Genomic DNA, 72,089 nt, shown 5'->3' on the forward strand with positions numbered 1-72,089 from the left:
GGGTCATGGGACAAGGTCGCGTCCACCGGTACCTATCCCAAGGGCACGTGAGTCATTGGGAGGTAATGAAGAAGAACTCACCGGGTACATCCAGGAAGTGGTCACTGCTGCTGTTGGGGCAAGTCGCGCGGAAGATTTCCGGTTCTTTTCTGGGGAGATGGAGAGAACACGAACGGCTCTTCGAGATGAAATGGTCAACATCATTCGAGAAACGCTGGCAGCACCAACGCCAGCTGCAAAGGGTTCCAGGCAAATGAACCCAGGTGAAGTACCTAGCCATTTCTCGACATCTCGTGAACCGGTCCGAAGATCTTCCTCCCCTCCCCAGAGCAGAACTCCTCCTCGGATGCAACCTCCCCCTCAACGGAATGCAGCAGCGGACAATTCCAATATGGATGAATTCCTGCGACGGTTACATGACCTCACGTTGAGCGAACCGAATGACCAGATCCAACCACCACCCCGATCTACAAGCACCCGCTACCACAATTTCCACAAGTGGGGGTTGAAATTCGACCCGAAAAAGATGACGGTGGACGAATTTTTGTTCAGGCTGGAGAGGATGAAGACCGGTAACAAAGCTTCTTGGGACGAGATAGTCCTAAATTTCCACCACTTTGTTACTGGGCAAGCGGAAACATGGTTCTGGGTTTATCTGAAGGGTAATCCGGAAGTTCCATGGCTAACGCTCAGGGATGCCCTCATCGAGCAGTTCCGGAGCTTGGAATCAGACTCCGAGCTGTCAAGGAAGCTGTACGACAGGCATATGGGTCAAAACGAATCCTTCGATGACTTCTATGCGGATATCCAGAAGCTCAACAGCATGCTAAGGATTCCCAAATCTGATCTGGAGATCATTGAGGTGCTGAGGACAAACGTCAGAAGGCAGATGGGAATGCTGCTCATAACCTACGATACTCGCACCCTGACTCATATGGTTCATGTCTGCCGGAAAGTCGAAAAATATCTCCTTGACCGTGAAGCCGGAGCTCTGAGACCAAGACCTGGAGCTGTTCCGCCGACCCGAAGAAGCGCAGTAGCTGAGTTGGTTGTCGAAGACATTGATGAAGAGGAATTTTCTCCCGAGCTCGAGGCATTCCATCCGAAAACGGAGAGGGACTCTCGCAATTACACATGTTGGAATTGTAACGGTAAGGGTCATTCCTTCGTTAAATGCCCTGACCCGCAGAGAGCTCTCTTCTGTTTTAAGTGTGGATGGGAAAACACCACCACGCCTCAATGTCCTCGTTGCTCGGGAAACGAACCGAAGAGCAGTTTGAAGCCCCGGGGGAATTGCTCTCTGGAGAAGACCCCGGAGTCCAAATGAAACTCACTTCCATTCCTTCTTCGCAAAATAACAACACCTTACCTAAATCTTCGTTAATCCCTCCAGTCCCAGCCGTCAGGATCCTGACAAGACCGAAGACCATTCCAGAAACAACACCACCTATTGCTCCCAGAAGACCGCTGAAACCTCTTCACGAAAGACTTCAAAACTACCTGCAAGTCCGGAAAAGAATTTTCGGAAGTCAAAATACCGTCGTTTCCGAGAAAGTGGCTAAGCTGAGGAAGAAGTTTCGAGAAAAGAAGGAGTCATACAAAGCCATTGAAGCTACCACCTTGTGCAGTTCAGACGATCCCCGTCCTTATGCTACGGTCTACATTTTTGGAGAACCCCTACTAGGGTTACTCGATAGTGGAGCTAGCATAAGCTGCCTAGGTGCGGATGGCTTCGACTTCCTTCGAAAATTCGGCAAAAAACTTCTCGAAACTTACTTCCGAAGTGAAGACTGCTGACGGTAAACAACAGGCTATAGTGGGCAGAATCAGTGTGGAGATCACCTACAAAGGGAGGACGAAAACAATTCCCCTGTATCTGGTTCCATCCCTGCAGCAGAAACTGTACCTGGGTATCGACTTCTGGAAAGAATTTGACATCGCTCCTCAGTTGATCTCGGAAATCTCTTCAGTTCCTTGCCCGATTGAGACGGATCGTAATGCTCATGTGCTGACCGAACAACAATCAAAAAGGTTACAAGATGCCATTAGCCTGTTTCCTTCCTCTGCTGTGCAAGGCTTAGGAAAAACCACGCTAGAGGTACATACCATCGACACAGGTGATGCTGAGCCCATTAAACAGCGTCATTACCCGATTTCACCAGCAGTACAGAAACTGCTATATGAGGAATTGGATCGCATGCTTAAACTCGGAGTTATCGAGGAAAGTACCAGTGCATGGAGCTCTCCTGTAGTCTTAGTGCGAAAGCCCGGCAAAAATCGCTTATGCCTAGACTACAGGAAAGTTAATGCCAAGACAAAGAAAGATGCGTATCCTCTTTCTCATATAGAGGGACTGCTATCGCGTCTTCCAGATACGCACTTCATTTCAAGTGTGGATCTGAAAGATGCATTTTGGCAGATTCCGTTGGAGAAGTCTTCTCGGGAAAAGACGGCGTTTACTGTGCCCGGTATGCCCCTGTTGCAGTTTACCGTTATGCCCTTTGGCCTCTGCAATGCGCCACAACGCATGGTCAGATTGATGGACAAAGTGGTACCTCATCAACTGCGAGAAAAAATCTTTCCATACCTGGATGATCTGTTGGTCGTGTCAAGTACGTTCGAAGAGCACATCGAGCTGTTGAACATTTTGGCTGGTCGACTGAAGGAAGCAGGACTCACAATGAACGTCCAGAAGTCGAAGTTCTGCTTCAAAGAATTAAAGTACCTGGGATACATTGTTGGAGATGGTTGCCTGAAGACGGATCCAGATAAGGTGACTGCCATTTCAGATTTTCCCACTCCCACTACGGCAAAACAAGTGCGGCGATTCTTGGGACTAGCAGGATGGTATAGGAGATTTGTGAGGGACTTCTCTTCACTGGCGGCACCCATCACCGATACGCTGAAGAAGGGAAAGAAGTTTATCTTCAACGATGAGGCGGTTGAAGCTTTCCAAAAACTTAAAACGGCACTTACCACCGCCCCGCTTCTAGTCAATCCGGATTTCACCAAGGAGTTCATCATTCTTTGTGATGCTTCCAACACCGGCATCGGTTGTGTGCTGAGCCAGTTAGACGACAGTGGTAACGAACGTCCAATTTACTACCACTCACAGAAGCTCAATGCGGCTCAGCGTAATTATAATGTGACCGAGCGTGAATGTCTGGCTGCTGTCATGGGAGTTCAGAAGTTTCGCGCATACGTAGAAGGACATGCGTTTAAAATTGTGACTGATCATGCGAGTTTGAAATGGTTAATGAATCAGAAAGATCTCAGCGGTCGCTTGGCGAGATGGAGCTTAAAGCTTCAAGGATTTGATTTCACCATCGAGCACCGAAAAGGATCTCAGAATGTCGTACCCGATGCGCTTTCACGAGTGCATGGAGTCGATGCTCTGATTTCCGAGGTTTCAATGTTGACAGATCCTTGCGATGTGTTGCATATTGATCTTGAGGATCCTAGCTTTAAATCTACGGAATATCTCAAGCTCATAGACAGCATCGAAGAACAAAAAGATAAGCTACCTGACCTTCAAGTGTCGGAAAATTTCGTCTACAAGAAGGTCAAACATTGCACAGGTAATCCGGTAGAGGATGACCTCGTTTGGAAGCTTTGGGTTCCTCAATCTCTAACCGAACGATTGATCGCACTCGCTCATCAGCCACCAAGAGCTTCGCATGGCGGTATCGCTAAAACCTTGTTCCGACTACAGCGTCAATTCTTCTGGCCTAACATGGCAGCCCAGGTGAAAGCATTCATTGGGAGGTGCGACATCTGTAAGGCCACGAAAGCCCCAAATGGCACCCTGAGGCCTCCGATGGGTAAAGCATTTTTGGCTGAGAGGCCCTTCCAGATGTTGTACATCGACTTTTTGGGTCCGTACCCTCGCTCGAGAGACGGGAACACGCATATTGTGATTGCGCTGGACCAGTTGACTAAGTTTGTGGTGGTGAAAGCTCTTCGCAAAGCAACAACAGATACGGTGTTGGAGTTTTTACAGGAACAGGTGTTCTGCATTTTTGGAATCCCGGAAACAATACTCTCCGACAATGGTAAGCAGTTCACAAGCCGTGAGTTTGAAAAGCGTATGACAACGTTGGGGATAAACCACATCCGAACAGCCGCATATTCCCCTCAAGCGAACGCCAGTGAAAGGGTCAACCGGTCTATACTGGCAGCAATCAGATCCTACATAGATCCGGATCAAAGGAATTGGGATTGCAACTTGCAGTCCATAGCTAGTGCCCTCCGAACGACGATTCATTCGGCGATCAACATGTCGCCATATGAAGCGTTGTTTGGACAAAGCTGTATAGAGCATGGGTCGGACTATAAGTTGCTTCGCAAAATTAATGGGTTGAACAACTCTAATGTGGAAGTTGTTTCAAAAGCGGCGCATATGAATATCTTGCACGCCTATATAAAGAAGGCATTGGCGAACGCTCACTCCAAATATGAAAACACGTACAATTTGCGGAGCAATAACGTTAAGTTTGCGGAAGGTGATATAGTCTTTAGAAGGAATTATGCCCTGAGTGACGCTTCCAAAAAGTTCTGCGCGAAACTGGGGCCCAAATTCGTAAAAATGAAAATAGTCAAGGTCGTAGGAAACAACCTGTACGAATTGGAGGATCTACAGGGAAAGAAAGTAGGCATATTCCATTGCAAGGATCTAAAAAAATAAAAATTGTTTAAGCCCGGCTGCAGTCTGTGCATGAGACGAATTGTAATAACCAAAAAAAAAAAATAAACAACAAGGTTTCATTTCTTCTTCTTTCAGTTCGTAAGAACTTACTGAAAGAAGAAGCTTTGTAGGAAACCCAAAATAATAATATAATAATATCATAACATAAAATAACAATAATACTAATAATAATAATAATAATAATAATAATAATAATAATAATAATAATAATAATAATAATAATAATAATAATAATAATAATAATAATAATAATAATAATAATAATAATAATAATAATAATAATAATAATAATAATAATAATAATAATAATAATAATAATAATAATAATAATAATAATAATAATAATAATAATAATAATAATAATAATAATAATAATAATAATAATAATAATAATAATAATAATAATAATAATAATAATAATAACAATAATAATAATAATAAAAATAATAATAATAATAATAATAATAATAATGATAATAATAATAATAATAATAATAATAATAATAATAATTGGGTCTAATTCGCCACTCACGACTGTTTATCAACAAAACTACACGATAGAAAAAACAATTAATTATTAAACAACAGCTCATCCATCAGGCCATATTATGCACTGTTGTTTAATCAGACCACTGCCTAGACCTCCGCTAGGGCACAGTAACATCATAACAGGACCGTTGGCCAAGAAACTGTTGACGAAAAAAATATTGCCAAAAAAGTGCTGGAAAAGGGGCGGAGCCTAACCATGGCTATGGGTAATAATAATTTTAATTTGAAAAAAGGAGATCATTAGATAAGAGGTCGTGATACGGGCAAGCCGCGAAAAGACAAAAAAGGAATAGAAACGCGAGACGATCGTTGTAAAGCAATAAGAAGTTCACTCAAAAATGTTAATAGTGAAGTGGTGTTAATGTTAATAGTAAAGTGATTATAAAAACAAAAATTTAATTTTAAAAAGAAAATACATTGAAAGTTTAATTAATAAAATAAAGAATAAAATTATAACATGCCGATAATATTACTTACCAGTGCAGTGTACTACCCGTGACCTCTAAAGATAAAAAAAAAATATATATGTATATAAAAAAAATATATACTTATGTGTGCCCAGTGCCTCCCAAAAGAAAAAAATTGTATATATATATACATAACAATTTTACCCTTTCTCAGTGACCCCTGAAAAAGAAAAAAAATACATATACCTACCTACACATACCATACTTACCCGTGACCTCTGAAAGAATAAAAAATTATATATACACAAAAATCATATACTTACCTGTGCCCCGTGCCTCCAAAAAGAAAAAAAAAAAAGTTTTATATATATACATAAAATTGGTACACTTATTCAGTGACCCCTGAAAAAAAAATATATATATACAAAAAAAATCATATATGCAAAAAAAAACCTACTTACCCGTGTTCAGAGACCCCTAAGAAAAATATTCATTTAAACTTACCTGTGCCCATCAACATCTTCATCAGCAACAACAGCAGCAGTAGCAGCAGCATCAGCAGCGCCGCAGCAGCAGCAGCCATAGTCGTACCCCCCAAAATTGTTCCCAGTGAAAGTGAAAAGTGTCCCAGTGTACCTTCCCTGAACCCACTCCATATAATATGAGCAATTAGCATACTTACCTTACCTAAACCCTCCCCCCCCTGATTTTTATTTGTGTAATCCCAAGTGCGTGATTTCGTTTCGTGTGTTAAAATTTGTGTTTTATTATAATTTTATTTAAAGAAAAAAACTGGAAAAGTTATTAAATTTAAATATAAAAAAAGAAAAAAAAAGAATAACATAAGAATGAATACTAAAAAAAATTATTAAACCAAAACAAATAAATAAATAGATCCTTGGATAAACGATTAATTGCAGGTGGAGGAGCAACCCGGCGTGTAGTGCACTACAGTGGGGCTGCCCACAAATTTTTTGAAACCAAAACCTAAGTAAGTTTGTTTTCTTTTTTATATGCTTTTGTTTTTTAATCGATTTTGGGTTATAATTTTTTTTATTTATTCCACATCGTGGTATACACCAGAAGTTTATTCTTTTTTTTATATCTTTATTTCTCTTTACCTTTTAATTTGTATATAATTTTTTTTTATATTTAATTTTTATTTAATTTTAATTTAAATCTTTATTTAGTTTTCGTTTAATTTTTTTTTGAAATTCAAATTTTTCTTTTAAATTGTAAATTAATAATTTTTTTTTTGTTTTAATAAAAATATTGATCATTATTATAACGATTCAAAAAAAAAGAAAAAATGGTCTTTCCTTGAACAGAATTTTCGACAGTTGAATTTGTGTTTTTTTTTGATTTGGGGAAGGCGTTTGTTCTCTTTCTTTTAATTTCTAGCTAGGATGGCCGGTTAGATACCCTAGGACTGGGGTGGAGATGACGCACATGGAGTGAGGTGCGTTTGGCGGAGCAAAAGGGTGAGTTAGGGGCTACTACATAAATAGGAGGTTGTAGTAGCCAAGGTGGTATCCGAGGGATACAAAGGGTGGGCAAATCCTCCGAGGGTCATCACCATCAACGACCCTCCCCCTCTATAGGGATCACTCTCCCCAACTCCTGGACAATTCGGGTCTCCATTTTTTTTAAATTCTAGTTATACATGGCATGAAGTCGTAACCCCGTCTAGTGCTGCGGTAGCAAGAACCCCCCCGTCGGCGAGCTAGTTCGTGCAAAAGCAAGCATGCCAAGCTACCGTGGCCTGGACACCCTCTCCTTTCTGCTGCCAGGATCAGCCCCGGGAGCCTGTAGCCCGAGGTTGTAATGGTAGTAAGGAAGGGAGAGGTTTACACCCAAGTGGGTTCGTTACAAGGTTTCGAATCAATTGCTGAACATTTGCATCTAATTTATCTTTCACGTAGAACGAGAAATGACAAAAATAGGAAACTTTTCTTCCAAAATAGAAGCACGGAGCATCGTCTTTTTGGAAATAAACCTCGTTGACATTAATTCTCAGTTATAAAAATCATAGCAGCTGTTACAGCTTGGGATCTAACAGTGACAATTTGAGATCTCCAAGGTAAGAATAGGCCTCATTACTGAAGATGATCCATCTCAACAATCGAATCTGTGAAGATACGATGCGTTTTAGCTAATTGGACGCCTTGATTTTATACGTTAACTGAACTTTAAAACCTTTAAGACCTCAGTCTTCAATTAGAAGGAATGAACAACACGGACTGCGGCAGATGGTCTTGGGCGTATACTAGTATACTTTTTCGATTCTTTATATCTTTCTTTTATTCGAAACTCTTTTTTTTGACAGGAGGAAATTTTCAAGTATGCGACACCAATTAGTGTGGGACTCTTAACCACGAAAACCACCTCTTCATCAGGACCAATCTTGAAGGATTGACTTCTGATTTTTGTTTCTTAACTTTGCACAATCACTTTGGGGGAAGTTTAAACTTTTAATACTTTCCCATGTTTTTTTGGACCATAAACTCATTAGGCTTGGTTGTTCTTAATTTCGAACATGGTCTCTTATATTCAAGACGGACTCCATTTCAGAATTAGTATGAGTTTGCAGTCTCTGGTTGTGCGATACAGCGTATTTTTTAACAACTTCTGTAACCATTTCTATTTGTAAGTCCCGATCTAGATCGGTATTTCCTATGTACCAAGGTGCATTAGTTATTCCACGAAGGACTTTGTTTTGGAATTTTTGGATGATTTATGTATTTGTTTTCTTTGTACAGCCACATAATTGGATTCCATAGGTCCAAACAGGCTTTAGTACTTGATAATACAGCATTATTTTGATTTGGATTGATAAATTAGAGTTGTTACCTAGCAACCAGAACATTTTTTTATATTTCAAGTTTAGTTTTTCTCTTTTCTCTTTGCATCCAAAGTCATTCCAAGGTATTTGGCCGTAGTGGCGTAAGGTACAGCTTGTTTTTTACTGCTGCCCGAGAGACACATTTGTCGGGTACGAAAATTGTGGTATCATCTGCAAAAGTAGTCATTAGGGTGTGATTACCAACTGGAATATCCCTTGTCTATAGTAAATACAGGTTAGGACCTAGGACACTTCCTTTTGGTACACCGGTTTCTATTTTCTTCAATTCCGAGTATTCTTGACCGTACCTTACTCTAAGGATCTAATTGAAGATCCCTTTGCAGTTTGGACTCAAGTCACTCATGCCAAACTTTGTATAAAGCTTGAGCAACAAAGTAATTAAGTTTTGCAATCTAATAATAAAATAAATACATTGGGTGGCGCAACAGGCCGTTGACACCTAGGGCCCAGTGATTCTCTCAACCATTCCTATGTACGAGTACTTCTGTTAGGGATGGAAGGGACCTACAGTTTTAATTCCTCGCAAGAAGCAGTACCCGAAAAAAAAAACAAGTTTAGATGGCACAGGGTTTGAACCCAAGACCTCTGGCATGACAATCCTGCGCACTAACTATCCCCAACGGGTAAGTTTTGCAAACTTTGACTGCGAAATGTTCATTATACAGGGTGTCTCGTGGCAGATTTATGATTTTAAATATGATTAGGTATTTCAAAAAGTGAATTGGTATTATTGGAATCAGTGACCATCGATGCATTTTTCAACAGTTTTGTTTACACTTTGTTATTCGACGGATAAGTTATCGTTCGAGTCTGAATTTAGTTCGTTCGTTGGTGCAGAGGTTTCGCGTTGTAACAGCTTTTTTGCACTGTAATTTCCATTTTTTAGAGTGACGAAGCTCATTTTTATTAAAAAGGGCACGTTAATAAACAAAACTGCTGTAACTAGGCTTTATGAACCCATAATCGTGTTGGCTGAAACACCTTAAGCCATTGCCCCAGTGCAAGTATTTGGTGCGCCTTATCCAAACATAAAATAATCTGACCATTTCTTTTTTGAGAATGCTCGGAACTAGGCGACAAATGTCAATATTGACAGTTACCGACGCATGATAACATGGCGAACCTGCAAAGCTCATCCATCGTTTTCATTGCACACGTACGTCCAACAGGATGATGTGACAACACCCACGGCTAGATATTCGATAAATTGCCTTCGGGAAGCTTTCCCTCCAAAACTTATCTTACATAGCGTGGCCACCGAGGTCCCCCAACTTAACCCCACGGGTTTTTTATGGGGATAACTCAAAGACAGAGTTAACAGTAACAATCCTCATCACATTACATTATTTTTTTCGAGGCTCATAGGTTTTCTAAAAATCTGTGTTATTTTGAGATTTTAGTGGAAAATTTGACAACAAAATATTCGCAGTAGTTCCGCTTTTACTTTTAAAATGAATAATTTGTCAGAATAATTTTAAAAAAATTGTAAAAAAAATTAGAGAAATTCATACAATGTTTTCCATTTTGTAAATTGAAGGTAAATGAAAAGTAGAACTGAAGGAATTACTTAGATATGTGTAGGGTTTTTGATTCCACAAAATCGGACTTTAATAAGCTTACCATTACCAAAGCAGATAAAAGATTATTTATAAAAAGAAGGAAGAGCGTTGGAGACAAAACGGAGCCCTGGGGCACATCAGCACTTATTTTGTGGTTTTCAGATACTACTTGTGTTGAATTATCCGAAAAGTTGTTACTAATCGAATGAAGGAGAGATTCATGAAAACCGAAAGCACAGATTTTTCATAAGGGAGCTTGATATGAAACCCTATCAAATGCTTTTGAAATATCAAGTGCAATAATCTTTTTCCAGAACGATGTACAGATTTGCTTTATTGTTTAGTGAGATAAACCATGAGATCATCAGTGGACCTATTGCTACGAACATACTCTAGAATTTGTAGTCATAACTTTTAAAGAACTCAAAAATTTGAAGGTTGTCATTTAAGCTATAAATGTAAATCAAAACATTCAAGCTGTTTTAAGAAGCCCATAGGTAAGATAAGGTTGGTGGGCTGGACATTGATGCCGTCATCGTCAGATTTAGATGCCCTGAAGTATTGAAAGTTCTTAAAAAAAAGAGAAGGATCTACATACAAAGTTTAGTCGAATTTGGGCTAAAATTTCCTGGTAGTGTCATGGGTTACTAGGCTTTTCCATCTTTCGTTGGTCTATTGTAATATTTTGTTATCATTTATGTTGTGTTTATATTCAAGCCTATACAGGATTGGACCAGTACTGTACTGTACTTATTCTCGCCAGCTCATTAGCTCTCTCGTTCCCATCAACATCACTGTGACCCGATTACCAGCAGAGTCTAATATTATGTAGTGAGCCGTTAGTGCTAGGTGACAGTAATTTACGTGCATGTGGAAGTTGTTAGTAATAGATAATGCAATTATAGCCTAACACAAGCACAAAGTGCAAAATATAAGTAACATTTAACTACTACAGAACAAAAAATAAAATGAGAACGTTTACGTTAGCGGAGCACTGGTTCTTAACAATGACTATAATCCCACCTTATTTAAATTTAAATCTATCGATGAACAGTTTAAGTTATATAAAATGCTTATTCGACTTAAAGCTTCATTCTTCCCAAAGTTAGTTCTATGGAAGTCATTATGTACGCAGGTGATGAGTTCCGCCTCTGTAATTCAAATGTCATCATGGGTGGACTTTATTATTTTAAAAATCTTCATTTCGTCAGCAGAAAGAGAACTTCACTGGAGAGTAGACATGACAATACAACGGTAATAAACAGAAAAGGGCCAATGTGGCTTTCCCGGGGAACACCAAATTGAGCAACAAGAGGTTCAGAATGACAATTTCTAAATTTTACTTCATATGATATGTTTTCATGGTATGATTTGATCCAAGCTAAGAAATATGAAAATAATTCCGTGACTAAGTTGGTCAAAAGCTTTAGAAAAGCCAGTGTATACACAGCGAACTTCATAAACTTGTTCTAAAGCGTTTGAACAAATGTTTGAGAATTTGAGAAGATTTGTAACGGTTGATCTTTCTTTCACAAAACCATGTTGCTGTTCGCAAATGAGATTCTTACTAAAAAATGCTACACTTTCAAAAACAGCTTGTTTAGACACTTTAGGAATGCAAGAAAGCTTGGCAATGGGCTTGTAGTTGCTTGTATCCGACTTGTTACGTCGGGACCGACTAAACAGTCATCATTCAACACGGATAAAAGATCAAGGACCGTTCTCTGTAGCACAGCTATGTGACTACAGCTAGTTTGCGAAAAGGAGTGAAGATTGTTAAAATATACTTCATCAACTTCTTCGAGGCTATTAACAAATAACTCACGAAAATTAGTTGCGAAAGCGTTTCAGATATCAATAGTTTTATCTAATGAAAGGTTCTTGTATAAGTGAAGTTAGCTGGAAAGCCATCTAATTTTTTCTTTGAGTTTACAAAATTATAAATTTTTTCAGGATTCTCTTTCAAAAAGGTGCCCATATTAGTAACAAAATTAAAAAGAGACTTACATTGTTTAAAGAGTTCAACATAAAAAGAGAAGCTGAATGGAGACAGAGTTTTGAAATACGTTTTCCATGCCTTATTTCCTTTGTTACGCAGTAAACGCAATTCTTTCGTGTACCAAGGATGGCTTAAGTTTGTATTTCTGTATTTCTTTAAGGGTACATTTTTTTCAAACAATAATTAAGGATCTTATAAAAAATTGAAAATGCTTCGTCAATGTTAGAAAATGCTAATGTATCAGCAATTTCAGAAATGGAATCCGCACTTATGTGTGGAACATTGTTCACCTATTCGATCCTATCAGGGAACATAGTCCTTAAATGTTTATTGAACTTCAGACAAGGTGTCATGTAGTTCCGTAGAATCTGTGCATGTCCTATGTGGCTGGTTTTCTAGCAACTGGTCTGGCTCAGCTGGAAAGCAAAGTTTTTAGCAGTTTATTGTACATATACTTAGGTCCATTGCTAAAAATTTTAACACTGCTTCCATTTCTGCAGTGCAGTGGGAGTCTTATTCATCGCCCCTTTTATTCCTATACCTTTCTCTGTATCCTTGCGAGGATGTTTAGCTTATTCAAACGCATTCCTCCATTCAATGCTTCCATTATAGGTGAGTACTGGTCTGACGATTGAAGTTTTCATCCTCAAATATGATTTTGAGATTCGGTCCCCAGTTTCTGCTGAAGATTATTATTTATTTAGAATGATGTGATAATTCGAGTGCGATTCCAGTTTCCTCTTATTTGTATAAAGAGCACTAGAAGCCCATGATTCATTCCTTTAGCATATAGTCTACATGTTTACAACAACAATGCGTTGGTATTCTTAGTTTGTTCTTTATCCATTATTTTAATCAAGATTTAATTATTCAAATATGTACAATACGTATTCAGTTGATGCAAAAAAAAGAACACAACAATAAAATAAAAGTAAACACGATCTCATTTGCAAAATTGTATTTTGTAAACAGGAATGAACGTTATCATTCCAATTAAACACACTAGGTTTACTGATATCGCTAAAGATAAAATCTTTCTTTAAAAAAAGATAATAACTTATCTCATAGCTTTTATTTTTGTATCTCTTCTCTGGCAGTTTAAATTCGCTTGTCTTCACGATGAACACTTTAACCATCTTTGCTGTTTTATTATTATTTTATCAAGTTGAATATCATTTTAATGATTTTTAAACAGCTAATTAATTAAACAAATTTCAGATTGAGATTATAACACCTCAGCAAAGTGTACCAGCCATAATCGATATTGGTCAGGCCGAAGACAACCCCAATGAAACCTTAAACGATGTTCTAAAATTTGGCACTAATGTCATCAATACTTTAGCTGAGAAGGTCAACACCTTGCCTCCAAACATGAAGACAGCTGGACAAAATATCCTGGTCGATGCTCGAGAAGGATTACAGTCCTGTGAGAGCGCATTCATGCGAAATGGAACTGCTTGGGAGTACAAAGTGTGCTGCAGTGAATACCTGAAAAACGGAATGATAGCATTCGGAAATTTGTCTGCAGAAAGTTATCGATCCTCCGCAGCTGAAAAACAATTCACTCATCAAACAAAATTTTATATAATTTCCTGTTTTCTTGTGTTTGTAAATATTGTTTAAAGTAAAAACTCATAAAAATAAGAGCAAATACTTTGCGAATTGTCTTTTGCTAAAAACTTAACGATGCATTGCGAATTGTGTATATTCAAAATGTGCGATCCTTCAGATAGTTCTGACTTTTTATTTGCCTTGGAATTACTAATATTAACTTGAACGAATGCAAAAACAAAATTTGACAACTGGTATTTTGATGCAATGAAGTGTATGCCATTTCAAATGTCCTTAGGGATTGTTTGAAAGAAAATGCATTAGCTGTACAAAACACTCAACTGTGGCGGATATCGATTCAAGATTCAAGTTTCTTTTCTGTCCAAATCCAAGTATACATCTATGCATGTTCTCAACAACCCGGACGACAGACCCTCATTCCCACTCAACTCCTTGAAGAAAACTAATAATGTTCTACATTCAGCTGGCAGCAAATATAAATAACGAGAAATAAAAATAAATTTCTCCGAGACATTTATTTGATATAAACGTCCGCCCATCTCGTTCCCGCTCCAACACACACACAATTTGTCATTCTTTTTCTTTAATTTTTTTTATTTTTTTGAAGTTTCTCAATAAAATAAGAATTAAATTTTATATTCAAATTTTGATTTTGATACGTAACATAAAATATTTTCTGTTTTTCGATTTCGACAAAAATGCAATGAACCATAATGGAACAACCCTCGCAATTATATTTATTTATCTCATTCTCATGACAACGCCATCGTTATTCAACAGGAACGGAAGAAGTTGCCAGTTTTTGGTTTATGCGACTTCAGGGCCCGATAGAAGAAAAGCCAAAGACATCAATTTATATTCAAGATTCAAGGAACGATTGAATGTAACCTCGAATTTAGCAGAAATTGAATACCAAACTCGAACCTCGGATGCGCTGAATTCAATTTACAATCTGGCAGGAGATGTACTTAGCCAACAGCTTAAGCATCATCATCAGGCAGAGCGAACGCCAGAATCTGAATCTCAAAATGGCAATTATGCTGAAAGATTGGTGTTGGGGGAGAACGACGACGAAGCTGATGTTCCCTCTCCAGCTGTTGCATCTTCAAACACCAACTATTACTCTGCTTCCAACGACGGCACTGCTGCCACTAGAAGGAACACTCGAGCTGGCTCCACCGCCGCCATCGCCGCTGCCAACAACGATAATGGAAATGCAATTCTTGCCGAACTAAATCTCCAATTGATAAATAGCCCGGCGATTGTGTCGAATGCGAACCAATCGAACCATCGACAAGCTCGTAAAATACAAAAGGCAAGCCGCATGCTTCAGCATCACATCAGCCCTCTCCTTCCAAGTCGCCGTCTTCGTTATCGACGTCGTCATCGTCTGAAAAAATTCCATCCTCAAACAAACACTGGAAAAAGGCAAAGTTCAAGGCCATCAGAGATGGCCCTCGCCCCGGGTGCAGGACGGAGAAAACTATCGACATCACAATACCTTAAAAGGGGAGCATATGCCGTATTGGAAGAACAAAAACAACAAGCAGCGAAAAACATGGATGATTTTTGGAGTACGAGTTTGAGTTTGAATTCGAGCAATAGGAGCAATCTCGTTCTCGATGCTGGTTCTGGCCATAAGATGAATGATTTGGCTATGAAAAGAATTGCTCCTGAGAATGGATGTGGTAATGGTAATGGTGATGGTGGTGATGATGGTGGTGGTAAAATAGGTGACGATGACAGCACGAAACCATTCGGACGCTCAAGCGTAAAGTGGCGAAAGAAATTGCAAATTGATGGCAACAAAAATAATTTCAGAAAAACTAGGTCCTGGCCAATTTTTCCTTTTGCAAAAGACCAATCAAATGGATTAATTCAATCGAGTGATGGAGATGGCGATGACGATGGCGATGGAGATGAGAATGAGGATGAGGATGACTATGAGGATGAAGATGGCGATGACAATGGAAATGTGGACGAAGAGGAAAAAGAAAATGAAGATGAAATCAGGCAGCAACAAATAAGTTTGGGAAATACTTATTCCTTACGTGGAAATGCTAAAGTTGATAATGGAAGACATATTCACATACGAAATACTGATTCATTTCCTGAAGTTTTTGCGCGTCCATTAGCTGAATCAAATTCTGCACCAATTATTTTAACTGGAACTGGAGCTGGAAATGAATTAAATGAGGCAATCAAAAATGCTAATAGTTTGTTGGCGTCGTCATCGGCGGCTTCAGCGGCGGCTTCAGCGGCGGCGTCGTCTTCTGTACAGGATGTTGAAAGATATTCGAATACACCTTTTGTAAAGTTGGGTATGTATATACATTTTTTAACTTTGATTTGAAGAATTTAAAATGACAGGCTTAAGTGAATTTTGATGCTTTATATATCATGTTAAGAGCAATCAATTTTTGATTTCTCCTCGGGAAAGTTCATTTAAAATAGTTTTGTGCACCTTTCAGAATTCGAAGATTACTTGTGTAAACACGATCTTTTGATACGTAGGTTAAAGTGGCTATCCGTGATAGAGTAGGACCCACTTAGGACTTGAGACTTTCTTCTAAGCTTAATGAAAACAGTTTGAGTTATGTTAATATGATTGAGATCGTTTAGATCGTTATAGAAGAATTCTCCTAGGTAATTCTTGCGTTTTTAAGCTAGAGCAAGGCATGTACAGAGGGAGTAAAGAACTGTTTCCAAGACTGCCCCAACCCCTCAGAAATTTCTGGAATATGTAGAAATCTGGAAGCGTCTGTCATATCGCATTTTGGGGATGGTGTGGTCTGGAATTTTTAACGGATTGACTAGTTTTGTTGCTAACCCACTGCTAAGTATTTCGAAAAGTTTTAGGTATAGTAGGGTATCAGTGCCACAGATGGGGATGTGCGTAATGATTCGCTTATGCATAGGCAAGCAGAACGTTACACTTTATTACCTTCCCATAGGAAGTTATTGCAATGGGTCCGATTTGTCAAATTGAAAATTTTTACATTTCTTGACGTTTCAAGCTCCCTAGAGTCGAAGTAAAAGATTCCTTGAGAGATTTTTGTGCGTAAGTGTGTACGTACGTTCGTATACGTCCGTATGTCCGTACGTTTGCGACGTTTTTTTCGTCGTCCATAGCTCAAGTACCAGAAGAGATATTGACTTCAAATAAATTTTGTTATACAGATATAAAGGCAGAAAGATGCAGAAAGGGCTCTCAAGAAAATTGGAAGGGTGTTTTTTTACCATAGCAGTTTTAAAATAAATATCTTACGAACCAAAAACGCTAGAGACTTGAATTAAATTTTATATAATATATTGTAACCTGATACCTAACAAGTATATTTTTTGAAAAAAATGGTTTAACGGTTTTCTTTATAAATCAAAAAACTGAAAACAAAAATTTATCACCTCGAACATTTTACGAACACAAAATGATTTTATCTCCAAAACAATTGAGTGCAACGAAGAATAACGTCTTTAACATCTGGTAAGATTTTGAGAAAAATCAAATTGACAAAAACCTAAAAAAATTACTCAAAGTTGCTAAAAATTGATTTTCGGCTCACATATCTTTTCAAAACTTTGAGATATTGGCTTTTATTTACTTTTATCTTTTAAAAAATGTTGTTGTCAATATTCAGTGAAATTTTAAGAAAATTCGAATTGAAAGTTTTTTTACAAATAATAATAACTTAAAAGAAAATTTAACAAAAGTTAGTTAAAATTGATTTTCGACTCAAATATCTTTTCAAGACTTTGAGATTATGGCTTCCAGCTAATTTTATCTTATAAGAAATTATGTTTTCAAAAAATATAAAAACCTTAACAAAAAAAATAATAAAATTTGGTAAAATTTGGTAACCATTGATTTTCGGCCCAAATATCTTTTCAAAACTTTGAGATATTGGATTTTAACTACTTTTATTCATTAAAAAATACTGTCGGCAACATTCACTAAAATTTTGAGTAAAAAACGAATTGACAGATTTTCTACATAAAATAAAAAACAAATAATTAAACTTGGTAAAAATTTACTTTCGACTAAAATAGCTTTTCAATAATTAAAAATATTGTCTTTAAACTTTTTCTTATTTCACAGAAATTATTGTTTTCGATATTCAGTAGTTTTTTATAAAAATCCAACAATCCGTTTTTCATAAAAAAAACAAAATCTACAAGAATAGTACCGAGGAAAGCTGGAAAAAGTTTAAGCAAGCCAAGAAGACATTTTTGCAAAATGTTACGGCAAAGAATACTGTAATGTCCCAAAGGCAGTCAAAATGTTTAGTAATTTTTAAAAAATATGAAAAATTTCTCATCTTCCACGGTTTTTCGGCAATTGTCAATGACGCTCTATTTGTTAGCTCTCTCGAGAAAGTTAATCTCTTTGCTAGGCAGTTCGCCACCAAGCAAGTGTTATGACTCCAACTGTACTTGAGAGCGTAAGTGATTCTATGGGACCAATCTTTTTTCGCACTCGTACTGCAATGCCCGATGAGTCGAATTTCAGCATTGTGTGCCCGATACATAAGAAAGGAGGCCCTCTAAACTGCGCCAACTACAGAGGCATCAGTCTCCATAACATTGCTTATAAGATCCTCTCTGCGTATTATGTGAACGTCTGAAGCCATTCGTCAACAACCTGATTGGTCCTTATCAGTGTGGCTTCAGACCAGGAAAGTCCACTATCGACCAAATATTCACACTACGGCAGATCTTGGAAAAAACCCAGGAGCTTCAAATCGATATCCACCATATCTTTCTCGATTTTAAAGCCGCGTATGACAGCATCTATAGGGAAGAGCTCTACCGAGCAATGTCTAGTTTTGGCATCCCTGTCAAACTTATCCGTTTGTGCAGAATGACGATGGAGAATGCACGCTGCTCTATCAAGGTCGGAAAAGATCTTACCGATGCACTGTCATGCGACTTCTTCAACATCGTTCTGGAAAGAATTGTGCAAAAATCAACCGTCAACACTAGAGGTCCATCCAATTACTCGGATACGCAGATGATATGGACATAATTGGAAGATCAAAGCGTGATGTCAGTGGAGCGTTTTTGAGCATTGCGACGGAAACGAAGAAGATGGGTTTAGTGGTCAATGAGGGCAAGACCAAGTATATGCTGTCATCAAAAAAGGACACTGAACGACGACGTCTTGGACAAAACGTCACCATGCACCGCTATAACTTTGAGGTAGTTAAGGACTCTGTCTGCCTAGGCACCGTTATTAATGCAGACAACGACGCCAGCGCTGAAATCAAACGAAGAATAACTCTTGCAAATCGCTGCTTCTTTGGACTTAGAAGGCAATTGAGAAGTAAGTCCTCTCTGGAGCATCTAAAATGACCATCTATAAGACACTCATCATCCCGGTTCTCATTTATGGCGCTGAGGACTGGACCCAGTCAAAGAAAGATGAGAGCGTCTCAGGATGCTTCGAGAGAAAAATTCTTCGGGTGATTTTTGGTCCCGTACGCATAAATGGAGAATGGTGGAGAAGATATAACGACGAACTGTACGGGCTGTACAGCGACACTGACCTAGTTAGCAGAATTAAAGTCCAACGGCTTAGATGGCTAGGTCATGTAGAGCGGGTGGACATCAACGCTCCAGCCCGGAAGGTCTTCGAATCCAATCCCGAGGGACGGCGCAGTAGAGGAAGACCGTGACTGAGGTGGCGCACCCAGGTGGGAGAGGACCTCAACCAACTTGGCGTACGAAAATGGAAACAGCTAGCTAGGGACCGAGCTGGCTGGAGACGCTTTTTGGTTGAGGTCCAGATCCGCCCCGGACTGTAGTACTGTTGCAAGTCAAGAGATCTTAACACTCATAAATCTGCTGGTCCTGATGATGTCCTGCTGTTTTTTGAAGATATGTTTTTTTAACGCTGGCAACACTACTGCGTAAGCTTTTTCATCTGACTTACTCCTCAGGTCTGGTTCCGAGCGGATGGAAAACAGCATTTGTCCAGCCCATCCTTAAAAAAGACTAATCTTACTCATCCTCTAATTACCGGCCTATTGCACTTACGATGCTTCTTTCCAAGTCCATGAAAACGCTGATTAATTATCATCTTAAAAAATTTCTCGAAGATGGAAAGTTCCTAATACTGAGAGTACGGCTTTCGCAGCAATGAATCTCACCGAACAGTGGAGCAAATCTTTACATCGCTTTGGAGAAAGTAAGATTATTCCACTTGATGTTTCAAAAGCATTTGATAGGGTTTGTCATCAGGCTCTCTTATCGAAAATGCGTGTCTTCGATTTTCATGAATCCCTCCTTCATTGGATTAGTAATTACAGTTCGAATCGTTCAATACAATTTTTATTGGCTTAATTAATGCCTGGAAACCACAAAATAAATGCTGATGTGCCCAGGGATCTGTTCTATCTCCAACACTTTTTCTCATTTTTATTAATGATCTCCCGTCTGCAACTTCTAATCCAATACATTGTTTCGCTGACGATAGTACTCTTAGCTTTCCATATTCGTTTTCACATTCACATCCCTCTTCTTCGGATGGGGAACTGCAACGACAAAATATGATAAGCTCATTAAATTCCGACCTAAATAGCATTGTACAATGGGGAATAAGAAACCGCGTGGAATTTAATACATCGAAGACGTAATGCAGTCTTGTATCGTTAAAGCGAAATATACCACCCTTGCCCTTATCCATAAATGGCACTGAACATCTCGATATTCTCGATACGTGTATCATCAACCACCTTTTGTGGAACGATCATATACGCGATGTCGCCAAAAATGCCGCAAGATGTTTGGGTTTTCTAAGGCGATACAAGAAGTTTTTCCCTCTGATCTGTACAAGACTTATAAACGTCCAAAGCTTGAGTAAAACTCCCATGGCTGGTGCTTCTGCAACTTACTTAAGCCTCTTGGATAGTATTGATCGTAGAGCATTTAGATTGATTGGTGATATTACCATCATAAAATCATTTACGTCACTTGAACATCGTCGAAATGTTTCATGTCTCACCCTCTTTTACCGTTATTTTAATGGTTTTTGCTCTAGAGAAAAAGCCTGTTGCATTCCTTCCCTTAAACAGATCAATCTTAATACTCGCTCTTCTAGAGTGCTCACAAGAATATCCTCCAACCAAACTTCGGAGGTACTGTTTAATAAAGAGATTTGTTCTATAGCCGTACTACGCGAATGTGGAATACCTCCCGATACTCTATCTTTCCCAGTTATTACAATATTTAAGAATTGTGAATATTAGTAAACTGAACATAGCACCTGACTTCAAAGTAAATGAATTCACGAATTGTTACCAGAAATTAAATTTTGTTGCGTCAATTTTTTTAAATTATGTACAGGGACATTTCCCAACCTTTGAGGATATTCAGGGAGTATCACATAGCACGTTTTTTCCTTTACAAGAATATTAAACCATAATAAAACAAACCATAAACCTACAAATATACAATAACAATAATTAATACAATAATTCCCAGAATGTTAGCGTTGCATTTCAATCTCCTTTCATCCATTAGTGTAGCATAAACCTATATAAACTTATTCCTACACAAAAATCTCTCTTTTATTATAAAAATACAAAACGAAACAGCATGAAAAATAGGAAGCAGTGTTTGTCTACCCATCTCACCCCCCCAAAAATTCAATAAATAAAAAATATATTTAATGCCTTTCTTTTTTGTCGTTGATGGTTGGATTATTATTAGTTTATCATAAGAAGTCCAACCAGTGCAGGCTTTCTCATACTCGTCTCGATTATACAACACCCAACAAAAAGAATAAACCCCCTCAAGGCCTCAAGGCCCCAAACTAACCAAAAAAATCCAGTAAAACCAGAGGGATTTTTGTATCCCAAAAAAATCCTATCATTGAATTAAATTTACTTCAGGATATCGTCAATTTATGTTGCCGCTCGCCTCAAGGCCTTGTCTTTCTTCTTCGGCAGGAAATAATTTCCTTTCGAGGAGCTGTGTGTATAGATATGTGTATTTTTGGTGTATATAGATGCGGATGGGAAAAAGAAAATATTTTTCTACTGGCATTCAGGCTTTGGCACAAAGCCATAAAGCAATCGAAGCATTCAGACGTAAATTATTGGAATTTCATTTCATTCATCCTGTCAGGATATACACCCAGGAGAAGAAAGGAGGACCAAGCTTTACTAAGAAAAAAATAAAATACAAAATACACTTGAACTTGAAATAAGAGTGTGGGGGGGGTTGGATGGTGTGAAGTTAGAGGTTAGAGGTGAGATGGGGGGGAAGAAGATTAATTCTGCTCATTCTTCCTTCTTTTTTTTGAGTTATTTATTTACAAGGAATTCAGCAGGATATCCCCTCATCGGGGTGTGTGTATTATATCACTATTTTTCCAACCATCACCTTGTGTCTCCAGTCTTCCACACACAAGGTGATGAGATCCCAATCACAGCTCCTTCCCAATCCTAAATGGATTGCTTGACATATCCTTGTTTTGCTGATGTTTTTATAGTTGTTGTTGTGTTTTCCTACTCAATGTAATGAGTAAACAGCAACAACAAAATATAATCCTCTTTAGGTTGCTTGATGTAAGTTGGTAGAGTGCCAAAAAAGGACAATAAAAATGCCGGGCGTTACCCTGTTTCATTACGAGAGCATGCTTTTTGAATGCTCTTCAATTTATAAAATTACTTTCTATTCGTATCAACGAAATAAAAAACATTAAACAATCAAATGACAAAACTCTTCATTATTTGTTTACAAAAAATATATAAAAGGCATTTCTTCTTACAGACGACTCTAAACAACAACGTTTTCAAAAGCAAATACAAGCACTAGATGGCGCTAGTCTAAATCCTCCAAATACAGGAATGCAAAACTATTCAAATAGAAGCGATACAAGTGCAACGAACTTAACCAACGTTATGGAAAAGGTTCTGGACGAACTTGAAACTCTTAAAGAATGTAAGGAGACAGATGGAACACAACCAGATGGTAGGTTGATTCAATGATATATTTTTTCATGTTGAGTGTTTCACTAGCTTCACATTATATCATATATTTGCCTTCAAAAAAGGTTTTTTTTGTAATATTTCAGTTTAAAAATCATTTTACAGTACCTCGTGGCAATTTTGTAATTTCTTTTATGGCGTATTTCCCAAAATACGTAAAACAAAATAATGCCCAAGAGCTTTTATTCCTTTGTGTTATTGGCAACCAACATTGTCTGCCACGAAACATCATTAACACACAAATTTTGTTTAAAGGATCTCATTTGATATAATCTAATGTGAAAATGTTGTTTCCAAAAACTATCACTATTTGTTTGCTAAGACGATTTTAAACACATTCTTAGGTTCTTTCCCTCAGCCAATACCATTCTGTTTTTCCGAATACTTACTTACTTAAGGTGGAGCTACAGTCCTGTGTGAACTAGGGCCTCACCTATAACAAACTTCTCCATCTAACTCGGTCCCTAGCTAAATGTCTCTAGTTTCGCGCTCCAAGTTGGGTGAGGTCACCTTCCACATGTGCGCGCCACCTGATCCGCGGTCTTCCTCTACTGCGCTGTCCTGTGGATGTGGATTGGAAGACTTTCCAGGCCGGAGCATTGGTTTCCAAGCGCTCTACGTGACCCAGCCATCTTATTCGTTGGACTTTTACTCTTATGGCTAAATCTACGTCGCTGTACAGCCCGTACAGCTCGTCGTTCATCTTCTCCTCCACTCCCCTTCAATGCATACGGGACCGTAGATCACACGAAGAACTTTTCTCTCGAACCGACCCAAAATGCTTTGATGGATGGGGATGATGAGAATCTTATATAGCGACACTTTGGTCCCTCTAGAGAGGACTTTACCACTCCATTACTTTCTTAGCCCAAAGAAACAGCGGTTAGCAAGAAATGCGTTTGATCTCAGCGCTGGTGTTGTTTTCTGCGTTTACAGCGGAGGCTAGGTAGACGAAGTCCTTGACTACCTCAAAGTTAAGTCTGTCGACAGTGACGTTTTGACCAAGACGTCGGTGTTGTTTGTCCTTTCTTGCCTCACAAAAGCCCCATTGACATCACTCTGAGTTCTTCCGATTATGTCAATGTCATCAGCATATGCTAGTAATTGGACAGACTTTTGAAAGATAGTGCCTCTAGTTTTGACGTGTGAGCTCTGCACTATTCTTTCCAGCACGATGTTAAAAAAATCACGTGACAGCGCATCACCTTGTCTAAAACCTTTTTTGACATCGAAAGGTTCGGTTAAGTTGTTTCCACATTTATGGAGCTTTTACGGACGACTTTGGCAGGGATGCCAAAACTAGACATGGCTCTATACAGCTCGTCCCTGTAGATGCTGTCAAATGCGGCCTTGAAATCGATGAAAAGATGGTGGGTGTCGATTTGGTGTTCTTGTTTTTTTTCTAGGATCTGCCGTAATGTGAATATTTGATCGACTGTGGACTTTCTTGGTCTAAAACCACACTGATAAGGACATATTAGATTGTTGACGATGGGCTTTAGACGTTCACATATTACGGCAGAGAAAATTTATAGGTAATGTTAAGTAGACTGATTCCTCTATAGTTGGTGCAGCTTAGAATGTCTCCTTTTTTCAGGATCGGGCAAACAATACTGAGGTTCCATTCATCGGACATGATTTCTTCCGACCATATCTTACAGATAAGTTGGTGCATGCTCCTAACCAACTTATCTGTAGCTGCTTTAAGGAGCTCTGCATTCAAGCCATCCGCTCCAGCGGCTTTATTAGACTTCACCTAAGATATGGCAATCTTTACTTCGTCTAAGTCGGGAAGACGGGGCTGTTGGCTTTCTTCGTCTACGTTGAATGGATCAACATCCTGTCTGAAAGCTGACTTCGGTTCGTCGTCGCCGTTATACAGTCTGCAGAAGTGGTCCTTCCATATCCTCAGCATTGACTGCGGTTCCACTATGATGTTTCCACTTTCGTCTTTGCAGCCTTCGGTTCTAGGTTTATGTACCTGTGAATTTCGTTTCATGTGTTCATAAACCTTTCGAACTTCATTTCTGTTTTTAAACCTCTAAACATCTTCGACCGCACGCTTCTCATGCCCTTTTTTTTCCTTCTGAGAAGTCGGTGTTCCTCTCGCCTCTTCTGCTCATAGAGCTCATGAGCACATCTCGTCCCTTTATGCAGCGCCGCTTTGCGTGCCTATTGTTTGGCTGCATTTGCCTGCCGACATTCCTTCTCAAATCAAATGTTCCTTGTTGGTGGCTGCTAGAAACCCAGCACATCAGAGGCGGCTTTTTTGATTGCATCTTGGCAATGTTGACACTGGTTTTGATACATTGTGTTGGCGGCAGAGGACTTCGAGAGAGGTTACTTGTAACTCGGTCGGAAAAGAATTTGGCGTTCTCTTGCCATTGTAGCCGTTCGACGTTGTAGCTTCTCCTAGCACCTCCCTGTTTTTCCGAATACCAATATCAGTTCACATTTCCAAGGATTTTAAGATTAGGAAAAAATGACCTTAGTTAAAATCATGCATGATTAGATTCAAGATGTAAGTAAGTTCAAAAAAGCTAGAAGGACCTATAGCGGTCATTGAGAGCTTTAACAATTTAATGGGATAAATCTTCTATCGCACAATTGCAGATGCAAGAGTATTGCAAAACCTTACCATTCACAAATCCACTGGCCCGATAAGTGTCCGTAAGCTTTGAACGATTGGATGGAAAACAGCATTGACTAGCTTTTTCCTTTAACTATCGTCCAATTGCACTCACGTCCTTAATTTGTAACGTTATGAAAATACTGATTAATTATCAGCTTAAGAAATATCTCGAAGAACGAAAGCTCTTTAATGACCGGCAGTATGGCATTTGTTCAAATAAATCCACATGTGGTTTGATAGTTTATGTAATCGAACAGTGCTACAAATCTTTACAAAGCATTTGATAGAGTTTTAAATCAATATCGCTTACCAAAAATGCGTGTTTTTGCTATTGATGAATCTGTTCTTCGTTGGATAAGAAACTAATTTCATAACCTTTCAATCGAAGTTATATTGAATGGTTTCAAGTCTGAATTGTATAAAATAAATGCTGGTGTTCCCCAGGGCTCCATTTTGTCTGCGACTTTTTCCCTTATATTCATAAACAAACTCTTATCCGCCACTTATAATGTTATAATCCATTAAACTGTTTCGCTGACGACAATACCATCAGCTTTTCATATTCGATTCTAAATTTAAATCCTTGTTCTCCGGATATGAAATTTCAATGGCAGCCCTAGATAAGTTCATTCAATTCCGATTTTCTGAGGACTTTCTAGTAAATTATTAAAATTGAAGAACATATGCTTCAAAAACTTAGTGTTGTCGCCTGTCGTTAACTTTACCGCTTTTTATAACTGGTATTTGCATCCAGGAAACTATTAAACTTTCAGTTTTCGTATGCGTATTACAAACCACCTCTTATGCAAATATCACATAATTCAAAAATGCCAGTAGGTTCTTGGGATTTCTTTGACGCGACACGGTACAATAAAAGTTTCACCTCTTCTGATCGGGGTGTAATTTATAAAACCAGTATTTGTTCAATAGACCAATACTTAAATACAACTCACATATTTTGGCTTGGTGTTCCTAAATAAGTTTAAGTGTTTTTTATAGAATCCAATTGTCGGTCAAATAAGCCAGTTGTATTCCCCTTGTAGTACCCGGGGCATGATGGTTATTGCCTTGGACTGTCATGCCAGAGGTCTTAGGTTCGATCGCTGCCTATGCCTTCTTAATTTTTTTCACGGGAACTGTCTTTTGATAAGAATTGACAAATTCTCCAAGAGTAATTCTTGTCATGAAAAGTGCTTTCTCAAATTAGCCTTTCGGATTCGCCTTAAAACTGTAGGTCCTCTCCATCTCTGACAATATTACACAGGAATGGTTGAGAGTTGTAAGTCACAAGGCTCTTGTTCTTTACGTACTGTTGCGCCACCTAATTTATTTTAATTTAACAATTTACCTTAACAATTAAATGCACCTTCAATTTTTGTTGGGAACTTTCTAAAACTGATAAAATTCATAGATAGACATTAAGAGGAAACGTTAAGAGGGCTTTCAATTGAATAATTTATAGTAAGCTCAATAGTGATATTTTGTTTCTACAACATTTTTCACCGAGAAACTTCAATTAGCCGTTCAATAAGCTTAAAATCTGTAGGTAAGTCTTCTCCATTCCTGACATTACTTTCACACAGGAATGTTTAAAAGTTGTAACTCACTAGCCTATGTCCATTCGCTCTGCATGACCAAGCCATCTAAGTCGTTTAACCAGGTCAGTGCCGTTGTACATTTTGCTCAGTTCGTCGTTGTTTCTTCTCCCCCATCTCTCCATCTATGCAGACGGGACCAAAAATCACCCGAAGAGTTTTTCTCTCCCATCTTTCTTTAACAGGGTCCAAGACTCAGGGCCGTAAATGAGAACGAAGTGTATAATAAATAGATGGTGATTTTAGATGCCCAAGAGAGGACTCCTGATTTAGACGAAAGTCATCGTCAACAACCTGATAGGTCCTTATCAAATCGATATCCACCATCTTTTTATCGATTTAAAGGCCGCATATGACAGCATCTACAGGGGCAAGCTGTATAGAGCCATGTCTAGTTTTGGAATCCTTGCCAAACTCGTCTGTTTGTGCAGGATGACCATGAAGAACTCATGCTGCTCCATTAAGGTTGGAAACAACTTAAGTAAACCTTTCGATGTCAAAAAAGGTTTTAGACAACTTGTACTTGAAAGAATAGTGCAGAGCTCATACGTCAACCTTGAGGTAGTCAAGGACTTCGTCTACCTAGGCTCCACTGTAAACGCAGAGAACAACACCAGCGCTGAGATAAAACGAGGAAAGGGACTGTAGTGCCACATTGAGTAAGTTAGTAAGACAGGACTTTACTACTCAATTGCCTACTTAGTGCAAAAAACAGCGATTTGCAAGACTATTTCTCCGCTGGTGTATTTGTTTGAGAATTTATAGAGGTGCCTAGGGAGAAAAAGTCTTTAACTACCTCAAAGTTATGTACAGCTGTCAATCCAAACTATGCTTGGATTCCATTCTCCTGTATGCTTTCTTCAGACCATATTTTGCAGATAAGTTGGTACATACTCCCTATCAAGCCATCTCCTGCTGATTTGAATAATTCGGCCGCAATGAGGTCAGCTCCAGCAACTTAGTTGGACTTTAGTTTCGATACAGCTTTCTTCAATTCCTCGAGGTTGGGTAGGCGGAATTGTTGCTGGGAGTTTTTTTTTAACCCTTCTGTAAAATTTACCAACCTCATTCCTGTTGTGGTATCTCTCTATCTTTCGGGATCTGATGTGGTCATAAAGATCTCTCGATCCATGAAACGTTAATTGAGTTTTGCAAATTTGGTCTTCGTAATATGCCAAGGTGATTGGAGAAAAGAGAAGATACGATTTTCTGTTCAATTTTCTGCTCACTTTCAGATCCGATCTAAGCTTGAGAGTAAAGCATACATACGTACACTTCCAATCAATCAAATAAACTCAACATGCTCTGTCTTTTATGCTTTGATTTTCTCTTTATTGCAAAAAGCTATAGCCCCAACTTTTGTTGTTTTTATATAGCAAACAGTTAAACAAATTTAAGAGGTAAGAGTTGGCTTCAGGGATTTAACAGTTATTTTCTATTCTTATTTGCATTTGTTTTTGCCAACAGAATAGACTCAGACGTTGTAACTTTAGTTTGCGATTAGTTAAAAGGTCAATTTAGTTATTTTCGTATAATCGATTAAGTGAACAAAAATGGGTCGTGGTGCAGCTTTAACTTCGGAGGAAAAAAGCAAAATATTAGCCTATCGCGACAGAAACCTTACAACGAGGCAAATAGCAGAACAAATTTCCAGAAGTCAGAGTGTTGTCTGTCATTTTCTCAAAAGTCCATCAAGTTATGGAAAAAATATGAAAAAGTCCGCTAGGAAAGCACTTACGGCATACGAAGAGCGAAGAATTCTCCGAAAAGCCTCAAACTCAATGTGTTCTGCAGCCGAAATTCGATTAAATTTGGCATTAAATGCGAGTATAGCTACTGTACGGCGAGTAATAAGGAAATCAAAACATCTTAAAAGATTAAAATTAAAAACAAAACCACCGGTTACAGAGTCTCGTAAGCATGCTCGCTGTCTTTTTGGTCGGAGTCACATGTCATGGAATAGGGAGTGTATCGAATCGTTTTTTCCGATGAAAAACGCTTAAATTTAAATGGACCAGATGGTTTCAAATACTATTTTCATGACATAAGAAAGGAAGAACACCATAGCCGTAAGGGGGAATAATGGTGTGGGGTGCCATATCCTACTATGGTGCATTCGACCTCCAGTTTGTTTCAAATAATATGAATGCCGTACGCTACAAGGAACTGCTTCAAAAGGATTTCCCTTCTTTTCTAACAGTTTTGGGTCATCTCAATGGACATTTCAACACGATAATGCCCCAATACATACTGCTCGAGTGGTAAAAAAATGGATTAGTGACCAAAACGTGACTATAATGGAGTGGCCTCCATACTCTCCTGACCTCAACATCATTGAGAACGGGTAGGGATGGCATTCGCGTGAGGTGTATCAATCTGGCAGACAATTTGAATATATCGAATCATTAAAAAATGCAATACGGAGCGCCTGGAACGAAATATCATTGGATCTCTTAAAGTCCCTTTACGATTCAATGCCTAACCGAATTTATGAAATGATTTCAAATAAAAGTGGCTTCACCCATTATTAGCTTAGGTAAAAACATTGTAAAAGTGCAATTTAGTACTAATTTTCTTGAAGAATCCGTTATTTTAATAAATTTTAGACCTTGAGTCTATTTTATTGATCAATAAGAAGTGCCCATTTTGGAGGTTCATCCACAAACTTTTTTTTGTATCAACAACTCTTTGACCTAGAATGGTAGTTTTTGTTTAATTAATTTAGAATTGAATACTAAATAATAAAAAAAAATATATTTTCATACACTTTGTTAGTTTTTAATAAAAAAAAAATCAATATCCTTTTTAAAAGCCTTGAGTCTATTTGATTGATCGGCAGTGTATATGTAACTTAAATATAGTAAATTTAATTGAACAAAGTTAAGTAAACATTTTATAATTATTTGTGTAATCAAAATTTTTTCCCATCATGAACATTGAACAAATAGCATTACAAGTTGTTGGAGAAATGTTAATTTTTTAATTCTAATCAAATAGAATGGTTTTGGTAACAATTGTATTCGAAGATTTATATATGTTTAAGATAGAATCCACAAAATTGATTTAATGTCATTTATATCATCATCGATTTAACAGAGATGAGGAAATAATCGAATTAATGGTTGGCAAATAAAAAAATAATGAGGCGGTATGCGGGCCATTCATACATCAATAGATGACAGTGATGAAGGTACTAAACTTTCAGATATAACAAAGCCCACACATGTTATAAGTTTTGCAATTTAAATAGGTTTTAGAACTATAAGGCAAGTAAACATGTACCTTCATCTGTTGTCTTACAAAGAAGCATGATTTATTGTCAGCAATTATGGTTATCTTTGATGATGATAACACACAAAATAAAGAATTTTGAAAAATCAACAAATAAATCTTTCATAGCTTTTTAAAAAAAAAAAACATCAAGTTTTTGAGTATAGGTGTTAGGGAAATAAGAGTTTACAACCATTTTGAGAAAAATCTCATCATTTTATCTTACTAAAACAATCTCAAGAAATATCATTTTAAAAAAATGTTGGCGGTAACCATTTATGAATTTCTAATTTCGTACATTTTCTGAAAGCTTTGTATTTTTGAAATGTAGGGAAAAAGATCAGTATTCGCCCGAGTGTACGTTATTTGTTTTATACTCGTTTAAAGAGAATACAATCTTCTACTAGAAATTAACCTAAAGTAAGTATACGCAAAGGTTATGTTTATTTCTTCAAAACTCGATTTTTTAAGTCTGTCGTTACAAACTTTCATCATCTTTTCATTAATCGTCGAATATCTTCAATCAGACTTTAACATCTGTTTTAAGACAAGTCGGTACATTTATATAGAATTGATAAATATTAAAATCCAATATGTTTAATTATGTTTGTATGTTGTGTGTAGTCTTTTTCAACAAATAAACTCAACATCGTCTTGTAATAGTAAAAGGTTAATGTAGCCATCTGTTTCAAATTATGTTGTCAACAAATATTTAAATTCTCTACATTGACACTTTGTAACATTTCAAAATTGTTTTTCCAACACAAATACGAGAATATATCAATTTTGATCTGTTAACATTTTCCTAATGTTTCATTTCATCATCTGTACAAAATAATAAAAGACGAAGTTGAAAAAAACATTCTTCAAAACAAAAATAATAATATAAAAATAATGTAGCAGTATTTTCAATTTTATATTATTTCAAGGTTCACCTTGTGATGTTGCCGGCTCATGGAACTCTGAAACAATAGGTCTACAATTTAATATAGCAATGGGAGATCCATCATCGCGAACATTTGAAGAAGGAAAAACACTTGAAATTGAAGTAACAGAAAGGGTTCCCCCAAGGCAACATCAGGATTTAATTCAATGCGATTGGGTTATTACAGGAAATACTGTGAAACAAGTTGGAGGTCCATTTTATATGACAGCTCAGAAGGCTGATAGATTTATTGTAGCGACATTTGCTGGTAAGTGATTATTTTTTTTCCTTTTTTTTTAATTGATGATAAATGTTATTATAATATCCATATCCATATCTATATTCATATCCATATCTATGTCCATATCCATATCCATATCCATATCCATATCCATATCCATATCCATATCCATATCCATATCCATATCCATATCCATATCCATATCCATATCCATATCCATATCCATATCCATATCCATATCCATATCCATATCCATATCCATATCCATATCCATATCCATATCCATATCCATATCCATATCCATATCCATATCCATATCCATATCCATATCCATATCCATATCCATATCCATATCCATATCCATATCCATATCCATATCCATATCCATATCCATATCCATATCCATATCCATATCCATATCCATATCCATATCCATATCCATATCCATATCCATATCCATATCCATATCCATATCCATATCCATATCCATATCCATATCCATATCCATATCCATATCCATATCCATATCCATATCCATATCCATATCCATATCCATATCCATATCCATATCCATATCCATATCCATATCCATATCCATATCCATATCCATATCCATATCCATATCCATATCCATATCCATATCCATATCCATATCCATATCCATATCCATATCCATATCCATATCCATATCCATATCCATATCCATATCCATATCCATATCCATATCCATATCCATATCCATATCCATATCCATATCCATATCCATATCCATATCCATATCCATATCCATATCCATATCCATATCCATATCCATATCCATATCCATATCCATATCCATATCCATATCCATATCCATATCCATATCCATATCCATATCCATATCCATATCCATATCCATATCCATATCCATATCCATATCCATATCCATATCCATATCCATATCCATATCCATATCCATATCCATATCCATATCCATATCCATATCCATATCCATATCCATATCCATATCCATATCCATATCCATATCCATATCCATATCCATATCCATATCCATATCCATATCCATATCCATATCCATATCCATATCCATATCCATATCCATATCCATATCCATATCCATATCCATATCCATATCCATATCCATATCCATATCCATATCCATATCCATATCCATATCCATATCCATATCCATATCCATATCCATATCCATATCCATATCCATATCCATATCCATATCCATATCCATATTCATATCCATATCCATATCCATATCCATATCCATATCCATATCCATATCCATATCCACATCTACTCCGAGAACATTTTTATCGAAAGATCAATATTGAGACACTTTGACAAAGCAGGGCTGCCATTATCAACTTAAATTGATAAAAATGGCAGATAAGATAACTTAGATGTAGCCTAGCCTTATGTCAAGCTTCGCCCGTCTTAGAAATCAATTGAATTTTAGTTTTGGAATTTTTGAAATAAATTTTAGGTTTTCGACATTGTTATTTGATTTTTAATTTGGGATTCTGATTAAGAGTTTTCGATTTCGATTACTGGATTGTGGATTGGCTATCGTATCTGGCAGTACCCGTGGCATGATGGTTAGTGCGTTGGACTATACAGATCCAGAAGAAGGCATCTTTGACGATGACTTTTTTATAATTGAAGATTCGAAGGAAAAAGTGGAGGTGGTGGGAGCTGCTTTCCAGCAAGTGTACAAGGTGAATGCCAGCAATCACAGGTCGTGGTTGGGGACCTGGGAAACAGAGCCCTACTTAATCACTTTTACCTTCGAAATGATTTGACAAAATGGTAATCTGAGAACCGCGGTCATGTGGTTCGATGTAGATTCCTTGGCAAAAGCCATAATCACCGGGCAAACGGGACCAAAACCCTTGTAAGTGACGAAGGTTGCGCTTCAGCTCCTCTTTAACTCAATAAAAAGTAAAAAGCCAGCAGGTGTCGATGGCATATCCAAAGTTGTACTAAGACATTTACCGATGGAGGCGATTGACATTTACACCACACTCTTCAACAATGCACTGAATAATGCATATTATCCAGTGCATTAGAAGACCGCTGTGGTTCATCCTCTCCCGAAAAAGAGAAAGGACAACTCCAACCCGTCAAATCTTCGGTCGATAATTCTTCTTCCGAGCATCAGCAAAGTTTTCGAAAAGATCATCAATAGGGCTCTGACTAAGTGGGCTGGGGTCAGCAAAATTATTTCCGGATAACCAGTTCGGGTTCAGGGCGGGTCATGACACAATTCATGTTGCGTCTAAACTCGTTTCTGATATCCAATGGAATAAATCAAAACAAAATGCACAGGTGCTGTTCTGGTTGATCTGGAAAAGGCCTTTGACACTGTATGGTTAAAGGGTCAACACCTCAAACTGAGCAGGCTCGGCATAAGCAAGCCATTGTTGTATATACTTTATGATTTGCTTAACAGTAGAAAGTTTGTTGTCAAAAGTGGCAATGTAACTTCTACCACAACATTCTTAATTAAAATGGTCTTCAACAGAGAGCGGTGAATTCGCCGATTCTCTTCAGCATTTACACCAGCGATCTGATAGGTAGTCTGATAAAGGCAATTGCGTACGCCGACGATCTAATTGCGTACAGAACGGCCTGAAAGGTTGCGGTTATAAGAATTCTCTTGCAGCTTGGTTTCGACAAGATTCAGCGATATTGCGACGACTGGAAACTGAAAATAAATGTCCAGAAGTTGGAGACAATTCTGTTCCGGACTCCGTTGACTAGGGCCACTAGGGATACGTGCAAGATGGTCATCGTTGATCTTTACGAGCAGCCATTAGCGAGCAAAAGTGTAGTGAAGTACCTCGGTATCTGGCTAGATCAGTATTTACATTTCGACAGACATGAAATGCTGCTTTGACCAGGGCCGTAGGAGCCTTCGCTCTGACGAAACGGCTGCTTTTTAGCAGGCGGCTTGACCCCAGAGTGAAGGTAATTTGCTTCATGGCCCTCATACGGCCCATGATCGTTTATGGTTGTCCTGTGTGGTTCAACGTTGCCCCTTCCCAGATGGAGAAGTGTTCGAGCGGCAGTGCTTACGACGCTGTACCGGCTTATATCGAACAGCCGAATCTTTTTACGTGCATTACTATTTTAACAAGGTCCTATACAACGGGGCTCGAATCAACAGAATTGACAATTTCGTGATAAAACTCGTTCGAGGTCACATTGCAAGAGCTATGTCTTCGACCAACAATTTAGTTTTTGGGGCGTTCTATCCGAACGACGAGTATTTTGAGAGTGCACTCTTGAGCGGCTTCATTCCGATACAGGATAGATTGGCAGTTCCGATAATCTACCGCGTCAGACGACGAGCCGTGGTTAGGCGACTCCTGTACAATCGGGGTGTCATGGCACAAAGCGGTGCAGAGCTCCTTCGGTTCAGTAGGGCTGTGTCCGAACGGGACCGAACTGATAGGGTGAAGCAGGAGAACCACTTGAAAGTGGGTAGTCAGGATGGGGTATTAAGCCGGATTACATACTTGTTTTATAGTTTTAAGTAGAATGGGCATGGTGGCATACGCACAACGCAATGGTTAAGAGCTGCAAGTCACTAGGCCCTAGTTCTCAACGGACTGTTGCGCCACCCAATTTATTTTCATTATATAGGATCATTCATTCCATGGTTTCATAGTTGCTAACACTGGCATTTGGCATCTGCTTAACTAAGATGACATTTCATGAGTCATATTGTTAGTTGAATTTCTACCGCAGCACGCAATGGATTATGATCATCATAATCAACTGCGCAAACTATTGGTTAAACTGTGAAGGAATTTAAAGAGGTTGGAAGTGTTGCTGATGTCGTAAAGCCTGTGAGTCAAAACCAAATAGTCAAATGATAACTGTTGTTATATCGGCGATTAAAGATCATTATGTTGTTCTAACAAGACGGGACAACAAACCACTCAACACGACCATGGCCAATTATGGCCATCCTGCCAAATCATTTAAATGAAATTATTGTACAGCCTTGATCATTAACTTAACGTTCGAATTATCAATCACGGTCTCTAAAACATTTTGACATTTTCTAAATTAATTTTTTATTTTCTATTACTTCAGGTCTTTGTAAAACTTGTGGTGGTATACCAACAATTTTTGGTTCTTGGACTTTTGTCTATCCAGCCAAAGACTGTCAAGATATTTCAATAGCCGTTGAAAATAAACGTGACATCCTGCGCCGGGACAGTTTAGAAGCTAAACGAAAACATCGCCGAGATCGATTAAAATCAAAGGATAAAGGAAAATGTCGACATGGTTGAATTTGAATGCAATTTTTAATTATTTATTATTTTAATGTATTTTTATGATAATTTATAAAGATTGAACACGAATAATTATATTTAAAGCTCATTTTGTCAGCAATTAAAATGTGCATTTTATTTGCAATTTATATTTTTACTGCGCAGGAGCAGCAGCAGGAGCACTTGTAGCGAGTCTTGCGTCAGCTTCAGCTTGAATTTGTTGTATTTGCAGGAGGCTTGATTTTAAATTATTTATGACACAAACTTTATTTTGCCAAACAATTAAGCCTTCACAGGTGGTACAGGCTTTGGTAGAATCATCAACGACCGCATCCAATCTTATCTTGAGGTCCGCTGGGAGATCCGGCGTATCGACTTTAGCGGCTTCCGTTGCGAGTATACTCGAGTGGATTGGGCAAAATGAAGGTGGACCAACTGGACCAACACCGAGTGTCTGAGCCTTAATGATGAAAAATAAAATTAATTTTCTACAAATTATGGAATGAACAAAAACAATACTTACATTTTGGATTAAGCAAATTGTGGCAATCAACACTGCAACACTAATTAATTGAAATTTCATACTGAGTTTGAGTTTTGTTCTATTAGACCTTTTGATTTGATTCTTCTGAAGTTCGATTGAGTTCAGGTGAGTACTTGTTTCGTCGTTTAATTGATGATAATCTTGCAGAGAGTGTATCTTTTATAGCAGAATTTGTATCTTTGTTGATTTCATGCAAGTTAATAGATATTCTAACAAATATTTATTTTGGAAAACTAGAATACGAAAACACATTTGATTATGCAGCTTTAGATAAGGAATAGGTGATATCAAATTGCACTTCGGGGGCTCTACGAGTTCAAATGCGTCATAAGTAAATTTGAAGATAAAAGAAAACAAAGATGAATGTGAATCTGTAAACAGGATGCAACAAATATTTAGTAAGAGATTTATAATGCAAAGATATCGAATAGTATCTTGGGTATTACTGCATCAGGAGCATAAAGTGGGAAGGGTGGTATTGTTTTGCATTTAACCAGTGTTTGTTTTTTATCATTAATGAATATTCCAAATCATATGTTGCTTAAACTTGATTTTTGATTTTAAGGAATTTTGATGAAATAAAAAAGTCTACAAAACTATTAATATATTTAATAAAATCGTCTATTTATTAAGACTTAAGAACATTCACTGTTTTAAGTCATAAAGAGATTTAGAATCCGAACCAATCACTCTGACACCCACAACAGCTTCGTTCCTATCCTTTCTATGCTTGATTTCGTTTTCAATGTTCTCGGAGAAGAGTTTTAACTTTTAAACTTTATACACAAATAATGTTTCCGGTTTGAATAAAAGTTTATGATCATAATAAAAATACTAAGACTTTTAATAAACTTTCTTATAAGGTTAAAGTCGACGAATGAAACTCATGAACATGTTTTTCGAAATAATGATTAAAGACGGAATTTAAGATTCTGGTTTACATATATTGGTTTTTTAGACATGCAAAAAATGATATTTTAACTACTTTCGACAAAGTATTCTAAAACTAAATTTGCTCACTTTTATCATTGCAATTGGTCCCAGATTCTAAATCATTAGAATCTAAATTATGGATTTTTAGAGAGATGCCAGTGTGTACGTCAATGTTCTAAGAACCAGTACAGATATCGGCATTAAAATTTTGTTATATAGATAATAACAATAAAAGATGCAGAAAAGACTCTCAAAAACATTGAGTGGGTGGTATCGGAGTTAACCCACAGCATCCCCAATAACGTTAGCGGCTTAAATTAAATTTTAAATTATATAATGTGACTTCATACCAAAAAATAAAATTGTGAACAAAATTTATAGCAAAAAATAGCACTCATAATTGGTAAAAATTAATATTCGATCCTCGATATTAGCAAGTTGAATGGAATGAAATATTTCATTAAAGCAGGCATGAATTGCACCCAAGACCTCTATCACGACAATCCTACGTACTTACCATCACACCACGGGAACTTCAATTTTTATTAAGGTTTACAATTATTTATAAAAAAGATTACAACGGTTTGCAAAGAATTCAAAAATCGATTGTATTCTAAGCAAGGTAGGTAGGTAGAAATGGCGATCCCAAGGCAACCTAGCCTGTGATTGAAAGGGATAGATTATGTTAGAGCCATTTTGTCGCATTGAGAAAAAAGATTAGGTCTCTAATCTTTTTCTCAGATAGCTCATCAAGTTCGTGAAGGAATGCTTTACCAAAGTATTTCTAGTGTTTTTGGCAAAGCAGGACATTTGCAGAAGAAGTAGATTATCGTTTCACTTTCTCTTTGGTCACTACAACCACGGCAAAAGGTGTTGTAGGAGATACCCAACTTCTATGCATGAACTCCTAAAGGCCAATGTCCGGTACAAACCGCAACAATCCTGGCTATGTCTTGCCTTGGCCTGCATAGAAGATCGTTTGTACGGGTTTTATTATAGGTGGGCCATATACACCTAGATATAATGCAGTTGGTTAAATTGCTCCACCTTCGGTTTGATTCAGTTTGGTAGATAGAAAAGATTTTACCCTTCATAGCACCAAGAGAAATGTTAACCATTTCCGCAAGTGAGCTAGCCTTGCCTGGCTAGCTCGTCAGCTCGTTCATTTCCCACGATACCACTATGGCCCGGAACCCAGATCAGGGTGACACCGAGGATCATATTCAGGTTCGCAAGCTCATCGCGACATTGCTGGACCAATTTAGATGAGGATATGGCCGAGTTAATGGCTTTGACAGCTGCCTGACTGTCTGTAAAGATAGCCGCATTTCGGTTTTGGTTTGGGCTTTGTTTAAGTATCTTACATGTCTCCTTATTGCCAGCAGTTCAGCATAAAAAACGCTAGCAAAGTCAGAAAGCCTAAAGGATTTAGCTACATTCAGGGACTCAGAAAAGATCCCAGAACCAACTCCGCACTCCATCTTTGAGCCGCCAGTAAAGATGGTTGTGACGAAACCTATCGACACGATGTCTTCCTCCCAATCTTCTCTCGATGGAAAAATAACCTTAAAACCCTTACTAAGGCTAGTGTCTACCGATATAATATCTGATGGAATCAATTTTGTTGTGTTGCTGTGACCATAAGGTTTTGACAACTAGCTGTTTGATTCCTTCAGTCTAATAGCGCTGCAGGAAACTATGTGTTTAATAAAAAGGTCGACTGGTAGAAGATCCAAAATAACGTTTAAGGCGTCCGTTGGGCAAGTACGCATGGCCCCTGTGGTGCCCACGTAAGCTATACTCTGAACTTTCTTTAGCTTATCAATATTATAGGCTTTGCTAAGAGCAGGCCACCACACAATCGGCTGTGTACGACCATAAAATCATCTTCGACTGAAGTCCCCTCTTTTTGCCGAAAGTTTTGCTGCAGGCGTAGAAGGCAACATAGGCCTTTTTAACACGTACTTCAATATTTAGTTTCCAGTTTAGTTTAGGGTCGAGTATAACTCCCAAATATTTTGCACTGGAAGACAATGATAGGATTTTACCGTTGAGTCGAGGTTGCGTGAAGGGCGGTACTTTAGTTTTGGTGGTAAAGAGCAACACAACTCGTGGCCCAACTGCTTACTTTCTTCAAAGCTGACTCCGTGATTTCACTAATCACAGAGGTTACTTTCGTGACATAAATAGCACCAAATCATCCGCATAGGCTACCGCCTTCACTCCACATCTCTTTAATTTAACGAGAATTGTATCCATGAGCAGAAGCCATAGAAGAGGCGAAAGGACACCACCCTGGGGTGTTCCCCTACTCACGTGTTTTGTTGCGATTGTATTGGCTAGAGTGGCTCGAATCTTCCTACCACTGAGCATGGAAATAATCCATTCTCGAATGAAGTCTTCTGCACTGAACTTAACGAGCGATTCTTCTTTTGATTCGGTAAGGACATTGTTAAAAGCACCTTCTATGTCTAGGAGGGCAGTCTCCGTAGATTTGCACTTAAGATAAGCATGCTGAGAGTTTTCGAGAGGTCGTCCAACTAGGATTTCTCTAATATGGTAATCAAGAACGCCCTCCAAGGTTTTAAGCACAAAAGATGTTAAGCTTATTTGTCTGAAATCCTTTGCGGATTCGTGACCTGGCCTACCCACTTTCGGGATATAAATTACTTTGACCTGTCTCCACGACATGGGCACATGTTTGAGAAGGAGGCATCCTTTGAAAAATTGTTCCAGCCATGGAGCTGCCACATCATGCAACTTTTAAAGCATAACTGGCAGTATGCCATCCATGCCTGGGGATTTATATGGAAAAAAGTATTGATGGCCCACAAAATATTTTCTCTGGTTATAACGGAATTGACTTGCTCCACATGAGCTTCGTTTAGCTCTGTGGTTTCAAGCGATTCGGGGTTATCACTCTCGCAACCCGGAAAGTGCGTCTTCATCAGTAGCTCAAGAGATTCGGCTGGAGAGGCTGTCCAGGTTCCATCAAGCTTTTTTAGAAATGAAGGATTATAATGTTCCTTCGATAAAACTTTGCTGAGCCTTTCCTTCTAAGCAAAGTTAAAAACCATAATGAAAAGTAAGATTTGAATTTTCTTATCTTTTTTGGCAAGAATTACTATTGGAGGCAGAGATTGAACCCAAGACCTGCCATAACAGTCCAGTACTCTACAGGTACTACCTCCATCCCCGAAAACAATAGGTCCTAGTTCTCAACGGACTGTTTTGTTTTTTGAACACTACTCTTGGCTTAAAAAAAAAAAGTAATCCTATTTTGTACAAAATATAAACTGAAGCTTTTGCTTCCTTCAAGGGGTGAAATATCAAAAATGTCCATAGGTTTTTTGGACATCACTCCACTTGTGCGGGCCACCTGATTTGCGGTCTCCGCGCTGTCCTGTGGGTGTGGATTCGAAGACTTTTCCAGTCAGAACATTGGTTTCCTTGCGCTATACGTGACCCAGCCATATTATTCATTGGACTTTTACGCTTCTGGCTAAGTCTACGTCGCTGTACAGCCCGTACAGCTCATCGTTCCATCCTCTCCTCCACTCCCCTTCGATGCATACGGGACCGTAGATCACACGAAGAACTTTTCTCTCGAAATTAAATAAGGTGCTTTCATCCGCTTTTGTCATAGTCCGTTCTTTTGCACCGTATAGCAGGAAGGGGATGATAAGAGTCTTTTACAGCAACACTTTGGTCCTTGACTACCTCAAAGTTACGTCTGTAGATGTTGACGTTTTAGCCAAGATGCAGGTCTTGTAAGTCCTTTCTTGACGAGAGCATGTTATTTTGTTTGCCCTCATTAACCTTTAAACCCATTTTTGCCGCCTCTTCCTCAATGCTTACAAAAGTCCCATTGACATCAAGCTGAGTTTTTCCGATTATGTCAATGTCGGCAGCATATGCAAGTAATTGGACGGACTTTTGAAAGATAGTGCCTCTAGTGTTGACGTGTGAGCTCTGCATTATTCTTTCAAGGACGATGTTAAAAAAATCGCATGACAGCGCATCACCTTGTCTAAAACCTTTCTTGACATCGAAATGTTCTGTAAAGTTGTTTCCAACCTTTATGGAGCAGCGTGAGTTCTCCATGGTCATCCTGCACAAACGGGCGAGTTTGGCAGGGATGCCAAAACTAGACATGGCTCTATACAGATCGACCCTGTAGATGCTGTCATATGTGGCCTTGAAATCGATGAAAAGATGGTGGGTGTCGATTTAGTGTTCTTGGGTTTTTATCAGGATTTGCCGTAGTGTGAATATTCTATCGACTGTGTCTAAAACACTCTGATAAGGACCTATTAGGTTATTGTAGCTGTAAGCGATGCTATGTAGATTGATTCCTCTTTAGTTGGTGCAGTTTAGAAGGTCTCCTTTTTGTCAGAATCGGGCAATCAATACTGAGGTTCCATTCATCGTGCATGCTTTCTTCCCTTCGATTCAAGGTTTATGTACTTGTGAATTTCCTTTCACCTGTTCATAAAACTTTCAAACTTTAATCCTGTTTTTAAACCTCTCAGCATCTTCGAACGCACTCTTTTCATGCCCTCTCTTTTTCGTTCTGTGAAGTCGGTGTCTCTCTCGCTTCTTCTGCTCATAGAGCTCACGAGCAGCTTTCACCAAATTTTGCCTTGACGCGTATGGTCATGAGGCGCTCGTTGATGCACATATAGCTTAAGACTTGCCCTAGCCTCGCTCCAATGAAATATCGGATAATCTGGAAAAATTACCTTCATCTTGTAGTTAGGCAGTTGTGAAGAACGGCTCCTCTACTACCACAAAGAGTAAACCAAAAATCCTAAAGAATGCCTCGGGGAGATGGGCGAAAGCTCAGACCCTCCAAGGCCTTCTACAAGGACATGCGTAGTGCTAAGAGGATTCTCCATACATTTGGTGAACAACTAGACGCTGGATGAAATTTTTAGCACGACGCCAAAAAAAATGGGCCAAGAGCTTTTTGGCTAAAATTAACGTAAAGACCAGCCAAGACTCAACGTCGAAGCGACAAAGGTCTATCGAGGGTAGTGTTTCACTACCCAAACGCCCCAAAGTGCTAAACATCAGCACTTCTCTTGACTCTCGTAAGTCAAATATGTCCTTCGGTGACGTTCTGAAAGAAAAAATGGTAGTCGCGAACAGCCTGCCTGTGTATGGGAGGAGCACTTCGCCGCACCCAAATAAGCGGTGTTGGTTTCCTCGGTAGCAGTCACCATAGTAAATATCGCAGTTTTTCATCCTCTTTTTTTCCGGCCCATTCCATCGTATTTCCTGGATGGCGGTGATGTCTGCTTCATATCAGTCTAGGGCCTACGCTAATTCTTTGGCTGCACGTAATCTGTTAAGGGACCTAACATTCCACTTGCATATCCGAAGTTCCTTTTGTAATCAGTTCGATTTCGATTCATTTTTCTTAGTGCCTGCTCAATGGCTAAATATTCGGTATCGCCTCCTGATTAAAGATCAATTGCAGATATATTTGAAGAACCTGCGATATCGTCCTCAGTCGTTGAGTCAACCTGAAATTCCATTTGAAGATTACTTTTTAAAAAAATGCACATGTTATGCAAAGCGCAATCCGACAGAAATTTCCAAAATTCTATACCTCCCAGATCTTTTTGGATAGGACATTCTTGGAGGATGATTCAATCCATTTTTATACAGATGGGTCAAAGGGAGGGGTTTGTGGAGGCGTGTACTCTGAAAGACTGAAAGTAAGTCTCTCATTCCGCATTCCCAATCATTGTAGCGTGTTCCAGGCGGAACTTTTGGTGATAAAGGAAGTCTTGTCCTGGCTTAAAGAAAACGTGATATCAATATCTGATATCCGTATTTTCTCAGATAGCCAGGCCGCTATAAAATCTCTGGACTCTGTCTCTAAAAACTCTATAACAATCCATAACTTTCGATCATCTGTAATGGAGATGGCACAACTGTTTAATATTCACCTTTACTGGTGGTGCTTGCTCTCTCTAAGCAGATCGCATATAAGCTCGATAATAAGTGTCATAACCAGACACTGTCTAATAGGAAAGCACTCCACGAGACTAGGCGTAATCTCAAATGACTTTTGCAGAAGCTGTATGGACGAGGAAGAAACAGTTCTTCATCTTCTCTGCACATGCCCTGCTCTGGCTCGAAAACGCAAGAACTACCTAGGAGAATTCTCCTTTAAAGGTCTAAATCATATTAGCACAATCAGCCTCTCACGTTTCGTAAGAGACTCAAACTGGTACCATTGTGCTTTGGGTTAGGAGTAAGCCTCTAGATTCATGTGGTAGTACAATGGGCCATAAAACTGGCCTAAGTGTGTCCGTTTCCATCTTGGACAGCCACTATAACCTAACCTAACCTATAACCTATGCAAAGCGCAGCATGTATTATTGGTGTGGATCGCTTTTTGGGGTTCATAGTGAAATTCTCTGGCACCTAGATTGCATCTCCACCTACCTTTCAGAACACAATTAACTTGCTCAATTATTTTGCGACCGGCTTTATGTGATTTGTTGAATTTACTCTCTAGTCTTTCTGGCATATTCTAGTAAGTAAGGGAGTAAGTAGCCATGGTGCCAATGGGTATCCTGCGTCACCTAAAAGGGGAAAAATGATGATAAAAAAAAAAAAAGTTTTTACCTTGTAGCCGGAAGCTTTGTTCACTACTCAGATATCATTAGAGCAAATTGGATTGAAACTTCGACACTTTCCACACTAATGAGTAGTGGCGCTCCTGGAAGTTTATATTTTTCGAAAAAAATCACCCTTATTGAAGTAGGCGTTTCATTTGAATGACAATTTTCACACAAACAAATTGGTATTGCGAAAGGCGTTATAGAAGCGACATAGCGTTTTACTTAGCGTTACGCTGCTTGACATTTGGCGATTAGTGGAATCCAAATTTTTGATCGACAAATGTCACGCTCATCGCTATTGTACCTGTCGTTTTAGTTTCCTTTTATGACGAGTAAAACGCCATTTTCTATCGACGGAAAATTTTCAAACGCCTTTTGAAAAATTTAATAAAAATGCAAGTTTTTCTAATGTTTTACTGATTGTTTTGGCGTTATTAATTTTATTTTTACTCAAGGCTGAAAGTTATGAATTCAGGTGAAATGAAAAGGCTCACAGAATTAATGGAATTAAATCCTTTATTGGCAACACATTTTAGGAGAGGCGTCCCCCAAACAAAACAAAAAAAAACAATTGGGAATCCGTTGCAAATAACCTCAATTTCAAGGGGGCACTGGTTAGAACGCTAAAGGAGTGGCAAAAGGTTTGGTTTGATGGCAAGTTTAAAGAAAAATATCATTGACTGTTTCCATCTGAATGGTATTATTAGAAAGGGTTGCAGGGGTTAGTCTTTATTCAAACTATTCCTGTTGTAGTAACTTCGTTACTTCTATTTTTTTGGTTCTTGAATTTTTATATGGATGCCATCTACACCTAAAATTATTCCCGGAATTCCAGCCTTTCATAAAAAAAGCTTAAGCTTAGTGAGGATTTATTCGACGGGGGCAAATGTGTGCTTCCATAATTTCGAGCATTTCTTGGTGCGATTCCCCAATTTGAAGTCATTGGTAGCTGCCTTCCGCCAAAAATTTTAATGTAGCTGCGAGCTTCAAAACTAGTGGCACCAATAACATGCTTTGTCGGTATCTTTTTCTTCAATTTCATTCAATATGTAAATAAAGGAGTCCTTATTTAACCTTAATATACATGTCGATCTTATCCTTCTTCTTTCTCTCAATTAGTTTAGTCTTTTATTCTCGTCCAATCTATCCTCTTCAAAACTCACCTAAGACGCGTTATTTAACAAAATAAACAGTCCAATGCCATACATTTGTAACTTTTTTATAGTTTCACTAAAAAAGATTTATTTTAATTTTAAAATTGAATTTATTCTTTCGAATATCCTCTCTCATAATCAGCTGTTTCTGTATAATGTGTGTGGATTGCAAACAATAGCGTTTAAGCAACGCAATACCGACTCTTAAACGCCAAGAAAGTGACTCGACTTAAAAAATGACAATTATTGTCGTTTAAGAAAAACGCCTATTACAATAAGGGTGAATATAAATTTGTCTTTATTTGCTCTTCCGCGGTTTAAATTTTGATCCATTCTTAACAAAGGTTTTCCCCGAAAATGTTGAGGAAGTTTGACAATACTTTCTAGAATGATGAATTTGCAAGAACTACATCGTGGTCCTTGCCGACTATTTGGTACCCATACCCACTTTCATCATTAAAATGGAGACATATACTAAACCTGGCAATTTTAGTCACAGAAAATGATTTGTTTGATATGGGGAAATAATCCCCATATCAAACAAATTGTTCTGCGAAGTTTAACACCTCTTTTAAACGGAACATAAACAAATTCTATTAGGTATTTATTTTGTTGTGCACCATATCAAATTATCGAAGAGGATAGTTTAATGCAATTTTGAACAATTTAGTTGAAATGAACGCACTCAATATTTCTTTCTTCACATGGATGGACAATTTTAAAGAAAAAAAAAGAATCATAAAAACACTCTGATAAAAGCTCATAGGAATCTACAAAATAAAACAAATGTAAGATGTTTTCATAAACAGTAGACACAATTATGTAAGAATTTATTAAACTAGATTGATCTGCGGATTTATTTTGAAACTTTTCAATACACAATATTAAACCTTTTTATTATTCACAATCCAGTATGTTCATTCTTCAAAAATGCATGGAAGGATTCTTCTCAAAAGCATGAATTAAACTCATCATTTGTGCGGTAGCAATTCCTAAACACGAATGATCCATTTCTTGAGTTGTTTCACTACTTGTGCTTCTTGCTATTTCACACAATTTAAACTTTTCCACAGCTGTTTCCAATAGTTTTGTTTTCATACCAGGAAAATGAAGTATCACACTAGATGAATTAATACGTTTGGAAACTTTTGCTTTGAAAAGATCCACAGACCTGATTTTTTCGACAATTTGAGGGATGTTGGTTTCTTCAAGCGCATGATGTGATGAATTATCTTCAGTTGGATCTTTTAGCAGCTGTTGGCGCAATATATTTGATGTCGCTGTTTTCTTATTCGACCATTCCTCATGTAATGGCTTCAATATGAAAAGGAAATATTTAAACAAGAAATCAATTGGAATAAATCATTTTCTTACCGCACCAAAAACGCTGCAGATCAAAGAAATCAGAAAAAAGTTAGTGAGACTAAACATAGCTTAATCAAATCTTCTTTTATCAATAACACTGTTATTTATTTGACTGAAACAATATCAAGTATGTGCTTATGATATTGAATAACTAAAATCACTAAATTGAATTTGTTTGTACCGAAGTTTTCATTTTATTACTGCACTTAACCGCGTACATTTTGTGTGTTAAGGAAGCTTGTAGCATCGGATAGGTTTCCAAAAGCATACTTCTATAAGACATTAACTAATATACTCATTTGACTGTAATCAAAAATATTGAAAACTATAGAACATCATTTCACTAAGTATTGATTTCTACTTCAAAGAGATTACTGTTTCATTTTTATTATCAGCTGGAAATTAAAATCAATTCACGTGTAACAATTGAACAAAATAAAATGTTGCACTTTTTAATCAATTCATAAGTTTTTGATAAAGATGAAACGTATTTCTGATGAATGTCAAGTGACAGTCGTTGCCCTTTTATGATTGACACATAATTTTTAGCGCGTGTTGGCATGTGTTATATTTTTATCAATATTTTAATCAGCTCTATAAAAACACTACATTTGGGTGATTAATTAATTGATTATACAGAAATATGTAAGTTAAGACGATTCATCCGTAATTTTATTCGACATGTGAAGAAGTTTCGATTCCAATTCAAGGCTAAACCGCATCTTATAAAGCTCATATTTTAAGCATGCATATACGCTGAAAAGCATAGGGTCCAAGGTAAAAAAAAATAAGTAAATTAAATACCTAGATTGGAATCAACGGAAAGTTTGACACTCTGCAGATCCAGATTACTTCCCAAATTAAGTTATTGTAATCCATCCGATTTGCTTATTTGAAAATTTTGACATTTCTCGACGTTTCAAGGTCCCTAAAATCTAAATCATAGATTTTTAGTGAGATGTCTATGTGTGCAATTGTGCCTGTGCCCGTACGTTCGGGAAACTTTTTTGTTGTCCATATCTCAATAACCAGTAAAGATATCGACTTCAAATACATTTTTTTATTGTTTCGAAAGGACTTTCAAGAATATTAGGTTGCTGTATTTTTTATTGTATCAATTTGAAAAAATGTGAACATTTTTGTTGACCTCAAATACTCAGGAAATTAAATTTTACTAACTTCACATAGGAAGTTATTGTAATGGGTCCGATTTGTCAAACTGAAAACTTTGACATTTTTCGACATTTTAAGGTCTCCGAGTTGAAATAAAAGATTTTTAGAAAGATGTCTGTGCGTGCGTGTGTACGTCCGTAAGTTCACGACGTTTTTTTCATCGTCCATAGCTCAAGAACCAGAAGATATATCGACTTCAAATAAAATTCCTTATACAGATAATAAGGCAGAAAGATGTAGAAATCGCTCTCAAGAAAATTGCGTGGTTGGTTTTTTTACCATAGCAGTTTAAAAAAAGGTGAACATTTTGGTTAACCCTAAATATCTCATGGACCAAAACCGCTAGAGAGTTAATAAAGGTTTTCACCTCAAAAAATATTCAACAGTTTTGAAACTTGGCACACTTACTAAAGGATGCTCTAGCAACAGTTAAGAGAAACATGGAGTTTGTTTCAGTTTTTCACGTTTATCTCGAAAACTGTTTGTCGTATCAAAAAATTTTGTTTTACAAAATTAAAGCTCATTAAATTTTATAAAAAAAAAAGATTTGTTACACAAATTTGTTCGTATCTTTTATAGTTTATCAAATAACTCTAGCGGCAGTGAAGAGAAACATAGGGTTTTTTTTCGGTTTTTCGAGTTTATCTTGAAAACTATTTGTAGTATCAAAAAATTATTTTTTACAAAATTAAAGCTTATTAAATTTCCTAAAGAAATATGATGTTAATTTGTTTGTACTTGTTTGAATTTGTAAAATAACTCTATTGGCATTTAAGGATTGGGGAATTTCACGTGATAATGTTCTTTATTGGTTCAATAGGTTTTCTGATGAGTGGAAGTGGCCTGAAAGAGTTAATGAGTACTATATACGCCACGGTTGCTGTTGAAAAGATGCTGCAAGGAAAAGCTTTCGCTAGCGCAGTTCGTGCTTTAATACTAATATAGACATCTTTAGCTAATATAATAATGGAACAAGTCGACATAAGCCAACATGAATTAGAGTATATCCAAAATCTCACGAAAAAATTTCTTGATGAGTCTCCTTCGTTATGTGCACTAAAACAAAACCCTCATTTGATCCATCTTAGAGAGAAACTACAAACAAATCTTACCAAAGTCAAATCTAATATACTAACAGCAGCCTTATGGATTCAGTTGTTTAATATGATTACATTGCTTAAAGATTTTATTCATGCTGAGCTGCAGTTACAAATGAAATCATGTCAATAACGGGTGGCATCACTGGAGATGATAAAATAACTTGCTACTATGCTTATTCTCTAGGCTTGCAGGTAATGAGCCATATAGTGGTCCAACGAGTTTCAGAAGTAAAACTGTCGCAAAAAAATCGAGCACTCCCTTTGTCTTCTATGTCAGATTCTGCAAAGATTCGAGGTGAAACTGTGGTAATAGATCCTTTGATGATATTTAAAAGAATAAGTATAAGTAAGCAGTCCGATGAAGACTTAAAAACTTATATGGAGTATGAGTTGGCTCCCTTTCCATTATCATTGTTTTATGAAAATGAGATGCGAAAAACAAAGATGTCAGCGCTATACGACATATTTAAAGTATTCACAACAAATATTGATTTCCTTGACTTTGACATTATTGTGTATGGTGGTTTCTTGCTACACAAAGTATTGTGGCCCAAAGATTCCGATATTTCAACGATTTGCCATTCCTACATTAAGTACCTTCAAAAACATTATTCGCCAAAAAGTTGTACTGTAGTGTTTGATGGTTACTCTTCTTGGTATACAGTACAAAAAGAGCAGAACAAAATCGAAGATATGATCATGTAACAGTGATAAATCTCAAAAAAATAAATTTTCTTTCCAACGGAAAGAATAAGTCAAGATTGATATCTTTTCTATCCACGCCACTTCGTAACCAAAGAAAAGAGGTGAGAGATGCACCTGACGATGCTGACCTATTAATTATTCAAACTTCAATAGAAAAATCTGTGGAGACTGCAAACGTTGCAGTAATAGGTGAAGATCTTGATATGTTAATTCTACGAGTACTTATAGCTTTGACACCACCAGAAAAGGAAATAATTTTTATCAAACCAAGCCGACGACGTTGAAAGAAAACTTTATTCAAGTAAAGTTTTGCCAAATGATAATTTATTAAAAAGCATTTTGTTTTTGTATGGGTCCAGTGGATGTAAGATCACCTCGGGATCATACATATAACCATCAGCCATTCATAAAATTAATTTGTTTCAAGTTCGATTTTGCTATAAAGATTATAAACTTAGTTCTTGGAGAAAATTATGTTGCTTTATTTTTGAAAAATAATAAAACTGAAACAAAAAATTTCAAAAGAGACTGCAATCGGACCCACACTGATAACTTCCCATCCCTAAAAGTTTAAAGATTTTCATGTTGTCAGTTGAATTATTCTAACAAATGTATAAATTACCAACAATATTTTTTTAATAATGGTTAGTGCGATGGACTGAAGAGAACAGAAACGTACTCATGACAGCGTAAATAGATCCAGAGGAAGCCATCTTTGACGATGACTTTTACATAATTGAAAATCCGAAGGAAAAAGTGAAGGCGGTGGGAGCTGCTTTCCAGCAAGTGTACACGGTGAATTTTAGCACTCGCTCCAACTCTCGCACTCGCGGACAACAAAATATTTCCGGTTAAACAGTTCGGGTTCAAGGGGGGTCATGACACAATTCATGCTGCGTCTAAACTCGTTTCTGATATGCAATGGAATAAATCAAAACAACAATGGACAGGTGCTGTTGGTTGATTTGGAAAAGGCCTTTGACACCGTATGGTTAGAGGATCTTCACCTAAAACTGAGCAGGCTTGGCATAAGCAAACCATTCTTGTATATACTTTATGATATGCTTAACGGAAGAAAGTTTGTTGTCAAAAGTGGCAATGTAATTTCTACCACAACATTCTTAATTAAAATGGTCTTCAACAGGGAGCGATGAATTCGCCGATTCTCTTCAGCATTTACACCAGCGATATGATAGGTAATCTTAAAAAGTCAATTGCATACGCCGACGATCTAATTGCGTACAGAACGGCCCAAAAGGTTGAGGTTATTAGAATTCTCTTGCAGCGTGATTTCGACATGATTCAGAGATTAGCGAGCAAAAGTGTAGTGAAGTTCCTCGGTATCTGGTTAGATCGGTATTTATATTTCGAGAGACATATAAATGCTGCTCTGACCGGGCCAGAGGAACCTTCGCTCTGATGAAACGGCTGTTTTTTAGCAGTCGGCTTGACCCCAGAGTGAAGGTAATTTGCTATATGGCCCTCATACGGCCGATGATTGTTCATGGTTGTCCTGAGTGGTTCAACGTTGCCCCTTCCCAGATGGAGAAGTTTCTGGTGTTCGAGCGGCAGAGTTTACGACGCTGTACCGGCTTATATCGAACAACCGAATCTTCTTATGTGCATTACTATTCCAACCAGGTTCTATACAACGGGGCTCGAATCAACAGAATTGACAATTTAGTGATAAAACTCGTTCGAGGTCACATTGCAAGAGCTACATTATGTCTTCGACCGACAATTCAATTTTCGGGGCTTTCTAGCCGAACGCCGAGTATTTAGAGAGTGCACACTTGAGCGGCTTCATTCCACCAGAGGCATTCTTGTTTTTAGATAGATGCGGTCTGATACAGGATAGATTGGCAGTTCCGTTAATCTACCACGCCAGACGACGAACCGTGGATAGGCGACTCCTGTACAATCGGGACGTCATGGCACAAGGCGGAGCAGAGCTCCTTCGGTTCAGTAGGGCTGTGTCCGAACGGGACCGACCTGATAGGGTGAAGCAGGAGAACCAGTTTTGGTGGCTTCAATCGGCACTTGATATTGGGTAGTCGGGATGGGGTTTTAAGCCTTGGCCGGCTTACATACTTGTTTATAGTTTTAGGGTTTAGTTTTAAGTAGAATAGGCTTGGTGGCACAAAAAAAAAATATGGGACCATTAAGTTCGTTGTAAGTTATGGATAATTAGGCTAGTTTTATGAATTTTTGTCTAGCTTTAAGATAGGTTTAAGAATGAATTAATAAAAATGAATTAAAAAAAAATGAGTAGGTCCCTTCCATTCCTGACAACAGTACTCGCACACAGGAATGGTTGCGAGTTGTAAGTCACTTGGCCCTGGTTCACAACTGACTGTTGCGCCACCCAATTTATTTATTTTTTTATAATAATTTGCGTAGCACAGGTACAGCTAGTTACGTATAGTTTTGAAAAAAAAAAACCCTTACAGTTTTTTTTTGTTACCTAGATAATTTTTGAAACAAGGAATGATATAGACTCCAAAATAATATGTATAAAAAAGAATAATGTTTTTAACATTCAGTTTAGGTTTTTTTCAAAAAATAAAATAATGACTATTTATAAAAACTGGTTTTCGACTCAAATATACAAATATATATTCAAATAATAAAACGAATTCATTGTAGTTATTATATACAAAATAAAACAGTTACAAAAATACTACTAAAATGATATTCAACTCGAAGATTTCGAAAACAAAATTTGGTTCTGGTCAAAATATTGTTTGTATTATTTTTGAGAAAAAATCAATTGAAAATTTTGTTAACAAAAAAGCCTACAAAAAATAACTAATAATTCGGAGGAGCTGATTTTCGACTCAAGTATCTTATAACAAAAAAACTTGAATTCAAACTTTCATCATCTTATACAAAGTTTAGTTATTAATATTTTGTAAAGTTATAACCCATTGAAAATAAGAACCTGAAATTTAAAAGCAATGTTTCCTTTAAAAATATATTGATTTAACTTTTTCGACAGCTTAAACTTCAATTTTTGATTGATATTCTGTTCTTTCAATATCTCTACGTAATAAAGTTGTCATGTAAAAAAATTCATTACAAATTTTTAGTTGGTACCTACCAGTGCAGTGGGTCGCACCCTATCAACTTTTTTTTCTGTCTTTCAAAAAAGAGATTCAAATTTTTTGTTTTTTCAAATTCGATGTTTATAAAAAGGGTCATAATTTTTAACGAAAATCAAATAACGCATTTTAATAACCTCTAAGATTAAAAAAACTAAAAAATTTTAGTTATCACGAAATAATAACGCTAGCTAGTGTTATTTTCAACATACAGTACAATTTTAAGAAGAATAAGAATCTACATAAAATACTCGATATCATGTGAATAAATGAAGGTATTGACTTCAAAATGATTCCATTCTATGCAAAAATTTTACTATCAACGTAAAAATATGTTTTTATAAAGAATGAATCTGAATTAAATTATTAAATATAAGAAATAAAAACTTTAAAAAAAATGGTTTTAGACTAAAAATGTCGGGAGCAAAATCGGATCCTTTAATCAAACTAATTTAATTTTATGCAAAATATTGTTGCTTACTTTTGATAAATATTTTAGAACAATTCAATTGACATTTTTTACCAAATATGAAGACATACAAAACCACTAAAAACGGACACAAAATTGCTTTCGACTAAAGTATTTTGAAAGAGAAGTAGGATATTGACTCAATTTTGTTTGCATCTCATACAAAATATTGTTATGAATATTTTCTTAAAGTTTAAGACGTATCTTCCGGGTATTGATGGGAAGTGATCAGTGTGCTTCGCAACCTAGCCTCTTTTTCACTTTTTTGCTTGCGACGTATAGAAACTTCCTATGTATATTTCAAGTATAGCGTTCGTAAAAACTTTCGAAGTCGAGAATTCAATCAAAGATGACATTACAATTGTACAGAAGCCGTAAAAAGTGGGTTCCCTGATTCCGTCTGTCTGTCTGTTTGTGTTTCCTCGTCCCACCAAAACACTTGGGTAGACATTTTTTCGGTCAAAAATCGAAAATTCGAATTTTTTCTAAAGCGAAGACTTAGACTTGTGCCGTTACAGTCAATGGCGATCGTTGTCGAGCCTGGTGAACGAATTTTTGTTCACAAAAATTGAAGAGGAATATATTTTTGTTTCAACAGGATGGCACAGCAGAAGCTACACTATGTTTTTATAGGATTTTGAAAAAAAAAGTTTTTTGGCTAACTCCAAATAACTGCATACTTATCTTTTTCATAGCGAAAAAGGGCATATAAAGGGTGATTTTTTTGAGGTTAGGATTTTCATGCATTAGTATTTGACAGATCACGCGGGATTTCAGACATGGTGTCAAAGAGAAAGATGCTCAGTATGCTTTGACATTTCATCATGAATAGACTTACTAACGAGCAACGCTTGCTTGAATTTTATTACCAAAATCAGTGTTCGGTTCGAAATGTGTTTCGCGCTTTACGTCCGATTTATGGTCTACATAATCGACCAAGTGAGCAAACAATTAATGCGATTGTGACCAAGTTTCGCACTCAGTTTACTTTATTGGACATTAAACCAACCACACGAATGCGTACAGTGCGTACAGAAGAGAATATTGCGTCTGTTTCTGAGAGTGTTGCTGAAGACCGTGAAATGTCGATTTGTCGCCGTTCGCAGCAATTGGGTTTGTGTTATTCGACCACATGGAAGATTTTACGCAAAGATCTTGGTGTAAAACCATATAAAATACAGCTCGTGCAAGAAATGAAGCCGAACGATCTGCCACAACGTCGAGTTTTCAGTGAATGGGCCCTAGAAAAGTTGGCAGAAAATCCGCTTTTTTATCGACAAATTTTGTTCAGCGATGAGGCTCATTTATGGTTGAATGGCTACGTAAATAAGCAATATTGCCGCATTTGGAGTGAAGAGCAACCAGAAGCCGTTCAAGAACTGCCCATGCATCCCGAAAAATGCACTGTTTGGTGTGGTTTGTACGCTGGTGGAATCATTGGACCGTATTTTTTCAAAGATGCTGTTGGACGCAACGTTACGGTGAATGGCAATCGCTATCGTTCAATGCTAACAACCTTTTTGTTGCCAAAAATGAAAGAACTGAACTTGGTTGACATGTGGTTTCAACAAGATGGCGCTACATGCCACACAGCTCGCGATTCTATGGCCATTTTGAGGAAAAACTTCGGAGAACAATTCATCTCAAGGAATGGACCGGTAAGTTGGCCACCAAGATCATGCGTTTTGATGCTTTAGACTATTTTTTGTGGGGCTACGTCAAGTCTAAAGTCTACACAAATAAGCCAGCAACTATTCCAGCTTTGCTCGAAAAAGTTACCCAAAATTGGACTTTCCGAATGGACCACCTAAGACGCAGCCGCGGTCAACATTTAAATGAAATTATCTTCAAAAAGTAAATGTCATGGACCAATCTAGCGTTTCAAATAAAGAATCGATGAGATTTTGCAAATTTTATGCGTTTTTTTTTTTTTTAAAGTTCTCAAGCTCTTAAAAAATCACCGTTTATTATAGAGACCTTGAAACGTCAAGAAAATCGACCTATTTCAAAAACATCCTATGGAAGGTAAAAATATGTGCACTTAATAAATAAAGCAAAGAGTTATAAAATTCAGCTAAAAGTTGAATAAAAAAAACATGACCAACTAACATTTGTATATATGTACTTAATTGTTTGGCTGCTGGCAAATCACATACCTACTATAAACTTGACTTACCTTCAAGTCCCTTATATATCATAATTGTAATGGTGCGGGCTACAGACTAGACGTGTTTTATAGTCGGGCAGTTTTCTCTGGTGTTTTCTCTCCTAATTGAGTTCCCAATTTCATAAAGCCTCTGACAATAGTTGCTAAAAGTCTAATATAGTGGATTTGTGAAATAATAGACTACCTGTGTCACTTTTGATCATTATTATTTGCCATTTAAATTAATATTTTCTTCTCCCGAGACTGAAAGAAAACCTGGTACATAAAACCAAAATCAACCTAAACGCATATATATGTCGGCATCATACAAAAAACGCAGTCGCGCAACAGACAACGCCACTCAAATAGAAAAAAGCTCTAAAAATTCACCTCGAACCTCCCCACAACATAATTCGAAAAGAATGGCTTATGATGAAAGTGCTTTGTTATCCAAATTGGATGCTAGGATGAAAGAACAAAGTGATTTCATAATAACCTTATTAGCTAAACAAATGAAACAGGACAATCAAGACCTCACTAACACAATTCAAAAACAATTTGAAGTTGTTAACAAAAACATAAATGTTATTAATACTAAAGTTCAACAACTCGAGAGTGACAACTTAATAATCATGAACGAAATTGATTCCCTAAAATCAGATGTGACTAAAATCAACTTAGAGCTCAATGAAACCAAAAAAAAACTTGAACTAAGCAATGCCCAGCTGTCTTCAACCAAAAAAGAACTTGCCGAAGCATCAACATCAATTGCAAATCTCGATAACAAATTTGTAGCAAGTGACGCAGTGATGTTTGGTGTTCCCCAACTCCCCGAAGAAAACCTTAAATCACTCTATAACCATCTCTGTCATACTCTCGATATTAAACCACCGGTAGTGTTGGATTTGTTTCGCTCACGCCCAATTCAAAACTCGCATAAAAACACCTCAATCATTATAAAATTTAAATCACCATATGAAAAAAATTTTCTCCTCACATCCATTGCCAAACACATCAAAACCAATAAAACTCAACTGTGTCTCAATGATATTGGCATTGCATCAACTGCACACATCTTTGTTCGCGAGTCACTATCGAAAATGAACAATAACTTGGTGCGGCATGCAATTGAACTCAAGAAATCCAACAACATCGCTGCAGTGTTTACAATTCGAGGCCGAGTTTATGTGAAGCGTTCGCTGTCAGATGTCAGAGGGATTTGCGTCGATAGTGTAGAAGACCTAGAGAGAATTGCCAGCTAAGAATTTTAAGAATTTTATGAATTTTATTAAAATACTTATTTTGTTACATTCTGCTCTATTATTATTATTATTTTTTATTTTATTTAATTTTTTTTATTTATTTTTATTTCTTTCTCATTCTTTATTAATTTTCCATATAATATTTTATTTTATTTTTTTTTGTTTACCTTTATAATTGCTGTTCATTTGCTCATATAATTTTCTTCTCTTCACATTTTAAAATAATTTTCTGCATTAAATCTCAATTTTTCTCACATATTGATTATCTTTTACTTGTACCGGTTTGTCCTTTGCAGGTGGCTTTTTTGTCCTAACGAAATTATTGACACCACGTAAATTCATTTGCTTATTAACTCGTTAATCTCGTTGTTATGCAACGAATTGATAATCATGCGGATTACACAGGCGATAATAGTGACGGAATTTTGCGGTCTATGGTTAGAATATTGAACAAAAATCAAGTGACGGGTATACGGGTGTGTCATTTGAATGCACAAAGTTTATTTTGTAAAATTGACGAATTTAGGGATGTTTTTGAAAACTCTGACACCGACATCATTTGTGTGTCAGAAACCTGGTTTCTAGATACAAATCCTGACGAAATGTATAAGCTTGTTAATTTTAAGTTGTTTCGTGGAGATAGAATTGGGAGGAGGGGTGGGGGTGTTGCAGTGTATGTTCGGAATAATTTGAAGTGTAAATTTAAATGTAAATCGGAAAGAGGTTGTGTCATGGAATATGTATTCATTGACATCATTGCAGAAGAAAATTCTCTGACATTAGGTGTTGTATATAGACCCAATAATGATGTTTCCTTAAGTCCTTTGTTTACGCTCATTGAAAATATTTCTTTAAATTCGTCAAAAATGGTAATCTGTGGTGACTTTAACAGTAATCTTCTTGTTGAGAATGCACTTATTAATGAAATGGGCTCATATAACTTATTCCCAGTTAACACAACCATTGCCACTCATTTTGTAGGTACTTCACAAACACTTTTAGACGCATTTTTTGTAAGTGAATTAAGCGACGTTTTGCATTATGACCAGTTATCGGCACCAGCATTTTCGAAACATGATCTTATTTATTTAAGATTTGATTTTAGGAAGCATACAACTGAAACCCCATATGTGTATCGTGATTTTCACAGGGTAGACTATACTAGCCTTGAACTAAATCTGCAGAACATTGATTGGGACAGAGTCTTCTACCTCCCCTCACCTAATGACCAAGTTAAGTTTTTGAACTCTAATATTTTAAACCTGTTTAACAACCATATACCAATCCGAAGAAGAAATGCTATAAATTATCAACGTCCTTGGTTCTCGAATGAAATTCGTAGGCTTCTATTTCAACGGGATCGTGCTTACCGTGAGTGGAAGAGATATAGACTTGTAATACACTTCGAAACCTATCGTACTCTTCGTAACCAAGCAAATGCTAAAATTAGATCCGCTAAAATCGAAGCGTACAGTTTAAAGTTAGGAACAGCCAACAAACGCCAATTATGGAAAAATTTAAGAGAATTAGGGGTAGGTAGATCTAATATTGAGTATAATGGGAACATAGATGTAGATGTATTAAACCAAAACTTTGTTTCGCTTCCTTTTCCACATCTATCTCATAACTCATCTTCATCACTTACTCGGGAATCTCTTAATACTTCTCACCAAGGTATGTCATTTGACTTTGTTGGTATTGATAATACAGATATCGTTGAAAGCTTGCTTAGCATCAAATCGAATGCGGTTGGAATCGATGGCATACATCCAGTTTTTGTGAAAGCAATTTTACCATACATCTTAACCTATTTGACCCATATCTTCAACACTATAATTATGACGGGCGTTTACCCTGATGATTGGAAAAGGGCAAAAATCATTCCAATTCCCAAGGGTCGAAACACGGATGAATTCAGGCCCATCTCCATGTTACCTTTCCTGTCCAAGGTTTTCGAGAAAATTCTCCAAAAACAGCTCAATGTCCATATCAGATCACAGAACTTGTTGTCAAGTAAACAATTTGGCTTTCGTGAGAAGCACAGTTGTACTACAGCAATAGTCAATGTAGTTGAAGAAATAAGATTGGCATTAGATGATAACCTAGTATCTTTTCTAGTATTACTAGACTTTTCAAAAGCCTTTGATACGGTGGACCATCACGTTTTATGTCAGAAACTTTCTAGTTATTATGGTTTGTCTCCATTGGCGGTTAAGTTGATAAAAACATATCTGCAAGATAGATTTCAGGCGGTGTCGGTTAATAACAAAATTTCGTCATTCCTTCCCACAACCAGAGGAGTTCCCCAGGGTTCTATTTTGGGTCCCCTTCTCTTCTCTCTATACATTAATGAAATACCAACTCAGATTTCGGGATGTGCGATTCAAATGTTTGCTGATGATGTACAGTTGATCTATAGTTGTCCCCTGGGGCTAATAGAAGATGGAGCTTATACTATCAACCAAGATCTCGAAAAAATATCAAATTGGTCTCAGAATAATGGTCTTTTCTTAAATCCTACCAAGTCAAAATGTGTTATCATCAATAAATCAGCAATTAACCTGGAGTATTTTCCAAGCATCTGCTTGAATGGTATACCAATTGAATTTACATCGAATGCGCGAAATCTAGGCATGTTGTTTAACAGGAGACTTACTTGGGACAGCCATATCAATGTGGCGGTGGGTAAGGTTTATGGGGTTCTTAGAATGTTATGGTCGTCACAACATTTTACGCCCTTGAACACTCGGATGATGATTGCCAAAACGATTGTGATCCCAATATTAACTTATGGTTGCGAAGTTTTTAGCAACTGTGATGCCAACAGTAGAAGGAAATTGAATGTCGCCTTTAATAACATAGCTCGCTACATTTTTGGTCTACGTCGTTTTGATCGTATTTCGGAATTTTCACGCCAAATTTACAACTTTTCCTTTGATCATCTCATGCGGTACAGGACTCTACTCCTACTCTGTAACATAATAAACACGCAACAACCTTCTAGTTTATATAATAGGATTCAATTCAGTTCCTCAAGCAGATCCTTAATGCTTATGCACCCTCATTATTCCTGTCGTACCTCTGAACAACAATTTTTTGTTTACGCTATTCGTCTGTGGAATCTTCTGCCTAGAAACTTGAAAACTTTAAATGGAGAAACTAGGTTTCGATTAGAACTCCGAAGTCATTTTCAAAGTGCCTAATTTTCAAAGAACCTCGCATAAAGTTGAGAGTTGAGATTAATATGTACGAATTTTATATTACATGATTTTAAATAACGAACTGAACTACAAAAATTTGTATAAATATACATATGTACATTAATATTATATACTAATTGTAATTTTAACTGAAGAAATCAATTTGAATTTAAAGAATGAGATTATTAATTATTAATTAAATTAAATTAAATTTTATTTAAACTCAAAAAATGTATATAAATTCATCTTTGAAGTAGCCTGTTAACTATTTTATGTTTTGTATTTTAGCATATCACTAATATTATAAGATGTACGTCTTACTGTGTATGCATTCAATGAAATAAATCTAAATCTATATCGTCTAATCTTACCGAAGTAAATTGTGAATTGTTACAAATCGTTACTATTTGACACTTCAACAATGAGTTTATGAAGGATGTGACAACGTCATGTTTTTAACGATCCTTACAATCTTAATGTTTAGGAAAGACAATAGTTAACTATTGTTAAGAATAGTTAACAATAGCTAGACTAAGCGCAGATGTCTGAAATCAGGCCAATCTGAACACCATCTTTTCTATTCAAGTAAAACTCTGAATAGGTAATTCTTTGAAATCTTTATAAAATACAATTTTCTCAAAGTGGTTTTAATTTAAGCAGATTACAAAAATTTTAGTTTTAAGGAAAAGTGTTAGATTGTTTTAATAACAAACGTTTTATCAGTTAAAGCATTTTGTTTTTGTATTTTTCTACTTATCAAAAAATAGATCGAGAGATGTCAATCAAACTGCCTTATCTCATTTTTACTACAAATTCTATTATAATTACAGTATTTGAAATATTAAGATGAATCAAAGTTTTTCAGTATAAATAGGGAGGTTTAAGTTTCAATATTCATTCGTAAGTTGAAGTTTAACAAATCAGCTAACTAAACATCTCACCATGAAACTTTTCATCGTTCTCAGTTTGGTCCTTGCCAGCGCACTCGCTTACGAGGTATTTTCAATTTAAAGAGTTTTAAAGTTTAGCAATTTTTAAGTATTTTTAATTATTTTTCTATAGTCCAGTGAATATGACTCAACTTCTCGTAACACAAATTCCATGAACGGACGTATCCTAACAGATGTCAATGGACTAACTGCTGAAAGCTTTGGAGCTATGTTGCAAAGACAACAAACCCAATACCGTCACCCAGCACAACGCCCACGTGGTCAAATGTCAAACGGCAACGAGAACAACAATGAGGAAGATGATTCAGCTTTAGGATACTGGGCATCATACCCAGATTCAGCAGCATTCGATGCCAAGATTAAGGCTCGTCTCAGCACTTCCAAAGTTCTCGGTGACAAACCTGAGGTTCGCAGAAAGATTACCCAACTTGCTGAAGACAAATTCAACCAGTGCAAGGTTTTGACTGACGACAGGGAGAGAGCTTGTCTTGGACGTGTAACTGGACAAATCATGCAATTGGTTTCCGCTGTTGAGAACATGGCTCGCAACCCACAATAGGTTCGATATTCATCGTGATGTACAAACCAAAAAGTATGGTTTTAATTTAAAAATGTACATAATTAATAAATAAAATTGCAAATTAAATAAAACTTTTCGGTTTAAGTTTTTTTTACTACAAGATACTGCAAGATTAGTTCTAACCTCATTTTAGATTTCCAAGTATTCCCTCATTCGAAAGCTTACAATTGTTACTATTGAATTTTTAAAAGATTTTAACGGTTTTTGCTGAAGAAAAATAACATATATTTATTTTGAAAGAACCAAACAACATCCGATTTATTAAGCTTTAAGCTACTAGACCTAAAAGTGTACTAACAGATGGTTAGTGTCTCAGATAACTAGGTGTTCTAAAAAAAAAAGCTTTTGAAAAATTAATGCATAATAATTCACAATGGAATTTAAGTCATTTAATCGAAAAAATTTGAATTTAAACCAAAAAATATTCAAGATATTCATATTCAAATCACTCTGATTTGTTTATATTTTAGCTAAGGCCTTTGAAAAGAAAACCTCTTTTTAAATTTATATAAAATGAACTAGCTGACCCAGCAGATTTCGTACTGCCTCAATCAATAAATAAAAGACATACATTTTTGTATAAATTAATTTCAAAACGAACAAAACGTATGGAATAAAAAAGCATTTTTTTTAAATGAAGCATTAAGTTTTATTATTATTTTCGACACATCATGTTGCTTACTTAAAAAAAAAGAGTTTTCATGAAAAACTGGCTATTTATAGGTTTAAAAGTTGATTGCCTTCTGAAGACTGTCCTTGCGTTTTATTTATTGTGTAGGAAACGGTCTCATAAATTGCCTTACTACCAACCGCTTATTTACTATTTCATTAAGTAAATAAAACCAAAACACAAAATTTTCCCAACTTATTAACAATATTTTTTGTATAAAAAAATAAAAAAATTGTTTATTTCTTATAAGACAGTAATATTACATCTCATATAATCCAATGAAAAAAAAAAAATAAACAAAACAAAACTATAGTACAAATATTCCAATAAGAATAATGACTTTCGTCAAAAGTCGTATTCATGTTGCTCATTTGAACCCAACGCAAACTTGCGCATGAAGCTTAAACCAATATGTCATAGGTATTAAGTTTAAGAGAGTTTTGACGTTTGAGAAAAATAAACCAATGTTCCGAGCCGCCCCGTACCAAATTACCAATCCGGCTTCGTTTAGATTCCTCGTGTACCACTGTAAAAGAAATTCTGAATTGCAAGCTCTCGTGGTGTAAAAGTGCACTTAACCAATTCTTTTACCCTCCAGACGTCAACCGAGTTAGGTTTTTCTTCCATCGATCAGTGTGCTAGTTACAAAAAAAAAATTAAAGCAAAGTAAAATAAAATTAAAAGAAAAAAAAAAGAGTAAACTAGAAAAAGAAAGAAAACTAAAACCAAATCCAAAACCAAAAAAAGGAAAAAGACATAAAGAATAAATCATCCCCCAAAAATCAAAAAAAAATAATAACTCGAATTTGAGTCCTAGACCGAGGTGTGAAAGTAAAACCTCGCGGTCTTGTCCTGCAGAGGCACTAAATTTCCACCACAAAACCTGAATTTCAGAAAGAAAAGGTAATTTGTCAAAAATTCAGAGTTCAAAAGCGCTAAGTTATTCGTTATCCCTTTAGGATTCTGAGCAGTGAACCAGCTTGTCCTTCACCAGAGAAAACGAATTTGGATCTGTGCAAAAGATTCAGATAGAAAAATTCGTCTCACAAATAATCTGAAGACAACTTCAACTTCACCAACTTTACGTCAACCACAGTTTTGACCTGATCAATTGTCCCAAATAGGGATTTATCCAATAAGAAGTCTTTCGCACTTCGGGCCATCAAGTGGCACCAACGTGGGAGAATCTCTTGGACTTCGGGGGGATACAATTCTTTTCGGCCACAGTTGTCACAGTCAGTGCATCAGTGAAAATTAATAATAATTATAAAAGTGCTAAAAAAAAAAAAAAAAAAGAAAAAAAAAGGATAGAAGAAATTAGGCAGGAAAGAAAGTTAAAAAAAAAGGGAGATAAAAGTACCTAAAAAGGAAAGACCTAGGGAAATTAAAGAAATTAAGTGGGAGTTAAGAAAACTAAAGGCCCTTAAATAATATTAGAAAATAGTACTGAAAAGGATGTAATTAAAAAAAAAAAAAAAAAATTAAGAAAGTAGTTATATTAATAGAAGAAGATAAAAAAAGGGTAAAACTACTTGTTCGATCGCCTATTTTGAAAAAGAAAAAGATAATCAAAAAAAAAATACAAAAGGAATAAGAATAGAAAATTAGATTTAGGTTTAAGAAAAGGATAGGAAATTAAAAAAAAAAAAATAATAATTATAAAAAACTATAATGGAATAACAATAATTGTTATAGAGATAATTTGTTTTGATAAAAGTAAGAATGATTGAAATGAAAGTTTGATTAAAGAAATAACTAAGAATAAGTAATTTTTGAAGATAAAAAAAGATAAAAATTAAAGTAAATTTTCGACAAGTGGATAGATTTATATGAAAGTAAGCGGAAGCTTAGTAGTTGGATAAAGAATAAGAAAGATTTCATTGAAGAATATTTTTTTTTCATAATCAGAAAAAGGTTAAAGTTTGATCAGCCTTATATTAAATAAAAGAAATAGAAAAGGATAGGTAGAAAGTAAATGAGAGTAGAAATGATATTTAAGATCATATAGAGTATATTATATGTAACATCCCATATACGGCAGTAACAACAAATTTATTTTTTTTTTATCAGTGTGAAATGAGATAAGTTAATTTATTTTTTTTTCTTGATATCCTTCAATGCCCGAGTAACTTAATTTAATTCAATCGACGTCTAGCTAATCATATGATCAAAATGCTGTGCACAACATTCAGGATCAATGGTAAGTCAATTTTTATTCACCTATATTATTATTGATACAAATCATATAAATTAGACTTATGAAATCTAAAAAAAAAAAAAAAAATGAAAAAAGAAGAAATGAAATAAAATAGATACGGGTTTGTTCGGTTAAGTTTGGGGATATCTGGAACGAAATTAATTGACAGGATCTATAAAAAAAAAGGAATTAAATAGTTTTCAATATTTTTTGTATTTAAATAATCAATCGGTAGTACTTATCTGATTTTTCCGATGTATGGTGATGAAATTTAGAATAATATTTTTTTTTGTTGTTAATAGTTTTAAGAAACACTTACAAAAATAACTTTGTTAACTTATAAAAATAAATTCATGAAGAATTTAAATGAAGGATAATCATTTTTTTTTGGATTCGCGGTCTGTTAATTGAAGTGACAAAAGTTATTATTCTATAAACAAGAAAAAAAATAGTATGGAGTTTTAAAAAAAAAATTAGGGAAGTGGGTGTGCGGAAAGTGAAGGGTAGAATGAGGTCTCTGAGAGTATATTAGGGGAAGTCAACGACTTTCCCTTTTCAATAAAGGGCTGTTACAACGATTAGTGGAGCGCGTAATGGCGTAGGAGTATTTCAGAGGTTTGTATCTTCGAAATACTTTATAGGGTGGGTTATGATAAGCTCCGAGGACATGAACATCTATGTCCTCCTCTAAGAAGATGCCGTGCAAAAAGAGGAAGTTATGAAATATCGGTAGCTATAATTCGGGTCCCTCTTCTTAAAAAGATGGCAAATTTTACAATCGATTACCAACTCAGATTAAGGCTTGAAGAAAGTAACCTCGTCCCTTAGCGAGTAACAAGATCCCCCCCCATCGACGAGCTAAGCATGGCAACCAGCAAGCCTTAGGTTACCAGAGCTTCGGGACACCACTAATGACTCCTGCCTGGACGGGCCGATGGGTCTGTAAACATCGGTACTAAAGGTGGGGAAAATCGTTAGTGGAAAAACTTTTAGAAGGAAGAGAGTGCGTACAAATTTAGTTTCGTTTGTTTTGGGATCGGTCTTAATCTCGAACAGAGCAAAAGTCGGTTTCTGAGTCCTTTTTGGTTTTAAGAACCAAGGATATTACTGTTCTCTCTTTTCTTTCGTAAGTGAATGGTTGTGTGTATGCCAATACGCATACAAAATACTAGGCCAGTTTAAGGAAAAAAGTTTTTTAACCGTTACAATTGTCATCGCGTAGGCCATACGTAATGCAAATTGTAAGCGTTTAATATCGAATGGTAAATTTGTTGGTATCATCGGTATTCGTGGGATCAAGACATCCTCTTCTGTATTTTCCTTTTATGATTGTTGCCTTAATGCCTTTGCTGTAAAGGCTTGTTCCATTGCATAGTCGAGGTTGAATCATGTTACGCAGTATGATGACAACTGATCCTACTTTTAACTGCAAATTTTGAGATGGTATTCCAGGCAATTCCAGTGAATTTAAAAACTCCGTGGGATAGTTGACTACGTCATCCTGGTTCATAACGGTGTCGTCTAATTTGAAGGAAACCAATGGTCCTATTGAGATCCTCGACATCTTTATTTTCCCTGCCAATATTGCTCGTTCACCCAGCCAATTATGGTTATTGAACTTTTGCGCTATATCTGGTAAACACGCTGAATAAGCAGCTGTGGGTAATTTGATGAATCCGGTCGAGGTGTCCATTGCAACTTTATTATTTTCAATATCTAACAACTGCTTCGCAAACGCATTTGCAGTTTCATCATGTTGCAAAAATAATCGCATGTTAATTGTCTTTACGTGCTGCCACAAATTCGATGATTTATGGCATGCATTTAGTTCATCAGCAACAGTTGATAGGGGAATAACTGAAAGAGTGCGACGAAAATCACCTGACAACAGAATCATAGCCCCACCCCCAAATTTTTGGATGTCACGAAGATCTTTCAATGTTCTGTCCAGCGTCTCCAGTGACCTCTTATGGGCCATTGTGCATTCATCCCAAACAATTAATTTGCATACTTGTAGAATCTTGGCCATTGCGCTATTTTTGGCGATGTTGCAAATTGGTGTTTCGGTAATTAGCATGTTTAATGGTAATTTAAGGCAGAATGTGCAGTTCGTCCGCCTTCTAGCACATAGCAGCTATTTCATATGAAGCCAAAGCAACATCATTTCGCGATCTGATCCTCGCAAAAGCAATGAAATTAAGTTTTTCCGGTTCCTCCGGGAGCGTCAAGGAAACATTAGATCCTCCAAAGTGCACCCGAAGACTATTTTCATATATATGATTGAATTTTAACTTTATGCAGCGGTAATAAATTGCAAATAAATTTTTTCTAGCCTTTTAAACCTTTCCTAGACCTCCACGAACATTTCAAGACTAAGATATGATAAATCCTTTTAGCCGTTATCGAGTTTTAGTGCGACTAACGAACAGCAATTCATTTTTATATAGATACGAGTAGATAGAAATACAAATTGGATGAATAAAATTAATTTGAAATCAATACTTTCTGTTGTTCACGAGATATAGAGAGCCGACCATCATTTTTTATCAAATTTGTGTAATATTTTTTGTAGATTTTATTTTTTATGAAAAAAACGGACTGATGGATTTTTATAAAAAAAAATTTTCTGTGAGGTGGAATTAGTTTGAAGTCAATGTTTTTAATTTTTGAAAACTTATTTGAGTCGTAAATTTTTACAAAGTTTCATTGTTTTTTTTTTATTTTTTGTAAGATAACTTTCAATTTGATTTTTCTCAAAATTTTAGCCGTTATCAAAAACGTTATTCTTGGTTGCACAAAATTGTTTTGGAGATAAAACCATTTTTTATTCGTAAAATTTTCGAACTAACTATTTTTTTTTAGTTTTTTTGATTTATAAAAAAAAACCGTTAGTTGGATTTTTTTTCAAAAAATGTATTTGTTCGGTATCACGTTACAATATATTATATACAATTAAATTCAAGTCTCTAGCGTCATTGGTTCAAGAGATACTTATAGGGTTAAAAAAATGTCCACCTTTTTTTAAACTGCTGTGGTAAAAAAAAACACCCAAGCAATTTTCTTAAGAGTCCTTTCTGTATCTTTCTGCCTTTTTATCTGTATAATACGATTAATTTGAAGTCGATATCTCTTCTGGTCCTTGAGCTATGGACGTACAGGCGTACACGCACGCACAGACATCTTTCCAAGAATCTTTTATTTCGACTCTGGCGACCTTGAAACGTCGAGAAATGTCAAAATTTTCAATTTGGAAAATCAGACCTCTTACAATTAATTCCTATGGGGAGTTATAAGCTAAGATTAATTGAAGATTTTGCAGAATGATCTGGATTTGAGGGCTTTCAAAATTTAACTCGTACAAGAATAGGAGCCGAACAATCATCGAGCACGTCGCACGTTCAGTGAAAGAGCTCAAAACGAGATGGCCAAAAATACTCTTTTTTGGATGAACGGGTACGTAATTAAGCAAAATTATCGCATTTGGTGCTATTATAATTTTCAAGCTATTTTTGAGACTCCACTACGGTTCCCTCCTCAAATAATCACTGTTTTGGTAGAGGGAATCATTGGTCCATACTACGAAAATAAAGCTGGCCATAATGTAACAGTCAATGAGTAACGCCGTAGACCCATGATTAATGATATTTTCGTGCCTAAATTGGAGGCACAAGATAGCGCTACATGTCATTCACCCAACGATAAAACCAATCTATTAAAGAATATTTTTGGCGATAGCAATATCTTCCGTCGTGGGCCCATGGATGGCGTGGCCTCCAAGATCGTGCGATTTAGCACTGCTGAGCTATTTTGTGGCAGTACCCGTGGCATGATGGTTTGTGCGTTGGACTGTCATGCAAGGGGTCTTGGGTTCAATCCCTGTCTGTGCCACCATAATTTAAAAAAATTAATTTTCGCGGGTACTGCCTCTTGCGAGGAATTGACAAATCCTTCAAGAGTAATTCTTGTCATGAAAAAAGTGCTTTCTCAAACTAGCCGTTCGGATTCGGCATAAAATTGTAGGTCCCCTCCATTCCTGGCAACATTACTCGCACACAGGAATGGTTGAGAGTTGTAAGTCACTAGGCCCTGGTTCACAACGGACTGTTGCGCCACCCCTTTTGATTTTTTGAGCTATTTTGTGTGGGGTTATGTGAAGTCGCTAGCCTAAGCAGTCTGTCGAAATTCAATTTTTAAATTATTTGAATCACAAAAATAGGATTCATTAAACTGTAGTAACTGGATTTTTTAAGGATTTAAATAGCTGTTGCGGAAGGTTACAGCGTGTTTGCAATAATTGCATAAAGTACACCATCCTAGTCCTCCGTTTAATATTTCGTAAAGTCTGCTTGGGGAAATGTAGCACTCATCAAAATAGTCGGCGGTATTGGGCAAATGGCAATGAAATGGTTTATATCTTCATTTTCTCTTCTATTACAAGGCCAACAGATTTAGGGTAAATCTGCTCGATGAGGCATAAAGTTTAAGAGTTAAGAATTTCAACACGTGTTCTTAATGTTTAGCTTATAATTTCAGCCGAGTATTCATTACGAAAATAGCTTAACCTCAAGAAATTTGGCGATTGAGATTCTTATAAGTGCTCCTAGACAATGTTAAATTCGCTCTGGATAGATGTTGGTTATAAATCTTTTCATCTATTTTCGTAGTAACATCCGCAAACATACCCTGCCATTCATCAACATTTGATTCCAATAATATTAGATGAGCTGCATGAGAATGAGCTAGTTAATTCCAGTCCTTGAATGGAGAAGCGTTAGTTTGCAAAAGTCTTGTCATGATAGACTTGTGAAGACTTGTTCCATTTCTTCTCATGCCCCTTATCAAATTATCATAGTTGGCTTTTATAGATTTCTTATGTACAGAGGCATTATACCAGATTCCACATAGACAGCATAGTTATAGGCGTTAATTAAGGTAGTCTGATTCAAACGAGCGTAAATGATTCTATGGGACGAATCTTCTTTCGCACTCGTGCCGTCGAAAGAGTACTGAAAGACCTTGACATACACAAATCCGCTGGCTCGGATAGTATTCCCCCTATTGTTCTGAAGAGGTTTTTTTCAACGCTGGCAAAACCACTGCGTAAGCTTTTCCATCTGTCCTATTCTACAGGTCTCTTCCCGAGTGGATGGAAAACTGCATTTGTCCAGCCTGTCCCTAAAAAAGGCGAATCCTCCTCTCCCTCAAACTATCGTCCAATTGCACTTACGTCCCTTCTTTCTAAGGTCGTGGAAACGCTGATTAATTTTCAGCTTAAGAAATATCTTGAAGAACGGAAGCTTCTTAATGACCGTCAGTATGGCTTTCGTAGCAATAGGTCCACTGGTGATCTCATGGTTCATCTCACCGAACAGTGGAACAAATCTTTACATCGTTTTGGAGAAAGTAAGATTATTGCACTTGATATTTCAAAAGCATTTGATAGAGTTTGGCACCAAGCTCTCTTATCGAAAACGCGTGCTTTTGGTATCGATGATTATCTTCTTCGTTGGATTAGATATTACCTTTCTAACCGTTCAATACAAGTTGTATTGGATGGTTTCAAGTCTGAAATTCATAAAATAAATGCTGGTGTACCCCAGGGCTCCGTGTTGTCTCCGACTCTCTTCCTTATATTCATAAACGATCTTTTGTCTGTCACTCATAATCCATTAAACTGTTTCGCCGACGATAGTACCCTCAGCTTTTCATATTCGTTTCTAGATTCACATCCTTGTCCTTCGGATGTGGAATTTAAACGGCAGCGTATGATAAGCTCATTAAGTTCTGATCTTGACAGCATTGTCCAATGGGGAATCAAAAACCGTGTAGAATTTAATGCTTCGAAAACTCAATGCTATCTCCTGTCGTTAAAGCGTAACCCACCTCCGATGCCGCTATCCATGAGCGGCACTTGTATCCAGGAAACTAATCAACTTTCAGTACTCGGTATGAATATCACAGATCACCTCTTATGGAATGATCACATATTCGATATCGCAAAGAATGCTGCCAGGTGCTTAGAATTTCTCCGAAGATGCAAGAAATTTTTCACCCCTTCTGATCTGGCTTTAATCTACAAAGCTTTTATCCGTCCAAAGTTTGAATATAATTCGCATATCTGGGCAGGTGCCCCCAAAACATGTTTAAATCTCTTGGATAGAATTCAAAAAAGGGCTTTAAAAATGATAGGCGACAGAACTATAATCGAAACATTTACATCGTTAGAAAACCGTCGCAATGTTTCATGTCTTTCGTTATTTTATAGATATTTTTACAAACAATGTTCTGTCGAATTAGCCAGTTGCATTCCACCCGTTAAACAATTCAGCCGTGATACTCGCACTTCTAGGAATGCTCATCAATTTACCCTTGAGCTCAATTTCGGGCGTACTGTCAAGTACATAGATTCTTTCTTAAATCGCACATCGAGGATGTGGAATGCTTTGGCCAACTCTGTTTTTCCCCCCCATTTTGATGTTCAGAACTTTAAGACCAATGTGCACCAGTATCTCCTTTTAAATCCTTCCCTATTTTCCTAACGCCCGCACTGTGTTTAAATATAAACATATAAAGGGTACTAATAACCCCTTTAGTGCTTGTGAACGTCTCGAGATTAATATAGCCGAAAACCTTAGCACCATAGCACATACAAGTGTTGACCGTTGCGTGAAAAACATGGTATTTTGACGCGAGATCGATATCTTGGTTCGCAAAGAACCTAGTCCACATCATACTCAAGGCTAGTTTTGCTTCGTTATTTTTTTGTTTGGCATGTTTTGAAAAATTGAGATTGTGTGCAATCCAAACACCCAGGTACTAAAATTCTTGCACAACGTCGATGTTTACATTATTGCGAGACCATTTTTTGTCGGTTAGTGTTCTGCTTTGACGTGCTTCAAAAACCATCACCTCTGTCTTTCATGTATTGATGACTAACCCCCATTTCTCACAAAATGCATTCAGCCTGTTTATTTGTAATTTCAGAGTGTAAGAGTTTTCGGTGAGTAGTACTAATTCATCAGCATATAACGGAACTTTAATCTGTATATCAGCAAACGATAACCCTCCTGGGAGTATATCACAAATGACGTCAACAAACAAAGCAAAAAGTAGTGGAACACCTGCAGTTTGTTCAAACCATTCTGAGAAGTCCGTTCCATCCCATACAGATGCACTAGATGAAGCAGAAATTTAGAGTACATTGTCAAAAATTTACGCGAGATTCCTATCGTTGAAAGCTTGTACAGCAAAGCCTGTCTGTTTACTTTGTCAAATGCTGCCTTAAAAATCTACGAAGCAAGCGTATAGTTTTTGTTTTTATCAATGGATTTTCTAGCAATGCTTGTCAAAGCAAATATTTGATCCTTGGATGAGAAGCCCACCCGAAAACCAGCTTGGAACATAATTAAAAGGTTTTTTTCTTCGATCCATTTGGTAAGCCTTTCGTATAGAATCGAAGTAAGAATCTTCCTCAAAATGCTTAGGGTAGGGTAGGGTGGAACATAAGAACCGCGGTATAATCTGTTGAGGTATGATAGAAGGTAATTCTTGAATTTAACTTAATTTTTGTAGAATTCTACTGAAATTCCATCTATGCCAGGAGCTTTATTGTTTTTCATTTTATGAAGTGAAGAATCCAGCTCAGACAAAGATATTGGAGAATCCAGTTCATCAACTACAACTTTTGGTAAAGCATAAGAAAAAGTATGGTGATTTACCTCGGCCGACAAAAGAATCTTAAAATGTTCTGCTAGCGTTTCAGCTCCAAGAGTGTTCACCATATTTAGATTACGACCACCAAGTTCACGAACGTTATTCCAAAATGTTTTTGAATTTTTGGATTCCGATAGCTTTTTAGGTCTATATTTTAAGTGCTGTTTTCTTTTAGATGCACACAGGGCTTTGTATTCCTTGTTGATATTTTTGAAAAACAAGGCATCTGTAGATCTAAAAAGCTTCAGATACACAAAAGATGATTTGCGTAGACACTTACAATCGTTAGCGTATCATATATTTCGTGGAATCATTGAATGGGTGTTATTGCTATGAGTAGATAGAACTGATTTTTTAATCACATTTATATATTTTTTCGTCTAATTGGTCAATTTCGGATGTTGATGGAGAAGGCAAGGAACTGAAGTTGTAATTTAAACGAGATTTGTAAAGATGATCATTACTTTATTTCCATTTGAGCTTGAGAAATTTACTTGGAATTCTTTGGGGAGGTTCAACCGGAAACATAAATTCAACTTGTATTGGTAAATGAGCAGACAAATTTGCCACACTCACTTTGAAGT

At 36.7% G+C, this 72,089-nt stretch overlaps 5 protein-coding genes across 5 annotated transcripts; 2 read left to right on the top strand and 3 right to left on the bottom strand.

The window, feature by feature from the left end:
• The first annotated feature begins 13,115 nt into the window (after positions 1 to 13,115).
• On the top strand, positions 13,116 to 35,922 carry LOC129943024 (uncharacterized). Its single transcript, XM_056052225.1, has 5 exons — positions 13,116 to 13,246; positions 13,301 to 15,975; positions 22,427 to 22,627; positions 31,071 to 31,334; positions 35,424 to 35,922. Exons 2-5 carry the CDS (start codon positions 14,358 to 14,360, stop codon positions 35,621 to 35,623), a joined length of 2,283 nt encoding a protein of 760 aa, XP_055908200.1. The 5' UTR covers positions 13,116 to 13,246; positions 13,301 to 14,357; the 3' UTR covers positions 35,624 to 35,922.
• Positions 35,620 to 36,292, bottom strand: LOC129943025 (uncharacterized). Its single transcript, XM_056052226.1, has 2 exons — positions 36,129 to 36,292; positions 35,620 to 36,065 (listed from the first exon to the last, which is right to left on the bottom strand). The coding sequence occupies exons 1-2, from the start codon at positions 36,186 to 36,188 to the stop codon at positions 35,760 to 35,762; spliced, it is 366 nt and encodes a 121-aa protein (XP_055908201.1). The 5' UTR covers positions 36,189 to 36,292; the 3' UTR covers positions 35,620 to 35,759.
• Positions 36,293 to 45,670: 9,378 nt separating this feature from the next.
• On the bottom strand, positions 45,671 to 46,518 carry LOC129941751 (uncharacterized). The gene is made up of 2 exons (XM_056050463.1): positions 46,249 to 46,518; positions 45,671 to 46,188 (listed from the first exon to the last, which is right to left on the bottom strand). Exons 1-2 carry the CDS (start codon positions 46,303 to 46,305, stop codon positions 45,799 to 45,801), a joined length of 447 nt encoding a protein of 148 aa, XP_055906438.1. The 5' UTR covers positions 46,306 to 46,518; the 3' UTR covers positions 45,671 to 45,798.
• Positions 46,519 to 60,251: 13,733 nt separating this feature from the next.
• On the top strand, positions 60,252 to 60,996 carry LOC129939843 (uncharacterized). Its single transcript, XM_056048010.1, has 2 exons — positions 60,252 to 60,391; positions 60,458 to 60,996. The coding sequence occupies exons 1-2, from the start codon at positions 60,338 to 60,340 to the stop codon at positions 60,902 to 60,904; spliced, it is 501 nt and encodes a 166-aa protein (XP_055903985.1). The 5' UTR covers positions 60,252 to 60,337; the 3' UTR covers positions 60,905 to 60,996.
• A 4,045-nt stretch (positions 60,997 to 65,041) lies between these two features.
• Positions 65,042 to 65,485, bottom strand: LOC129942481 (uncharacterized). Its single transcript, XM_056051459.1, has one exon. The coding sequence runs from the start codon at positions 65,483 to 65,485 to the stop codon at positions 65,042 to 65,044; it is 444 nt and encodes a 147-aa protein (XP_055907434.1).
• Between the last annotated feature and the right edge of the window lie 6,604 nt (positions 65,486 to 72,089).

This window comes from Eupeodes corollae, chromosome 1 (genome assembly GCF_945859685.1).
Source record: "Eupeodes corollae chromosome 1, idEupCoro1.1, whole genome shotgun sequence".
Classification (NCBI taxonomy): domain Eukaryota; kingdom Metazoa; phylum Arthropoda; class Insecta; order Diptera; family Syrphidae; genus Eupeodes; species Eupeodes corollae.

Coding starts and splice junctions, on each gene's coding strand:
- LOC129943024 (XM_056052225.1), top strand. CDS start 14,358: ATGAACCATAATGGAACAACCCTCGCAATTATATTTATTTATCTCATT. Junction 15,976..22,426: donor TACACCTTTTGTAAAGTTGG/GTATGTATATAC, acceptor TTCTTCTTACAG/ACGACTCTAAACAACAACGT. Junction 22,628..31,070: donor AGATGGAACACAACCAGATG/GTAGGTTGATTC, acceptor TATTATTTCAAG/GTTCACCTTGTGATGTTGCC.
- LOC129943025 (XM_056052226.1), bottom strand. CDS start 36,188: ATGAAATTTCAATTAATTAGTGTTGCAGTGTTGATTGCCACAATTTGC. Junction 36,066..36,128: donor CAATTTGCTTAATCCAAAAT/GTAAGTATTGTT, acceptor TTCATCATTAAG/GCTCAGACACTCGGTGTTGG.
- LOC129941751 (XM_056050463.1), bottom strand. CDS start 46,305: ATGTTTAGTCTCACTAACTTTTTTCTGATTTCTTTGATCTGCAGCGTT. Junction 46,189..46,248: donor TCTGCAGCGTTTTTGGTGCG/GTAAGAAAATGA, acceptor TTCATATTGAAG/CCATTACATGAGGAATGGTC.
- LOC129939843 (XM_056048010.1), top strand. CDS start 60,338: ATGAAACTTTTCATCGTTCTCAGTTTGGTCCTTGCCAGCGCACTCGCT. Junction 60,392..60,457: donor CCAGCGCACTCGCTTACGAG/GTATTTTCAATT, acceptor ATTTTTCTATAG/TCCAGTGAATATGACTCAAC.
- LOC129942481 (XM_056051459.1), bottom strand. CDS start 65,485: ATGGACACCTCGACCGGATTCATCAAATTACCCACAGCTGCTTATTCA.